Source organism: Aegilops tauschii, chromosome 3 (assembly GCF_002575655.3).
Source record: "Aegilops tauschii subsp. strangulata cultivar AL8/78 chromosome 3, Aet v6.0, whole genome shotgun sequence".
Lineage (NCBI taxonomy): Eukaryota > Viridiplantae > Streptophyta > Magnoliopsida > Poales > Poaceae > Aegilops > Aegilops tauschii.
In genome coordinates, this window is record NC_053037.3 from 25,531,675 (window position 1) to 25,603,763 (window position 72,089).

General features: G+C 46.5%; 2 protein-coding genes and 1 long non-coding RNA gene across 3 annotated transcripts in view; 1 reads left to right on the forward strand and 2 right to left on the reverse strand.

Moving 5' to 3' along the window:
• The first annotated feature begins 6,931 nt into the window (after positions 1-6,931).
• LOC123497491 (uncharacterized) lies at positions 6,932-7,733 on the forward strand. Its single transcript, XR_012180900.1, has 3 exons — positions 6,932-7,055; positions 7,148-7,216; positions 7,314-7,733. It is a non-coding gene; the product is annotated as an uncharacterized lncRNA (long non-coding RNA).
• A 5,133-nt stretch (positions 7,734-12,866) lies between these two features.
• Positions 12,867-15,944, reverse strand: LOC120975498 (uncharacterized). The gene is made up of 12 exons (XM_073511492.1): positions 15,465-15,944; positions 15,218-15,373; positions 14,919-15,122; positions 14,728-14,833; positions 14,611-14,675; positions 14,234-14,519; positions 13,942-14,114; positions 13,626-13,826; positions 13,414-13,542; positions 13,224-13,339; positions 13,070-13,145; positions 12,867-12,983 (listed from the first exon to the last, which is right to left on the reverse strand). The coding sequence occupies exons 1-12, from the start codon at positions 15,942-15,944 to the stop codon at positions 12,867-12,869; spliced, it is 2,109 nt and encodes a 702-aa protein (XP_073367593.1).
• A 54,762-nt stretch (positions 15,945-70,706) lies between these two features.
• Positions 70,707-72,089, reverse strand: part of LOC141042639 (protein FAR1-RELATED SEQUENCE 5-like) — a 2,896-nt gene continuing 1,513 nt past the window's right edge. The window contains exons 2-4 of the mRNA XM_073511493.1: positions 71,180-72,089; positions 70,809-71,059; positions 70,707-70,731 (exon numbers count right to left, since the gene is read on the reverse strand). The exon at positions 71,180-72,089 is cut by the window's right edge and continues 929 nt beyond it. Coding sequence (XP_073367594.1) covers positions 70,707-70,731; positions 70,809-71,059; positions 71,180-72,089 — 1,186 coding nt within the window. The remainder of the gene's footprint in view (positions 70,732-70,808; positions 71,060-71,179) is intronic.

Genomic DNA, 72,089 nt, shown 5'->3' on the forward strand with positions numbered 1-72,089 from the left:
CTTTAGAGGCGTCTAACTTGATTTTGCAGGACATGTGACGTGGTATAGTCTTCGTCATGACAATTATTGTATGAGATGCTATACAATGTAATTATTATTTTGCATGACCTGCGTGTCATGGTAAGGCATGATGGCTGGAGCCATATGATTGTCATTTATATGACCTGCGTGTCAAACTTAATGTAATGCATTTATTTTATTAGCTATAGTGATAGCAATAGTTATATATGCAAAGGACATGAAGCTGACCATCATGCATCGGTGGACCTCGATGTTATGCCGTACGGGAAGAAGGTGTTCTCCGCCAAGAAGAAGGGACTATACCATATCACATAAATTATGAATTGCCTGTGATGTTAATCCCTTTTTATGCACCCTGTTTGATGTGCGGTAGTCGTATTTTATAGGGTGATTCCTCACACTAAAATATCAAGTAGCTAGTGTTCTCCCAAGTGTAGCACCGTCTAGAGTACGTGTCATTTCGAGGTGCGCCATGTCAGATGAGTACGACAGACTTGTCGCGTATGAGGCGGGTGCGAACCATTCGCGTAGCAAGATCACTTGGTTGTCTTGACGTTCAGGCACGATGGTCTTGAGCTCGGAACACACACATCGAAAGATGTGCAGGAGTCACATAGAGATGTGATTGGCAAGTTGGCCTACCGGTCTAATTTTCCTTCATCGGTGATGTCACATCAATGGCGGAAGATTGAGACTCGGGTCTTGAATCACTAAGAATCAATTATGAGGAATATTGATTTTAGTGGGAGCGCACTTTAAATTGATTAATAAATAGTGCAAATTAATTATGAACAATGCCTAGTGTATTTGCATGTAGTAGTTGGAATCTGTAATTCACCTTCACTGGGATTGTTGATTGAGTTATTTAAAACGATATCTGGTAATGAAACTTTGCAGACTGGCACCGCATGTTGAGGATTGTCCTCAAATGTGCCAAGTAAAAAATTAAACTTCTATTGCAAACTTCCGGTAAACCTAATAGATATGATCTATGATATGCACGGATTTGATCCAGAAGAGTAATGGTTCCTATTTTAACATTATGTGTCATGCTTGCCACCACGAATCTCCATCTCCCAAGTATAGCACCGTCTGCAATGCGTGACATTTTGAGGTACGCCATGTCACATGGGTACGACAGACTTGCCGCGTATGAGGCGGGTGTGAACAGTTCACGCAGCAATCACATGGTCCATGGGTATCTATTAGATAGTCCTGGAGTTGAAAGATATGTGATATCTAAATACTTGTTTGTATGCAAGATGACAAAGGATAATTTTGGTGAGTAAACATGTACTAAGATTGTCTAGGTACATACAAAGGTTGAATACGTTGGACGTCCTAATCCCTCAACAAGTTGGGCACTGATCTTAATCAGTTTTTTTGCCTTCCCTATAAGCTATAGTAGCTGTCTTGTAAATCATTCATGAGTGGGATGGAAAATGAAAACAAATGAATTGTTCATTGTGTTGTTAAAGAGTGGAACACCTGTCACGAAATGATGATAAATAAAATTTTCAACTTTGAAGGGCAAATACGAGGGTGTCATATGACTGACACGCCTATGAAGTATACCAGTACGATCGGTGCCACTTATAGTGTTGAATAATTCTTCTGCGAGCATAGGATACACGGGAAGAGGAACTACATAAAGTATTTGGTAGAAAAAAGGATCTGGAAAGTCCAGCTCGGATATAATAGTTATACGTATAATTGCTGTTTTTCAAATGCTGGTTAGACTATATGATTCTTGGGTATAGTGATTTGATCACAAGGATACTGAATCGTTTGCTCTAGTTTGCAACACGATACAAGAACTATTATGTCCAAAGGGACTAGCAAAGGAATGAGGTAACAATCTATCGCAAAAAAAAGAATGAGGTAACAATGCGTGACAGGAATGTGGTAAGAGTTACTACAATCACCATAATTACCTTAGGGATTTATTTTGGGGCACTGGTAATTGTTGCCTTGCTTAGGACATGAGTTTGACTTATGACCATGATTTATTACAAATGGATCAGATATTATAAATCCTGATAAGTGAAAGAACATCAATAGACCTGACGCTAAAAATTAAATGATTAGAATTCCACAATTTTGTGGCACTGCAGGATAAGTCATATTGCAAGTACCGCATGATGAAACATCATCTTGGTGGGTTGTTGGAGTCAATTGATTATGAATCTTTTGACATTGCAAAACTTGTCCAATGGGTATTGACTAAAACCTAGTTCACAGGCCAAGTTGAACAAGCGACTGACTTATTGGATATCATACATAGGATGTATGTGTCGTAATTAGTAGGGTCGTGAGCAGTGGATTATTCCACTTCAAATCCATCTAGGATAGTTTTGAATGGATATATGAATATCTGTTTAATGTAGCATAAGCCTCAAATAGTTTCAGCTTGATGTGAAGATCATTGTAATGAGAAAACAATTTTCTGCAATGGGATTGTGGCGATAAGTATTTGAGTTACAAATTTAGCGAGCATTTGAACAGTTGAGGAATTGTTCTACAACTTACACCTTCTGGAACACCATACGTATATGGAGTATCCAAGAGACGTAATCCAACCTTGTTCATGGTGACACCCGAGTCTTCGAGTGCTTCCTTATGGCGGGCCTGGTGCCGCCAATCTCAGCCGTCTTCCTCGCGGTGATGTCTTCATACGACCTGAGGCTGGCGCAGCTTCGTCCCAACGCCGTTCTGGCGATGGCGATATTCCAGCACTTCTGCGAGACTTTCGTCGGCGTACTTCCATCGGTGGCTCAGAGTCGAATCTGGGGGTCACATAGCAGGCGCTGTCACCTTCTGCCGCAGATCTGGCTCAACGGACCTGTTCATCCCTACGACCAAGAGCAAGAAGTGGGAAGAATGGCGCCATAGGTGGCTATTCCTCCGCTTTCAGGAACCTGCTGTCTGCCTGGAGAAGCTGTCGGAGGCGACAGTGCGCCGGGAAGATTGGGGCGAGAAAGGCATCAGGGATGCCGACCTTTCCCCAATCTGCGCCCGGATCCAGGATCTAGCGGAGGCGCAACTGAAAGGGGAGCACGTAGTGGCTCACTTTGTCGAGCACTGCGTAGCTCCCTTACAGCGGCGCTCCCGCCTGATGTGGCAATACACTGGCATCAACGACGCCACTCCGCTCTTCACCGGGAGAAGATCCGTCCTGGACCTTCGCTCCCTCGAGAAGGTGGTGATGGAGTTGATGGGAGGGCTGGGGGAGATTGAACCGCTACCAGCGGGCATCATTCCCCTCTACGACGACCCTCACCTCGATGCTCTGATTGTCGGCCTCCCCGACTGCGACGAGTGGGGTATCTCCGAATCCTGGGTCCCACCCGGGACAATCCCTCGCCTGTCTTCGATGGTCGTGGGCCCTGCCCTCCCTGCGCGGACTTCTCCTGGCAGAGCGGCGGTGGCGGCGGAGGCAGAGAACAGCAGCCAAGGATAAACGACGCGCCGCAGTCGTCCGCCGACCCATGCGAGCCTCTCCCAACGCCGGTCACCCGAGGAGGAGGAGGAAGAGGAGGATGAGGCTCCCCTGATCCGTCGCCCTCGCTCGGAGAGGAGGCAGGTGTCTGACTCCATCCAGCCCCGTGAGTCCTTGGTTCCCCCGGAAGATCTGGTCCCGGAAAGGCCTTCCCGGGATTCAGCTCCCCGGGGCCTCCTAAGTTCTCGGGGTGGCTAGAGTGTCACCCTCGGAACCCTCGGGTGAGGCTCCTGGCCCTTACCTCATCCTTGTGACTTCTTACCTTGTGCACGACTGATTTCTTGCTTGCAACTCTTCCTTCTCAAGGGCCTCGGAGAAGAGACCCGGCGATGTCCACGCCCCGGGACCGTGGCCAAAGAAGAGTAGGACTGAGGCTCCAGAAGAGGCAAAGGGGACGGCAACTCCCTGTCGGGTGCCGCCGATCGGGCAGGTCCCTCAACCACCATGACCGCCCCCGGGCCAGCGGAGGCGGAGGACGGTGAGCATCCTCCCGAATGCCCCCTTTTCCCTTTTGTCATCAACACTTACGCTGATCTTTCTGCACAGAGGGTACCGTCCCGCAGACTTCGAGTCCTCCCGAGGCCATCGCGGTCGAGCCTCAGCCCGGGATGGCTCCCAACCCTCCGGACAGTACCACTCCGCCCGCAAACACTTCTGCCTTGGTGGCGGCGGGGCCGCCGACACGAACAGCTGACGCGCAGCCGACGAGCTTGCTGCCTAACCCAGAGGTGGTAACAATGGCTCATCAGGCCGTGGACAGCTGGGCCCAGCATCTGCGGAGGACGGCGGAGGCCTTGCTAGGACTCCACCAGCAGGGAGAGGAACAGAGCCTGCATCTCTCCCAGCAGATGGAGGAACTGGAGGAGAAGCGCGGACTCTTGGCAAAAGAGTCCGCCCTTCTGGAGGTAGCCAAGGCCGACCTCACCACCCGAGAGGGGCGATTGAGGACCCTCGGGAGCTCTCCAACGAATGACGCAGCCGAAAGTTCTTCTGCCGCAGCAATAGGGGCCAACCTCCAGCGGGTGTTGGTGGCCGTCCTAGTGGAGCAGAAGAAGAACAAGGCCCCACTGGCTCAGGTGGAGGAACTCTAGTGCCGGATGACAACGTTGCAGGAAGAGGCTCTGAGGGAGAAAGAGCATTCCTTGGCGGAGTCAAATGAGCGAGCGCTCACCCACCAGCAAGCCCTGTGCCAGGCTGAAGAGAAGATTCGCGAGCTCGAGGACGCCACGACAGCCTTGCGGCAATGATCCTCCGAGCTCGAGAAGGCCGTGAACGCTGGAGCTGCTTGCTGGGACACCGCAGCACGGGCGGCCAAAGAGCGCGAAGACGCACTGTCCGCCTAGCTGGCATCCGCACAAGGCCAACTCCAAACCGCCTTGGGAGATCTGACGTCCGCCGGGGAGTCTATCAGCAAGCTGACGTCCCGGCTGGATTCCGCTACCCGAGACTTAGCAGTAAGGACGCCCCGGCTCGAGGACTCTTCCTTACAGAGGAGCCAGGAGGAGGTTGTCCTTCGTTGCGCCATCTCGGATGCGCGAGAAACCCTGCTGGTCCTTGGTCTTCCGCCGGTGGAGCTGGAGGGGACCGACAGCCCATCCCCAGCAACCGCCCTGGCGAAGCTGATGGAGCGACTCCGCGGCCTTCCTCAAGCGGTGGCGGAGAAGATGCAGGAGGAAGCTCGTGAGGTTGCTGGCACGGTGGGCGCCACATTGCTTCCCCGGGTGGCCTTTCTGTCGCCCGGCTTCCCTTTTGACCAACTCTTCGAATCCTTCGAGACCGAAGAGGAACAAGTGGGGGCCGAGCTCCAGGCCACCCCGTCGGTGGAAAACCTGAAGAGGCGCTTCGGCCGCACGACACTGTAACTTAGATCAATTCTTCCTGCAGTCATTTCAGCAGGATTATCTGTAAGAACAAATAAAGTCGAGAGCGGGTTCTTCCGTCCACCCGTACTTCCAAGTTTTCGGCTCCTTCCCTCGACTTATGGGGGTATCGTGACATGTGCGTTTATTGTTCTATGTTTCTGGTGTGACCTGGGCGCACGCCCACACCAGACCGTATCACGCTGGACCGCATCCACGACGCTGTCGCACAGGGTGTGTCGCCGTCCAAAGACCACTCCATCCTCCGGAGGTCGGCTCCACGCGCAGCCCACAGATGCGCTGGGACGGGCTACGAGAACCTAACCCTCCTTCGAACACCCATCCAACACTGAAACCGCACATGCCCTGGCCCCTTCCCCGAGGGCGAGCCCGGTCTTGCACTTGTGAAACGAACATGGGAAAAAGGAAACTTATCTTTCCAGGAGGCTGGCTTCCTTCGCCTCAGTTTCTTACGGGGGCATCGGTTGTATCCATGTACGCTCGGCGTGCCTGCTCTTGGTTCCTGAACCATCTCAATCAAGAGGCTTGCTCCGGTGCACCCCCTAACTCAATTTCCTAGGGGTATTCTTGACCCTCGCCATCTATTTTTTCTCCGGCCCGCCGCCGCCCATATTCAAGCCCCGTAGCCCATATCCAAGCCCTGTATAACCCGTATGACCCATACGTATGTATACGGTGACATCCCGAAAAAAAAGATGACACGACCCCACGACCAGGTAAGACCTGCCGACGGCCGATCCATCAATCACGCAGCTCAATCAATCACGCAGATCCATCATTCACGCAGCTCCTCCATCATTCTGGTGAGGTTCTCTAGGAATATCGGCGGCAGCGATCTTATCGCCGGCGATCTCGTCCGAGAGCGCGCGCGGCACCGTCGTCAACCTCCAGCGCTCGCAGGTACCGCATCCCGTTTCCCCACGTTTGTCTCGCTCGCGCCAGCATCAAACGAACTGCCGTTGTTTTCGTCGTAGTGGTTAACCTAGCGGGGCGGGCAACCTAGCTTTCTGGCGGTCCAGGCCATCGCAGATCTTGTTCTGGTAGTGCTGCTCGTCGTGATATACACAGTGATCACGCGGGCTAAAGTGGGTTTCTTCTTTCTAGGTTTAACCTAGCGACGGTTGCCGTCGGTTGTGTGCACGACGACTCCGTTATTTGATGCGGCGGCTTACCTAGGTATCCGGCGATCCAAAGTAATCACGACTGGTGCCGTGGGCTAGGAATCTAGCGGCGCATGTTATCACGGGTAGCGCTGCTTCTCGCGATCCAAAGTGATCACGTACTGGATTCGTGGGACGTACCTTAACGCCGCTCGGTGTGGAGAGGGGGGAGGATCCATGGGCGATCAGAGGTCATTGGCGTCGGTTGTGTGCACGATCTGAACGCCTTCGGTTGGGGCGCTCTCCGGTTGGTGTAGTTTATTTAACATCCGTGATCGTGCGCTAGGTGTTGTATATGTCAGCATTGATAATGTTTGCACATGTGATGATACACATTAATTGTTGTAGGAAATGGCGGACCATGAGTTAACTGATATGATGTATGACATGGAGTTTGGAGAACTGATGAAAGACTGGATAGAAGATTGGTCAGATGATGAAAATTCAGATCGTGGAGATAGGTCAGAGAATGGGAACGTATTGGAAGATCTTAATGTGAGTGGCATTATCATGTTGTAATTTTTTGGTGGCATCCGACAATATTATATTTTGAAAATTTATAGATGGATGAACATGATGATGGTCAGGAAAACAATGAGCATGATGATGGTGAGGAAAACAACTCGGAGATCTCGAATGAAGATTACATTAGTCAGGTATGGAAGTGGAATTTTTTGTTGGCATGCATGCAAATTGAATTAATCCTGGAATATTATATGATAAGTACTTATGTATTTGTGTTATATTTTTCAGCTCATTTCCGAATGTCATAATGCGTACGACTATTACGGTGAATCCGACGCGGAGACAGGCCTTGATGTCGAATCATTAACTGCATCTGATTCTGGGGAGTCGCAATCGTCGGTCATCATGAGTGAGGTATGTATGTAATCAATGTTGTATGGAAGTAATGTTATACCATAGAAAACTGTTTTCATGGCTATGTTATGATTGTGTAGGTGACAGAAGTTGAGGGGAAAAAGAATGTCCAAGATACTGCTAGTGCAGATGATAAGAGGGATGTGTTCATGCAGATAATACAAATGACTTTTACGTCTCACGAGGCTGCGTATGATTTCTACAACAGCTATGCTAGAGATAATGGTTTCAGCATTAGAAAGAATAGGGTCAGGTATAGCAAAACCGAGTCACGTCATATGCGTTATAGGCGGTTTGTTTGTTCCAGACAAGGAAAACGTGATAGCAGGTTGCTAACCGAGGAAGGACACAGCCGTAGGCTCAGACCCGAGACACGCTGCCACTGCGAAGCGCACCTGACCGTGAAGCTTGACCAAAAGCGTGGGGTTTGGTATGTTGATAGTTTTGAGGACAAGCATAGCCATATCTTGGCAGGACCGGACGAGGTACCTTTTCTTTGGTCCCACAGAAAAATCAAAGAGTACCAGAAGCATGAGATAATGTCCATGGGAGCTGCAGGGATTAGAATTCACGACATGATGGATTGCTTCATCAGCAAACATGTATGGTACGGCGGTGTTGGTTTTACCAGGCGTGAAATATACAACCTTTGCGCCAAGGAGAAGAGGAAGCTGCTTTCAAAAGGTGATGCTGCCACAGCCATAGGCATCATGGTCAGTAGGAAACAGAGGGATCCTAGCTTCTTTTTCGAGTACAAGCTAGACAAGGAAGGACATATGAATAGGATGTTCTGGTGTGACTCCCAGTCTCGTCATGACTATGAGGATGAACCGGTATGGTATGCCATTCATACCCTTTGTTGGTCTTAACAATCACCGGAAGACCACTGTTTTTGCTTGTGCCATAGTTTCGGACGAGACCGAAGAGACATATGTGTGGCTGCTGGAGACTTTTTTGAGGTCCATGTGTCAAAAGATGCCTATGAGTGTTATCATGGATGCCGACGCTGCGATGATCAAGGCAATTCGCCAAGTCTTGCCAGACGTGTGGCACCGTATATGTACGTGGCATATAGAAAAAATATGAAGATTCACCTCAGTCACAAGTCCTTGAAGGAGTTCCGAACTCTTCTGTACTACAGCACGTCCACGGCCACGTTTGAGGAGAGATGGCACGCGTTTTCCAAAAGATGGCAGTTGGAAAAAACAGTAACATGGTTGAGACGGATGTATAAGAAGAGGAGACTGTGGGCCGCGGCTTATCTGACAGAGGGTTTTTGGCTTGGCATGAAAAGCAACCAGAGGAGTGAAAGTCTAAACTCATGCCTTCACCTCCACCTAGACGGTGAAATGACCCTGGTGGATATGATTTTGCACTATGAGAACGCCGTTGTACGTATCCGTGAGAATGAGGCACGAGATGATTGCACGGCCTCACAGAGTTTACCGGTGCCAGTTACTAGCTCGAGGGAACTTGAGATAGCTGCTTCTCACGTCTTCACTCCAGCAAACTTCTATATGTTGCAAGCTGATCTTAGGAAAATTGGTGGCATGGAGATTGTAGAAATAAAGCTCGGAGACGGATCACAGCAGTACATCGTGGCCTGGAAGAATAACCGGAAGAGCCGTTTTTGGGTGGAGTAGACTCCGGTAAATTCCGCAGAAACTATAAGGTGCAGGTGCAGAAGAATGATTCGAAAGGGTCTACCTTGCAAGCACATATTCCATGTACTGAAGTACTTGAATATATCTGAAATACCAAAGTGTTTAGTTCTTGTGCGGTTCACGAAAGACGCAAGGTTGGGACTGCCCGCCAGGCGCACAAGCGATCTGTTGGGATTTGGATGGACTGGAGCAGCTGAAAGAATGAAATATAGCCAGGTCAGTGTGTTGGCTTCAGAAGCTATGCATGCAGCATGCAAACACCCAACTTTGTGGGATCAGTTACACGAGAGTTTGAAGGCCGTGATAGCTAAGAGCCATGAGTATGATCAGCTAAAGGAAAATTTGAGTAAGAAAACGGCTAATCTTAGTACTTGTGCAATTGAATATGTAGATGATGGTGAAGGCAACATAGTTGAAGTTCATGATCCTATTAATGTATCAACGAAAGGTGCAACTAAGGTAGATGAGAACCGCCCTATGTCGAAAAATGGTAGGCCACTTTCGTACGACGAGATCAGAATCAGGTGCGACGCATGCAAATTGCTAGGGCACAGTAAACGCAGCAAGAAATGCAAACTACATAAGAAGTAAGTTTTTGTATGCATTGTAGGTTATAATTGTTTTTAACTTGTCATTCATTAACTTTTCTTGTTATCGTGTGCAGAAGCGTGGTGGGCGAAGAAGAGTAGAACAGTTGCTAAAGTTATGTTAGGATGAATCCAGTGATCTAATAGTGAGGTGTTTACAATGTGTTACTGCATACATGATACATGATATATACTACTGCAAGAGGCCAGTACCTTGAGATAGTGCTTGTAGCATATATGGACTAAACAGGAGGCGGTCACTAGGGACTTTAATCATGGAAAATGGATAGCATTTTAGCCATTGTAATGATGGCATCTTTTGTGTTGTCCACTGTAGTTATATTATATTAGAAAACTAGACGATACCTGGCATGTTGTTGCGGGAATGTTTTGCAATATATTCATAGAGAAATGGTTACGTGTAATATGTATATGTTGTTGCGGGAATATTTTGTTTGCATGTTGTGGTGGACCTTTCTCCATACATGTTGAATGACGAGGTGGCAAACTTGCATGTTAAGAGAAATAGGTTAGTGGTGGCTAGTTGTTTAGATATAGAAGATGTAATTATGTGTGGTAATAATTAAATTTTTTTCACTCCTTTGGTTCACCACCATTTAGACATAGAAGATACCAGCTCACTTTGGTCTATAGTATAGACTTCGTACCAAAAACCCACCATTTTCCCCTTATAAAGAAAAGAAAAACCCACCATTTTATGGCTTGTAGTGTAACTCGGGTCGCTTGTCGCGATGACATGGAGGGGGGGTGACGGATGCCGTAAGACGGCGCGACACACGGCCGCTCCCATTGCCGAGCCCATTTAACAATTTTTATTTTGATTACAGCCCGTTTAAATGGGCCGCGCTGGCCACCTGGTCGGGGCGGTTCTTCCCTCGCGATCTCCACGCGCGTTCTATCTATCCACTGCAACCGCCGCCGCCGCTGCCGCCACCAATCCACATCTTGCCGCCGGTCACGTTACGCCATGGTTTCGTGGAGCGACGAGTCGAGCTCTTCTTCGGATGGCGAATCCGTGACTAGCCTGCAAGTACGCTCCTACTATATAATCTCCAAATAGTGCTAGGCTTAGGGTTAGGGTTCTTCATTTTCGGTATTTAATGCAGGGCGTTGATTTGTGCATTATCTCTGTTGTTTCGTTTAGCTTCCTACGACTATCCCTTGTTATGAATGGAGTGGCATTGCTCACGATCTGTCTTCTCGTTGTCTGCATCGAGAACCTTGCGTCAGGCTAGTTGCTTTTGATTCCTTGGACACTGGTAGACGTTTTCTTGCCTGTGGTCAGAAGGTATGTTGTTCCGTACTGTAAATATATGTTTAAATTACCTCGTGCTCGATTTACTTCGCGGTAATACATTGTTCTGCCCAAAATTGCATACATTTCAATTAATTTGTGCATTTACAAAGTCCGTATTTATGTTGTTTTTACGGTCTAATATTTGTTTTAGCACATAATAGCATATACTTGTAGTTAATTCATCCATATATATATATATATGTATATCATTGCATGCTACATTTTGTGTTTATATGATTGAGACCATATTTTTAGTGCATTGCATGTAATTGTATTGCATTTGTGCATATATGATTGAGACCATATTTTTTCATAGTGTAGGAAGAAGTGAAATGTAACTATGTGGAATGGGTAGACCCGGAGTGGTCAGTGGCTACGAAGTTCTGCCTGAGAGAACTGTGGAGCATGTATGACGAGAAGCTGAGACAGAATATTAAGAATGCTGAAGAAAAATGCATGTTAATTGGAGAAAAGAGGAGGACGGAGGAAGAGCTGAGATTTTTCAAAATGGACATTGCTAAGCTGGTGGCTGATAAGGAGGATGCTCTCACGCAGTTGGGCAATGCAAGATTGTCACTTAGCGATCTCAAAGAGGAGCTGGAGAAGAATAAGATGGCAGATCATGGTTGTGCCAATCTACATCAGGTCCTGAGGGTAAAGGCTGAGAAAGACCGGGACCGGGTGGTGCTAGAGAGAGACCAAGTGATGAGAGAGAGGGACCAGCTGAAGCAAGAGAAGGAAAAACTTGAGTATATTATTGCAGATTTTCGCAAACAGAAACATGGGTACGTTGATAAGATCAAGAAGCTGAAGGAGATTTGTGATGAATTTTAAGTATGTTTTGTGGTTTATTGTTGAACAGAATGATCAAGTCCTATATGCATTGTGGCCAGTTCATTTGTGTAAGGTCTAAGTATATTATATTAACCAATAAATTATATCACTTTCGAAATAGTTTGCCCTTGTTTGACCTGCATCCTAATGCGGGTTCTTGGCTAAGCACTGAAATTATTTTGCTTCCACCGGAGCTCTAAATCGTACTGATCAAGGGGGCGAAATAGTAGTTGATCATGTGATTGATGGTGCTACTGATCCTGATCTTCATGATGCAGAAAAGGAAAAGGCTAACAAAAATGCAGCAAAAAAACTGTGCAACGAGATTTGAAGCAACACATAACGCCAAGGGAGTCTGGCGCAAGACACGAGGAAGATCCACCTGTGGACGCCGATCCCAAGAGATCCAGCGGCAATCATGCGCACGGGATCCCAGGCGGATCTGCCTACTCCACCAACCGCAGGATCCACGGGTGGCCCGTCTGCGTCCGACACGCGGGCTGTCTCCACCGAGCGGTCGGGAGGGACCGGACCTGGCGGGCCCCCCCGCGCCAACTGGCGCTCGTCGACTGGGTCGCCTGCACTGGGACCGGATCTGTCGTTGTCTCGGGCGCGGGATCCCACACCGGATGGCAGGACAGCCGAGGTTGATTCTCAGGCAAACAAAAAGGAATTTATCAACTTTTTTTCTTATTGTTGAATAATGCCAAATCAAATCAAAAAAATATGCAAAAGTAAAAAGGAAATGAATTACTCTTCCATGGAAGAAAAGAATGAACACAGCAGCAAAAAACATTAAGGTAGAACAAATGAAGGGAAGCAAAAATTTATTGGTTCGAAACGTATAGTCTGACTGCATTACACATACACAAGTATGTGTGAGCGACCAAAAATCCACAGAAAATCCATGGTATCATGCTTATTACATGAATGATAGAAAATCAAAGTTGTCCATGCCGGGAAACGTGCTTCGGGACTTAAAACAAACGACTGAAACTAGAATCTTGAATCATGTATGATGTCTTCACGCCTTGCTTTTCTTTGCGATGTCGCGGATTTTGTTCTTCACACATTCGAGCGTGTTGGTAGGTGAGAGAACCAACTCGGCGATGAGACGCCTTCTCCTTGCATTAACCATGCCCTGCAATTTTTAGAACAAGGTTTAATGAATAGAAGTTGGTATTATACGACAATTGTACAAGTGTACGAGGAGAGAGGACAAATTACCTGGGTAAAATCGGCGGTCCATCGATCCCCGTCCCAATGCTCCATAACTTCAATCACAAAAAGGCCACAAGAGTTCCTAATATATATGCAAACATTAGTCACCGTGCACACGAACATGTCTTTCGTAAGTAGAAAATGATGAACCATAACTCACCCGTCCTCTTGTGGTGGCATGTCGATCTGAGGTATGATAGGCCACTTAGTGACGTCTGGATATTTGCCAGGTGTAATACGGTTTGCCTCTTCCATATCAATTGCTATTGCTAGTCGCTATTTGAAAGAAAGTACTAGTGAGAAACCATATGACATTTCATATCAAGAATGCTCAATGTCGGGGAGAGTACCAGTGCTTTCACAGTGTCGAGAGAAAACTCGAGAGGATAGAGCGAATCAAAAACTCGGAATTCTTTCTTGCGGTTGTGCATCACCACGGTGATCCAGTGTGTATTGCCGACGTTCAACGGGATAAACGACTGAAATGTGGAACACATTTGTAATCAGATGCAATTATGCTTGTTGAAATGAGTGTTAATGAACTAGTAAGAACATATCATACCTTATCACGGACGGTATACTCGTCCAGAACCCTATGTACTGCTCCAGCTCTGCTCAGCGCACTATCCATGTTGTATTTCGACGGTTTAGGGTTGTCTCGTGCCTTAGCACGATCAACAAGGTATTTGGACCTCCAGGCTGGACAGAGGTGCCGATCATGACCAACGCGCAGAGCCAAATGTGTCTGATAAGCATCGATAACCTACGTAAAATAATAGAACATTTTATTTTCATAGGTGACACCTAGATTATGCACTTAAATAGCAGGACATGGTAATAGATCTTACGTCATCCGCCAGCCATGTATGCTCAAGTACCGGTCGTATACTCTGCACAGTCACAGAGGTGCCACGTTCATTGTAGTAAACTCTTTTTGTCATATTCTTCTCAGACCGAGCAGCTGCCTCCACAAACGCAACAGCAGCATCGATGAGTTCCGGTGTCAAATCGTCCTTAACAGAGCCTTCCATGTCATTGTCACTAAACAGAGCTGCATGATAAATTACGAACGTCACGAACGGTGAGTACATGAAATGGTAGTAAATTAAGCACTAAGATAGCTACTAACGGTACCTCTAGTTGCGGTAGTGTTGCCGGATGGCTTAGTACCGCGAGCGCTTCGCTTGCCGGGCTTGTCAAGTTTAAAGGGGGATTCAAATTTCTTGGGAACAGTCCGTCGGCGCTTCCCGGATATAACATCGTCTTCTTTTGCAGTTGCTGCAGACTTTTTCCCCTTGCTCTTACCCACCATCCTGTCGATAGAACTTGCAGAAATGTCAATGTCGGACGATTCTGCTCGAGGAGAATTACCTACAATCCAAGGGTTCTCCGGTGTTGCGCCGCACTCATCAGTAGGCTTCGTTGTCTTGTCAACATTTAACTTGGCAGGTGTTTTCTAGTTAACAAAAAAATAATGTGATATGTTCAGTTAACGAAAATGAAGATGCATAATTGAGATAAATGAAGACAAATAAATGAAAACATACTTCCTCATCATCGTTGTTCTGGTTTACAACAGGCTCGTCAGGTTGTGTCAAATCAATCACCGGCTCTAGACCGTCAGAGTCATCGTTGTACACGAATTCTTTTTTTTTCTGGCGGACCATTCTCAAAGGAATCCACTTCTAGGTCGGCATCGTTGTTGCCGGAAGCCGCAGCAGCCGCTGGCTTGTACATCACACCATTTTGGTTCAACTTCTCTAACAATCTCTGCATTACATAAAAATATTAATTAATGTCGGCACGGTTTTGCAACTTCAAAAATGTTGTAAACATAGAGTTAAGGGTGTGTCACCTCGGCTACTTGTTCTGGTATTTCCTTCATTTGGCTGCGTATGTAATCCATACACCGCTTCATGATGAGGTTCATCATCTCGTCCGCGTTTGAGGCTAACTTGGACTTCTTTGCCGCACCAACGGCGGGCTTCATTTTTGGCTTTTCTGGTTCGGGTACTTTGCGCTCCTGCGCCCTATACTCCTTGGTTATGTTGTCTTCAATCTGCATGTGAAATACAAGTATATGTGATCAATAAAAATATTAATACAACTAATTATGTTATATAAAAGTTAAGAAGTATCCAACGTAATGATTACCTTGATGTTACCACGGCCACGGCCTTGGTCATAATCAAACTTGTCTCTCCTTGAAGCTGCAGCTTCAGTCCAATTCCTCATTAGAGGTTCCATGGACAAGCTAGGATTGAATGCGCATTCACCTTCCAAAGGCTGAACCTTCTCCCAGTACAGGTACTGCATGAATATGAAAAATTACAATTAGTACTATACAGCATGTAAATTAGCAATCTTTTTTTTTGCGATGGTACAAGTCTGAAAGGTGTACCTGCAGGAGAGCTAAGTTCCCTCTCGGCCATTGGCGGAGGTGTTTGCCTTTCCTCACGCTGCGAAGGCAGTCCAGCAGAACCCGGAGGGTGAATGCATTCCAATTAATATTGGATATACGCTTCACATCGTCCACCAATGCGTAATATTGCTTTGGTACAGTCTTGCTCGACATGGGAGCAAGAACTGTTCCAAGCAACACGAGGACAACTCTCCGAAGGAAATCGTCGTCGGCAGATTTATTTTTTGTGATGTCCACAATCAGATCATCGATGACTATGTTACCTGTGGTCTTCCTCAGGAATTGAGGCGGCACTCGATCTTTAACATTCTCACCTTCCTCACCGAGAATACCTTCTGCCGACAGTCCGTGGTTCTCCAAGGCCAAGATGCACTCAACATCCACGGCACCGAGAGACACTTCGCCAACCAAGTCTTGTACAATGAATCTGCCCTTGCTAGGATCAAATATCTCAACCATGTACCGGATCAACAGTGTACGCATCTTCACCGAAGGTATCTGAAGCATGCTACGGAGTGGTGTTCCGGCAAGTGCGGCCCGTTGACCCGAAGATAGACCGGCAATAAGTTTGCACCATTTTTCTACGGCGCAAACTATTTCTCCGTTGAGTTCATCCATCCTGTTAAAAAATATACTTGGTTATAGTATCATAAATTATGTAATCAACTTTTTTCCTAACATATTGTTGCATAAAACATAATAATGGAATACACTATCCCACAGTAGATAGAAAACTATACAACATAATTTATTCATACTGAAACATTCAGCAGAGACACGTGCAGCACATAAAATGACAGTTTAACAAGTACTTATTTAACCAATTAGTTTCATAATAAAAAGCAACATAATTTATCTAATCATTTATTTTCGTATGGTACTGTACAAATAGATATAAGAATCGGTGACAGTGCCTAATTAACAGTAAATTGAAAAGAAAAAATGAAATTATGCATACTGGAACATGCATCAAACAAACGTGCATCACATACAATATTAGTCGGCGTCTCATAGTTGCAACATGCATGTCTTAGGGCATTGCTATAACTTAAAGTGACTATGCTATAACTAACACTGATAAAAAATTGTTGTTTATTCATCAATCCAACCTACAAGTGAAAGACAACAAACAACATGCAGAAACTAATTTGCAATCGTAGGGCTATCTAATCAAATACACGCACAAACAAATCTAGTGTCATAGGCCTATCTAATCTAATACACGCACAAACAAAAAACATCTACTCCAACAGATGTAATGCGAAGATTATGCGCTAATTAATCTTAGTCCTATCGAATCTAAAACACGCACAAAGAAAAGCATCATGGATGCGGTACGGTTGCCAACATACTGGATCGCTCGATGAAGATGGAAGTTGTGGGCGTTGTAACGTGGACGCAGTTCGTCCACGACAGCCAGCACGCGCTGACGACCTGGATGTTCTCGACGATCTTGCTGGGGTTGGGCCGATGCTACGGACGCAGCTGTCGTCGACTCGGCGGTAGGAGCCGTCGTAGACGACATGAAAGACGATGCCGAGACTAAATAGGAGGAGGAGGATCTCCTAGGTCGTCGTAACCACGAGGGATAGAACGCCCGTGATCTTTGCCTTCCTTAGTTGAGGAGAGGCAGTACGTGCTCCTAAATTAAAGGGATAGGCTTCCCACGCTCGAGTTTTTTTTAGATTCCGATCCGGGAATTGTGTAACAAATCGCAGCTGCTCCTCTCTTTGAGCGATGAGGGGCTCGTTTCATGTACTTTTTTTCTTTTCTTTTTCATATTAGAAAATTTTGATATCAAATAATTATTTCAACTCAACCAAATGGCCCCAAATTTTTTTCACACAATGGGATGACCATGGACATCATGCATGCCAATTCTCATCGATTTCCGACACTCGATGCATTTACTAGGATTTTGCCGGCGAAAAGAACCCGAAACGCTGCCCGAACGTGACGCAACGTTCGTTCGGTGTCAGGAATGGCTCACATGTTGCATGGGGGCCTACATTGGGCATCCTCAGTTGGTGCCAAAGTTTGGTGTCATTTCATGCAGGCCAGCACATAGCACATGTGCAATCACCATCATTCGGGTCTGCCGTAGGGGGAGCCCGAAGGACGTTGTTTTTCTGGACTCAACCAAATGGCCCCAAATTTTTTTCACGCGATGGGATGACCATGGACATCATGCATGCCAATTCTCATCGATTTCCGACACTCGATGCATTTACTAGGATTTTGCCGGCGAAAAGAACCCGAAACGCTGCCCGGACGTGACGCAATGTTCGTTCGGTGTCAGGAATGGCTCAGATGTTGCATGGGGGCCTACATTGGGCATCCTCATATGGTGCCAAAGTTTGGTGTCATTTCATGCAGGCCAGCACATAGCACATGTGCAATCACCATCGTTCGGGTCTGCCGTAGGGGGAGCCCGAAGGACGTTGTTTTTCTGGACTCAACCAAATGGCCCCAAAAAAATTTCACGCAATGGGATGACCATGGACATCATGCATGCCAATTCTCATCGATTTCCGACACTCGATGGGCATTTACTAGGATTTTGCCGGCGAAAAGAACACGAAACGCTGCCCGGCGTGACGCAATGTTCGTTCGGTGTCAGGAATGGCTCAGATGTTGCATGGGGGCCTACATTGGGCATCCTCATATGGTGCCAAAGTTTGGTGTCATTTCATGCAGGCCAGCACATAGCACATGTGCAATCACCATCGTTCGGGTCTGCCGTAGGGGGAGCCCGAAGGACGTTGTTTTTCTGGACTCAACCAAATGGCCCCAATTTTTTTTTCACACAACGGGATGACCATGGACATCATGCATGCCAGTTCTCATCGATTTCTGACACTCGATGCATTTACTAGGATTTTGCCGGCGAAAAGAACCCGAAACACTGCCCGGACGTGACGCAATGTTCGTTCGGTGTCAGGAAAGGCTCAGATGTTGCATGGGGGCCTACATTGGGCATCCTCACATGGTGCCAAAGTTTGGTGTCATTTCATGCAGGCCAGCACATAGCACATGTGCAATCACCACCATTCGGGTCTGCCGTAGGGGGAGCCCGAAGGACGTTGTTTTTCTGGACTCAACCAAATGGCACCAATTTTTTTTCACACAACGGGATGACCATGGACATCATGCATGCCAATTCTCATCGATTTCCGACACTCAATGCATTTACTAGGATTTTAAAAAACAATTTAAATGTAAAAAAGATAAGATCTATTAGAATGAAGAAGTGAAATAAAAGATAACATATTATCTTACATTTTGAAAATATTTCAAATATAAAGAAGAGCAAATATTAGAATGAGGAAGTGAAATAAAACAGAACATTTTATTTTACAAACTAAAAACATTTCAAATATAATAAAGATAAGAAATATTAGAATGAAGAATTGAAATAAAACACACCATTTTAGTTTATATTTCGTAAATATTATCAATATAAAAACGAGAACGAACAAATGAAATAAAACACAACAAAATTTGGCATATTTTTTTAATTTTAGTAAACACTGTTAGAAATAATATAGAAAAAAGAGATTTGATTTTAAATATTAGAAATATAAACAAGAAAATAAATTTTGGAGTTAAGAAGTGAAAAACAAAGAGAATATAAAACAGATCAGTGCGCGGGTAAGGCTGCCCTGGGCCAGCCCGCCCGAATTGGGCCCAAGGCAGAGCCGCGCAAGGCACAGCGCAGCGCACAGCCGTGGGGTGGTGGGAGTTTAGTCCCACCTCGCCAAGCGAGAGAGTGCCGCACCGGTTTATATACCCGGCTACGACTCCCCTCCCAAGCTCCTATCATATGCAGGCAGTACATTGCCTAACTCTCGGCCCCTCTGCCCCGTGGGGCCTACTAGCAGCAGAGATATTCTGCACCACGGGCCTGCATCCTGGCCCATGAACGGCTGGGTTCCTAGTCGTATGCAGGCCGTGGTGTATGAATTCTCCTGCTCTGGTAGGTGGGCACTTTTTTTGGCATATTGCAATGTGTTTTGATCTTCAAATCACACACTAAATTATACACATGCTCACTTGCATTCAATACACATTTTTTTGCATATATGACAAGTTAATGTTTTGACCTTCAAATCACCTAATAAATTTTACACATGCTCACTTACATGTAATACACATGGCTATTAATGGGATTTCAACAAATTTGGTGGGGCAAGGGAAAGGGAGGCAATGGTGGGCCGCGGGTTGGCACGGGCACGGCGATGGCTCGGGCTTCTGTGATATGTGGTTGGACCCGCGGTCAGTGCACATGTTTTGGAAGCCCCCAAAAGATCGTGCTCGTTAAAAAAAACTTGCATCGAAGCGCATTACTTCAAAATATCTAATTAACCCTACAATCACGGATATATACCTTCCCATTCTACCGCATATCAACCCTATCCTAACCACCCCCATCTACCTTGTTTCTCCTCACATATCCATCGCCGGGATCGCGCCATCGCTTCTCAAGCGACCACGCCGACGCCGGATTAAAAAGGTCTCCTCCACGGCTCCTCCCATCTTCGATTGCAGTGTTGATTATTTTTTCTATTGATTCGACCAAGAAGTCATTTCCGAAGAGATTAGAAAATACAGCCTTTGCCATAGTTGAGTAGTTCTGGTGTAATTGGAGTACAGGATGTCATGCAAGAGCTTTTTGATTGATAGTTCGTAGTAGTTGTTCGTACGAACTGGTTATGAATATATTTTCTCGGTGGTATTGTTAGGAATTAGTTGGATGAGGTTGTGGATACAGTTTTCATACTATGGGTATATGTGTTGTTGTAGGGACCATGGTCTGAGAGGCGCATAAAAACCGTGTGGAGTACGACAAGTCTTTGCATGAAGCGCGCCGGGAGATCGACTTGAAGGTGCAAAAGGATCGCGCTGAGGTAGATAAGAAACTCAAAAAAGAACGTTCATACATGGACAGGATGATAAAGGAGGAGCGTGAGGAGTTTTCCCGTAAGATGGCGAAGATGCGTCTTGAGATTGAAGCAAAGTATAAGCGGGACTGTGAGGACATGGAAAAAAAGTTTTTCCTTGGCTACAAGGAAATGCATCAAACGTTGCAGAAGGACCGGAAGCTTGTGGATTGTATTATACAGACAGAGCGAGTCAGGATGGATGCCTATGTGTTGCAGGCACGTTCGGATATGGACAGCAAGCTGCTACAGGAGCGGTGGGACATGGATTATAAGGCCATGCTGGAGAACGTCCGTTTGGAAGGACATATGTTAGAAGCCCGTGCGATCTCACGGCCACCCCGACAACATGTCTTCAATTTTTCTCCCCCTGTAAGTATCTCGCACCGATTGTATATATTAAGGACCTACGTATTCTATGATACAAACATCTTCAATTTGAGGCAACCTTATGTCGGCGATTGTATGTAGGCTAAGCATCATGAGACGGCACAGTCGCCATCCACTCGAGACATTGCGATAGAGTCACCCGTTCAATGCCACATCACTCCACCCCAACAACATATCTTCAATTCTCCCCTTGTAAGTACCTCGCAACGATGCCATACCCAAGATATGGTATGACCTTTTAAAATTTGTGTGTAAACCCACTGTCGACGTTTCATACGCAGGATAAGAAACCTGTGATGGCAGAGTCCCCAGTCACACCACATGAAGGATACATTCCACATAACAAGGTGAGAAGGTTTGAGATGGCACAATCCACAGTCACTCCACATGAAGGATACATTCCACAGAAGCAGGTAACAACACCGCAATGTTGCTATGCACATAAAAAATTATGTTTGCCCCTTTACTCATTGAATGTATTAACTCTGATGTGAGATACTAGGTGCTGGTCATGGAATTTTTTGTTAGTAGGGATGATGAGATGTCACATGTCCCGAGAGCATACTTTGATGAACACCCGGCAGAAGTCAGAATTTTTGAACCCGCCAAAGTGACCTACGATCTCATTATGAGTGAAATGAGAGATACTTTTGCTTGCAAACTGGGAGCAGAACTGTACTACTTCTTACCCGGGTCTGCGTGGAAGCTGCCAGAAGGAATGTTCTTGATTGCAGGACCAGATGATGTAGAAAAAATGCATTCTGATCTGAATGGCAGCAAGACATGTCACCTATACATTGTGTACAATAGAACTACGGGTTGTTTTCCCGAGGATGACATTGATCGAGAGGTTCAAATTTTACATGTTACATGCATCTAGTTTATGGCTACGTCATTTTTAAGTTCTTCCTAATACAATTCCTATGGTTTTCTACAGCAAGTGAGAATCCAAGAAATGGAGGGTCTTGCTAGAGAGTTGGCGGAGAAAGAACAAGAACAACTTCAGTTGTATGGTTACATTGATGTTAAAGAGAAAAAGATTGAAGCACATGGGTCGTCGCCAAGCCTGACGCAATCTCCAACGTCGCAACGCAAGAGGTCACTGGATTTTGGCAGTGCAGAAGACCATATGGAGTAGGCTCAATTGTTTTTCAACCAGTTTAAGCTTCAAACTAGGATTATTTTGTTGCAAACAAACATTTTTTTCTGTTTCACACTATGTTCGCAATTATGGTACAATTTATTCATGAGACAGTTCTTTGAACAACAATGCATGTGTTTTATGATCAATCATTTCTGAGTTGTTTGTGAGATGGCATTGCATCTAAAGAAGTTTCCATCTATAAAACTTGTAAAAAATCATTTATGTTGTCTTTGTTGAAACTGTTTTTTCGTGCCTTTCATCTACACGTGTAATCATTATAGCCTACAAAACCATACAACGTCGCAAAACAATTTCCAGTTGGCATGGATGCTTGTCATGTTGGTACAAGGGTTTCAAAATTCTTTTGGGTCCATTTCAAGCATGCCGAAAAAATCCGTCTTCCCAGACAGAACATCCCCTGCTACCCGAACGGCTAAGTTGAATGACACCAATTTTTTCCATCAAGCGCGCAAGCACACCCCCGTGGGCCGCGTGAAATCTGAGCTAACCCCAAAACTTGCTGGTTTTGACGTCAAATAAGATAGAAATAACAAGGGAAGAAGATAGAAATAGCAAGCAAAACACAGATAACCAACAACATATCAAATAGACGGGTAGAAATCATAACATAGTTCGGATAGATAAAGTTCACGGTAGAACCAACAACATGATTTAATACAAATATTTAAAAGATAAAAAACTTGCCCTAACACGCTAGGGCAAGACAAGCTGATGAGACCGGGCCTTCACCACCATCTTCACTGCGCCTCCTCTCCAGTGCTCCTCTCCATCCCGTCCTCGCCGATGTAGTAGGGAAGGGTGTGCATACCGTCGCGGGTGCGGAAGACGCGGTCGAAGTTTGTGAAGATGTTGTGGGTTGTGAATGCGATGAATTCGCATCCACACCAAAACACCTTGCCGAGGAGGTAGTACGCATCAAATCTGTTGGTGAAGGTGACGGTGAGCCCTATCGGCGGAGACCAGGAGTTTGGACGCACTTCATCCAGTCGGAACATCAGCGGCGAGCCCGCCGGGAGGTGGGCGATGTTGGGGAACGTAGCAGAAATTCAAAAAAATTCTACGCATCACCAAGATCAATCTATGGAGTAATCTAGCAATGAGGGGAAGGGGAGTGCATCTACATACCCTTGTAGATCGCGAGCGGAAGCATTGCAAGAACGCGGATGAGGGAGTCATACTCGTAGCGATTCAGATTGCGGTTGATTCCGATCTAAGCGCCGAACCACGGCGCCTCCGCGTTCAACACACGTGCAGCCCGGTGACGTCTCCCACGCCTTGATCCAGCAAGGTGAGAGGAAGAGGTTGGGGAAGACTCCATCCAGCAGCAGCACGACGGCGTGGTGGTGATGGAGGAGCGTGGCAATCCCGCAGGGCTTCGCCAAGCACCGCGGGAGAGGAGGAGGAGGGAGAGGGGTAGGGCTGCACCGAAAGAGAGACGTTCTCGTGTATCTTGGGCAGCCCAAACCTCAACTATATATAGGGGGGGAGGGGGCTGCGCCCCCCTTAGGGTTTCCACCCCCAAGAGGACGCGGCCAGCCCTAGATCCCATCAAGGGGGGCGACCAAGGGGAGGAGAGGGGGGGCGCCCCACTAGATGGGCCCTAAGGCCCATCTGGACCTAGGGTTTGCCATCTGCCACTCTCCCATGCGCCTTGGGCCTTGGTGGGGGGCGCACCAGCCCACCTGGGGCTGGTCCCCTCCCACACTTGGCCCACGCAGCCTTCTGGGGCTGGTGGCCCCACTTGGTGGACCCCCGGGACCCTCCCGGTGGTCCCGGTACATTACCGATTTCACCCGAAAATTTTCCGGTGACCAAAACAGGACTTCCCATATATAAATCTTTACCTCCGGACCATTCCGGAACTCCTCGTGACGTCCGGGATCTCATCCGGGACTCCGAACAACATTCGGTAACCACGTACATACTTTCCCTATAACCCTAGCGTCATCGAACCTTAAGCGTGTAGACCCTACGGGTTCGGGAACCATGCAGACATGACCGAGACGTTCTCCGGTCAATAACCAACAGCGGGATCTGGATACCCATGTTGGCTCCCACATGTTCCACGATGATCTCATCGGATGAACCACGATGTCGGGGATTCAATCAATCCCGTATACAATTCCCTTTGTCCATCGGTATGTTACTTGCCCGAGATTCGATCGTCGGTATCCCTATACCTTGTTCAATCTCGTTACCGGCAAGTCTCTTTACTCGTTTCGTAACTCACATCATCCCGTGATCAACTCCTTGGTCACACTGTGCATATTATGAGGATGTCCTACCGAGTGGGCCCAGAGATACCTCTCCGTTTATACGGAGTGACAAATCCCAGTCTCGATTCGTGCCAACCCAACAGACACTTTCGGAGATACCTGTAGTGCACATTTATAGTCACCCAGTTACGTTGTGACGTTTGGTACACCCAAAGCATTCCTACGGTACCCGGGAGTTGCACAATCTCATGGTCTAAGGAACTGATACTTGACATTAGAAAAGCTCTGAGCAAACGAACTACACGATCTTGTGCTAGGCTTAGGATTGGGTCTTGTCCATCACATCATTCTCCTAATGATGTGATCCCGTTATCAACGACATCCAATGTCCATGGTCAAGAAACCGTAACCATCTATTGATCAACGAGCTAGTCAACTAGAGGCTTACTAGGGACATGGTGTTGTCTATGTATCCACACATGTATCTGAGTTTCCTATCAATACAATTCTAGCATGGATAATAAACGATTATCATGAACAAGGAAATATAATAATAACCAATTTATTATTGCCTCTAGGGCACATTTCTAACAGTCTCCCACTTGCACTAGAGTCAATAATCTAGTCCACATCACCATGTGATTAACAGTCATAGGTCACATCACCATGTGACCAACATCCAAAGAGTTCACTAGAGTCAACAATCTAGTTCACATCACTATGTGATTAACACTCAATGAGTTCTGGTTTGATCATGTTATGCTTGTGAGAGAGGTTATTAGTCAACGGGTCTGAACCTTTCAGATCCGTGTGTGCTTTACGAATATCTATGTCATCTTTGTGGATGCTACCACGCGCTACTTGGAGCCATTTCAAGTAATTGCTCTACTATACGAATCCGGTTTACTACTCAGAGTCATCCGGATTAGTGTCAAAGTTCGCATCGACGTAACCCTTTACGACGAACTCCTTTTCACCTCCATAATCGAGAAAATTCCTTAGTCCACTAGATACTAAGGATAAGTTCGACCGTTGTCATGTGATCCATTCCCGGATCACTATTGTACCCTCTTGACCAACTCATGGCAAGGCACACTACATTGCGGTACACAGCATAGCATACTGTAGAGCCTACGTCTAAAGCATAGGGGACGACCTTCGTCCTTTCTCTCTCTTCTGCTGTGGTCAGGTCTTGAGTCTTACTCAATACTCACACCTTGTAACACAGTCAAGAACTCCTTCTTTGCTGATCCATTTTGAACTCTTTCAAAATCATGTCAAGGTGTGCGTTCTTTGAAAGTATCATCGGGCGTCTTGATCTATCTCTATAGATCTTGATGCCCAATATGTAAGCAGCTTTTATCCAGGTCTTCCTTTGAAAAACTCCTTTCAAACAACCCTTTATGCTTTCCAGAAATTTTACATCATTTCGGATCAACAATATGTCATTCACATATACTTATCAGAAATGTTGTAGCGCTCCCACTCACTTTATTGTAAATACAAGTTTCTAACAAACTTTGTATAAACCCAAAAACTTTGATCACTCCATCAAAGTGTATATTCTGACTCCGAGATGCTTGCTCTAATCCATGGAAGGATCGCTGGAGCTAGCATACCTTTTAGCATCCTTAGAATCGACAAAAACTTTCTGATTGTATCACATACAACCTTTCCTTACGAAAACTGGTAAGGAAACTTGTTTTGACATCCATCTGCCAGATTTCACAAATGCAGCTAATGCTAACATGATTCTGACGGACTTAAGCACCGCTACGGATGAGAAAATCTCATCGTAGTCAACTCCTTGAACTTGTGGAAATACTCTTTGCCACAAGTCGAGCTTCATAGACGGTAACATTACCGTCCATGTCCGTCTTCTTCTTAAAGATCCATTTACCTCAACAGCCTTACGACCATCAAGTAGTACTCTCAAAGTCTATACTTTGTTTTCATACATGGATCCTCTCGGATTTTATGGCTTCTAACCATTTGTCGGAATATGGGCCCACCATCGCTTCTCCATAGCTCGTAGGTTCAGTATTGTCCAACAACATGATATCTCAGACAGGATAACGTACCACTCTGAAGTAGCACGCATCCTCGTCGTCCTACGAGGTTTGGTAGTGACTTGATCCGAAGTTTCATGATCACTATCATAAGCTTCCACTTCAATTGGTGTAGGTGTCACAGGAACAACTTCCTGTGCCCTGCTACACACTAGTTGAAGTGACGGTTCAATAACCTTATCAAGTCTCCACCATCCTCCCACTCATTTCTTTCGAGAGAAACTTTTCCTCGAGAAAGGACTCGTTTCTAGAAACAATTACTTTTGCTTCCAGATCTGAAATAGGAGGTATACCCAACTGTTTTGGGTTTTCTATGAAGATGTATTTATCCGCTTTGGGTTCGAGCTTATCAGCTTGAAACTTTTTCACATAAGCTGCGCAGACCCAAACTTTTAAGAAACGACAACTTAGGTTTCTCTAAACGGTGTCGTCTCAACGGAATTGCGTGTTGCCCCTTTTAAAGTGAATGTGGTTGTCTCTAATGCCTAACCCATAAACGATAGTGGTAATTCGATAAGAGACATCATGTTATGCACCATATCCAATAGGGTGCAGTTATGATGTTCGGACACACCATCACACTATGGTGTTCCATGCGGTATTAATTGTGAAACACTTTCCACAATGTCTTAATTGTGTGCCAAACTCGTAACTCAGATACTCATCTCTATGATCATATCACAGACATTTTATCCTCTTGTCACGACGATCTTCAACTTCACTCTGAAATTACTTGAACCTTTCAATAATTCAGACTTGTGTTTCATCAAGTAAATACACTCAGCATCTACTCAAATCATCTGTGAAGTTAGAACTTAACGATATCCACTACATGCCTCGGCACTCATTGGACTGCACACATCAAAATGTATTACATCCAACAAGTTGCTCCCTTGTTCCATCTTACTGAAAACGAGGCTTTTCAGTCATCTTGCCCATGTGGTATGATTTGCATGTCTCAAGTGATTCAAAATCAAGTGAGTCCAAACGATCCATCTGCATGGAGTTTTCTTCATGCATATATACCAATAGACATGGTTCGCATGTCTCAATCTTTTCAAAAACGAGCGAGTCCAAAGATCCATCTACATGGAGCTTCTTCATGCGTTCTATACCAATATGACTCAAGTGGCAGTGCCACAAGTATGTGGTACTATCATTACTATCTTATATCTTTTGGCGTGAACATGTGTATCACTACGATCGAGATTCATTTTAGGTGCAAGACCATTGAAGGTATTATTCAAATAAACAGAGTAACCATTATTCTCCTTAAATGAATAACCGTATTGCGATAAACATAATCCAATCATGCTCAACGCAAACACCAAATCTCGATGGTAGAGGGAGCATGCGATGCTTGATCACATCAACCTTGGAAACATTTCCAACACATATCGTCATCTCACCTTTAGCTAGTCTCCGTTTATTCCGCAGCTTTTATTTCGAGTTACTAACACTTAGCAACCGAACCGGTATCTAATACCCTGGTGCTGCTAGGAGTACTAGTAAAGTACACATTCATATAATGTATATCCAATATACTTCTGTCGACCTTGCCTGCCTTCTCATCTACCAAGTATCTAGGGTAGTACTGCTTCAGTGACCGTTCCCCTCATTACAGAAGCACTTAGTCTCGGGTTTGGGTTCAACCTTGGGATTCTTCACTAGAGCAGCAAATGATTTGCTGTTTCATGAAGTATCCCTTTTGCCCTTGCCCTTCTAGAAACTAGTGGTTTTAATAACCATCAACAATTGATGCTCCTTCTTGATTTCTACTTTCGCGGTGTCAAACATCGCGAGTTGCTCAAGGATCATCATCTATCCTTGATATTTATAGTTCATCACGAAACTCTTAATAGCTTGGTGGCAGTGATTATGGAGAATCATCACTATCTCATCTGGAAGATTAACTCCCACTCAATTCAAGCGATTGTAGTACTCAGACAATCTGAGTACATGCTCAACGATTGAGCTTTTCTCCCTTAGTCTTCAGGCTTAAGAAACTTGTCAGAGGTCTCATACCTCTTGACGCGGGCACTAGTCTGAAATCCCAATTTCAGTCTTCGGAACATCTCGTATGTTCTGCGACGTTTCAAAAACCGTCTTTGGTGCCACAATTCTAAATCGTTAGCATTACGCACTGAACTATCACGTAGTTATCAAAACGTGTATGTCAGATGTTCCGCAACATCTACAGACGATGCTGAGGTTCAGCACACCGAGCGGTGCATTAAGGACATAAGCCTTCTTTGCAGCAATGAGGACAGTCCTCAGTTTACGGACCCAGTCCGCATAATTGCTACTACCAACTTTCAACTAAATTTTTCTCTAGGAACATATCTTAAACAGTAGAACTAAAGCGTATGACATAATTTGCAAAGATCTTTTGACTATATTCATGATAATGAAGTTCATCTGATTATTGAACTCCCACTCAGATAGACATCCCTCTGGTCATCTAAGTGACACATGATCCGAGTCAAACTAGGCCGTGTCCGATCATCACGTGAGACGGACTAGTCATCATCGGTGAACATCTCCATGTTGATCGTATCTACCATACGACTCGTGTTCGACCTTTCGGTCTCTTGTGTTCCGAGGCCATGTCTGTACATGCTAGGCTCGTCAAGTCAACCTAAGTGTTTCGCATGTGTTCCGAGGCCATGTCTGTACATGCTAGGCTCGTCAACACCCGTTGTATTCGAACGTTAGAATCTATCACACCCGATCATCACGTGGTGCTTCGAAACAACGAACTTTCGCAACGGTGCACAGTTAGCGGGAACACTTCTCTTGAAATTTTATAAGGGATCATCTTACTTACTACCGTCGTTCTAAGCAATTAAGATGCATAACATGATAAACATCACATGCAATCAAATAGTGACATGATATGGCCAATATCATTTTGCTCCTTTGATCTCCATCTTCGGGGCACCATGATCATCTTTGTCACCGGCATGACACCATGATCTCCATCATCATGATCTCCATCATTGTGTCTTCATGAAGTTGTCACGCCAACGATTACTTCTACTTCTATGGCTAACGCGCTTAGCAATAAAGTAAAATAATTTACATGGCGTTATTCAATGACACGCAGGTCATACAAAAAATAAAGACAACTCCTATGGCTCATGCCGGTTGTCATACTCATCGACATGCAAGTCGTGATTCCTATTACAAGAATATGATCAATCTCATACATCACATATATCATTCATCACATCTTCTGGCCATATCACATCACATAGCACATGCTGCAAAAACAAGTTAGACGTCCTCTAATTGTTGTTGCAAGTTTTTACGTGGCTTGTATAGGTTTCTAGCAAGAACGTTTCTTACCTACGTAAAACCACAACGTGATATGCCAATTTCTATTTACCCTTCATAAGGACCCTTTTCATCGAATCCGTTCCGACTAAAGTGGGAGAGATAGACACCCGCTAGCCACCTTATGCAACTAGTGCATGTCAGTCGGTGGAACCTGTCTCACGTAAGCGTACGTGTCAGGTCGGTCCGGGCCGCTTCATCCCACAATGCCGCCGAAACAAGATAAGACTAGTAGCGGCAAGAAGAATTGACAAAATCGATGCCCACAACTACTTTGTGTTCTACTCGTGCATAGAAACTACGCATAGACCTAGCTCATGATGCCACTGTTGGGGAACGTAGCAGAAATTCAAAAAAATTCTACGCATCACCAAGATCAATCTATGGAGTAATCTAGCAACGAGGGGAAGGGGAGTGCATCTACATACCCTTATTGATCGCGAGTGGAAGCGTTGCAAGAACGCGGATGAGGGAGTCGTACTCGTAGCGATTCAGATCGCGGTTGATTCCGATCTAAGCGCCGAAGCACGGCGCCTCCGCGTTCAACACACGTGCAGCCCGGTGACGTCTCCCACGCCTTCATCCAGCAAGGTGAGAGGAAGAGGTTGGGGAAGACTCCATCCAGCAGCAGCACGGCGGCGTGGTGGTGATGGAGGAGCGTGGCAATCCCGCAGGGCTTCGCCAAGCACCGCGGGAGAGGAGGAGGAGGGAGAGGGGTAGGGCTGCACCGAAAGAGAGACGTTCTCGTGTATCTTGGGCAGCCCAAACCTCAACTATATATAGGGGGGAGGGGGCTGCGCCCCCCTTAGGGTTTCCACCCCCAAGAGGAGGAGGCCAGCCCTAGATCCCATCAAGGGGGGCGGCCAAGGGGAGGAGAGGGGGGGCGCCCCACTAGATGGGCCCTAAGGCCCATCTGGACCTAGGGTTTGCCCCCTCCCACTCTCCCATGCGCCTTGGGCCTTGGTGGGGGGGCGCACCAGCCCACCTGGGGCTGGTCCCCTCCCACACTTGGCCCACGCAGCCTTCTGGGGCTGGTGGCCCCACTTGGTGGACCCCCGGGACCCTCCCGGTGGTCGCGGTACATTACCGATTTCACCCAAAACTTTTCCGGTGACCAAAACAGGACTTCCCATATATAAATCTTTACCTCCGGACCATTCCGGAACTCCTCGTGACGTCCGGGATCTCATCCAGGACTCCGAACAACATTCGGTAACCACGTACATACTTTCCCTATAACCCTAGCGTCATCGAACCTTAAGCGTGTAGACCCTACGGGTTCGGGAACCATGCAGACATGACCGAGACGTTCTCCGGTCAATAACCAACAGCGGGATCTGGATACCCATGTTGGCTCCCACATGTTCCACGATGATCTCATCGGATGAACCACGATGTCGGGGATTCAATCAATCCCGTATACAATTCCCTTTGTCCATCGGTATGTTACTTGCCCGAGATTCGATCGTCGGTATCCCTATACCTTGTTCAATCTCGTTACCGGCAAGTCTCTTTACTCGTTCCGTAACTCACATCATCCCGTGATCAACTCCTTGGTCACACTGTGCACATTATGATGATGTCCTACCGAGTGGGCCCAGAGATACCTCTCCGTTTATACGGAGTGACAAATCCCAGTCTCGATTCGTGCCAACCCAACAGACACTTTCGGAGATACCTGTAGTGCACATTCATAGTCACCCAGTTACGTTGTGACGTTTGGTACACCCAAAGCATTCCTACGGTACCCGGGAGTTGCACAATCTCATGGTCTAAGGAACTGATACTTGACATTAGAAAAGCTCTGAGCAAACGAACTACACGATCTTGTGCTAGGCTTAGGATTGGGTCTTGTCCATCACATCATTCTCCTAATGATGTGATCCCGTTATCAACGACATCCAATGTCCATGGTCAGGAAACCGTAACCATCTATTGATCAACGAGCTAGTCAACTAGAGGCTTACTAGGGACATGGTGTTGTCTATGTATCCACACATGTATCTGAGTTTCCTATCAATACAATTCTAGCATGGATAATAAACGATTATCATGAACAAGGAAATATAATAATAACCAATTTATTATTGCCTCTAGGGCACATTTCTAACAGGCGAAGCCCGCACGGAGGAACCACTGGGCAAAGCCCCTTGCACCCCTCCAGCGTGAGAACGTCCACACCCGAAGCATGCTCTCCACGACGACGCCGGCCGGATACTGTCTCTCCGGCACGGTCGATGGGAGCCGGTAGGTGGGGCCGTTGTACTGCATCCTCGCGGCTCGCTCAGAGAGTGCTCTGGGTTTGGGGAAGAAGAGAAGGGCGGCGCAAATGGATGTGTGCAGAAGGTGAGGGCGGTGGTTTAAATAGGGAAAGGGGAGGTCAAACGATCCATATGCCACTTTAATTGCCACGTTGAATAGATGCGGGTGGATCAAAAAAGTGTGTACCCAAGGCTTTAATTGCCACGTTGAATACATGCGGGTGGATCAAAAAAGTGTGAAACTAAGGTTTTAATTGCCACGTTGAATCGAAAAGTGTGAAAACAAGGTTTTAATCGCCTCGCTCGCATGCATGCACGTCCGCCACCCGCGCATGCAAACCCACGTCGCCGCCCTTCCCATGCATGCAGGCCTCAGGCGCAGACAACGAGATGGCCCAACGGTCCATCCAGCGACCCAGCGGGTGAGGCTGGCGTGGGACGGCCCACCCGAATTAGGCCCAAGCGAGCTTCGCGCCGGGCATATCCCAGGGGTGCAGGGAGTTTAGTCCCACCTCGCCGAGCGAGGGGAACTAGCACCGGTTTATATAGCGGGCTGAGCTTTCCCTCCCAAGTTCCTTTCTAAAGCGGGCATCACATTGCCTAACCGTCTCCGTCCCTGCCCTGTGGGGCCTACATGCTACCTGTTTTCACAATCTGGCGGGCCACTGCATCCTGGCCCAATAAATGATTGGGTTACTAGTCGTATGCAGGCCGTTGAATTGTGAAAGCGGGCAAGTAGGCGGGCTTTTTTTGTCTATTTCATTTTTTTCATTTGTCACCATTATTTCCATTGCAGCCTGTCCATCATGCTGCATTTTGGCAAGAACAAGCTAGAGTTGTACACACCCTGATTTAATGCTCAAAACGTCGGTCTATACCTCAAGGGGACATTGTAAAATAATTGTTTTCAAAAATTTCTTTCATAGACATGTTGCACACATGATCTCTTCCACAAACAAAACTAGGTTTCCAAGTTTTTGTATTTTTTTTGAATTTTTTTTGAATTTATAATGCCCTCTAGACTGACTGCTGAAAACATCGGTCTATGCCTCAAGGGGGCATTGTAAAATAATTTTTTTTTAATTTCTTCCATAGCCATGTTTGGCACATGTGGGTCACCATGTACAAGAAAATTTGGGTGATTTGGAGGTGGTGGAAAAAAACACGTATGTTCAAAAACTGGCTTAAGTTAAAAGACCAAATGGCCCCTCCGGAATGCGATGATTTTTTCGACCACCTCCAAATCACCTCAGTTTTGGCACCCATGATCTCTTGCACAAACAAAGCTAGTTTCCAAGGTTTTACATTTTTTTGAATTTTTTATTAATTTATAATGCCCTCTAGACTGACTGGTCAAAACATCGGTCTATACCTCAAGGGGGCATTGTAAAGTATTATTTTTCCAAATTTTCTTTCATAGACATGTTTGGCACATGTGGGTCACCATGTACAAGAAAATTTAGGTGATTTGGAGGTGGTGGAAAAAATCACGTATGTTCAAAAACTCGCTTAAGTTAGACCAAATGGCCCCTCCGGAAAGCGATGATTTTTTCGACCACCTCCAAATCACCTCAATTTTGGCACACATGATCTCTTGCACAAACAAAGCTAGTTTCTAAGGTTTTACATTTTTTTGAATTTTTTATTAATTTATAATGCCCTCTAGACTGGCTGGTCAAAACATCGGTCTATACCTCAAGGGGGCATTGTAAAGTATTATTTTTCCAAATTTTCTTTCATAGACATGTTTGGCACATGTGGGTCACCATGTACAAGAAAATTTGGGTGATTTGGAGGTGGTGGAAAAAATCACGTATGTTCAACCAAATGGCCCCTCCGGAATGCGATGATTTTTTCGACCACCTCCAAATCACCTCAATTTTGGCACACATGATCTCTTGCACAAACAAAGCTAGTTTTCCAAGTTTTTACATTTTTTTGAATTTTTTATTAATTTATAATGCCCTCTAGACTGACTGGTCAAAACATCGGTCTATACCTCAAGGGGGCATTGTAAAGTATTATTTTTCCAAATTTTCTTTCATAGCCATGTTTGGCACATGTGGGTCACCATGTACAAGAAAATTTGGGTGATTTGGAGGTGGTGGAAAAAACACGTATGTTTAAAAACTGGCTTAAGTTAAGACCAAATGGCCCCTTCCTGAATGCGATGATTTTTTTCGACCAACTCCAAATCACCTCAGTTCTGGCACACATGATCTCTTGCACAAACAAAGCTAGTTTCCCAAGTTTTTACATTTTTTTGAATTTTTTATTAATTTATAATGCCCTCTAGACTGACTGGTCAAAACATCGGTCTATACCTCAAGGGGGCATTGTAAAGTATTATTTTTCCAAATTTTCTTTCATAGCCATGTTTGGCACATGTGGGTCACCATGTACAAGAAAATTTGGGTGATTTGGAGGTGGTGGAAAAAAACACGTATGTTCAAAAACTGGCTTAAGTTAAGACCAAATGGCCCCTCCTGAATGCGATGATTTTTTCGACCACCTCCAAATCACCTCAGTTCTGGCACACATGATCTCTTGCACAAACAAAGCTAGTTTCCCAAGGTTTTACATTTTTTGAATTTTTTATTAATTTATAATGCCCTCTAGACTGACTGGTCAAAACATCGGTCTATACCTCAAGGGGCATTGTAAAGTATTATTTTTCCAAATTTTCTTTCATAGCCATGTTTGGCACATGTGGGTCACCATGTACAAGAAAATTTGGGTGATTTGGAGGTGGTGGAAAAAACACGTATGTTCAAAAACTGGCTTAAGTTAGACCAAATGGCCCCTCCGGAATGCGATGATTTTTTCGACCACCTCCAAATCATCTCAATTTGGGCACACATGATCTCTTGCACAAACAAAGCTAGGTTTCCAAGGTTTTATATTAGTTTTAATTTTTTGGGAATTTATACTGCCCTATAGACTGACTGCAAAAAATCACCATGTAAGTTTGACCAAATGGTCCCTACAGAAGGCGCTGATTTTATCGACCACCTCCAAAATTTCCACTTTTTAAAATATATTAGAAATGGAAGATTTAATCTTGCTAACTTATGAACATTGACAAAAAAAGATTTTCAAAATTTTCTAATTCTTATAATATATTTCAAATGGAAGTTTCAATCACGCTAACTTATGAACATTGACAAAAAAGATTTTCAACATTTTCTAATTTTAAAAACATATTTCAAATGGAATATTCAATCATGCTCACTTATGAACATTTACAAAAAAGGATTTTCAACATTTTCTCATTTTAAAAATATATTTGAAATGGAATATTCAATCATGCTCACTTATGAACATTGACAAAAAAGGATTTTCAACATTTTCCAATTTTTATAATATATTTGAAATGGAATATTCAATCATGCTAACTTAAGAACATTGACAAAAAATGATTTTCAACATTTTCTAAATTTAATAATATATTTGTAATGGAAGATTCGATCATGCTAACTTATGAAAACCTCAAGTCAATGTTTGTTACTATCTATCCTATGTAGATAAGGCTTGTTATTTGCACACACCATTACCAAGCACATGCCCACTGTATGCAGCATGTCTCATCAGTCAAGCAACATTGAAGCACCTACTGTGATCATTGCAGCATCAGAATATAAACACTGCAACAAAGCATAGCTGACCTGCATCTAGACAGTTGATATACTTCAGAGACACACTAGATTAATTAAGTCTCTGCCATACTTAAGAGTCTGCCATACTACTTAAGAGTCTGCCATACTACTTAACAGTTCACAAACACTTCCACCTTCCAGATTCACAGTTCACAACCATACTAGCGCAAAAGTTAAACATCATCAACTATATTGATGATGAGTACCACTACCAGCTTCACAGAGGGTGACTAGATGGGACCCATAGCCTTTAGGAGGGCTGCATGCTCTGCCCTGATCTTCACGTCGTTCCCACTCGTCGCTACACCGCGTGCATGCGACATAAGGTGCTCATACAGCCCATCCTTGGGAATTGGCTTAGTGGTGCAGTATGGGCACCTGAACTTGCCCCACTTGTAGTACGCCGCCTTCCCCTTCTCCCTGATCTTGTTGGCTTCATGCTCAATGAAGGACTTGTGGTTCCACTCTTCCACCTCATCTCCAGAGTTGTACTGCACATACAAATGATTTGCATAAATACATACTTCCCATTTAGAGTAATGTAATTAACAAACATCAAATAACTGCCATTTACTTGCCCGTTAATGAACAAACAAACATAATAACCCATTTATAGCTAATTAATGCACAAACAATAGAATAGTTCCATTTAGAAGATTTTAATGGACAAACAACAGAATAGTTCCATTTATATGCATTCATACATGGTTTCATGAAAAGACATCACACATATCCCATTTACAGCTAATTAATGCACAAACAACACAACTTTCAGAGGAATTGAAAGTACAACAAAACTTTCCATTTTAGAATAATTCAATGGACAAACAACACAATATTTCCATTTATGTGCATTCAGATATTGTATCATGATCAAAGACCACAAATATGCCATTTAGAGCTAATTAATGACCAAACAACACAACTTTATGATATCAATGAATAAACTATATAACATTCCAATTTAGAGGCATTCATATAGGGCATCATCAACAAACAACATCTCACACAGATTAATAAACAGACCAAAAACAACTTGGGGTTACCTCCTCGTCGTCGTCAGACTCAGACGGGTCGTCAAACCCAGCGATGTCCAGCTTCCTCTTGTTGCCAGCAGCTTCCTCATTCTGCAATACAAGTAATTAATTCAATTATACTACTAACTACATATAACATAGTATGCAAAGGTCAAGCAATCTGCAATGTGCTTCCAATAACCTAAAATGTTACTTTGACCTAAAATTATCCAAAGGTCAAGCATTCTACAATGATAGCTTGGTCAAACTAAAATTTTAGATCATGTTGACTGTGGTCCTTCAAACTATAATGCCAGACTGGGCACCAACAATAATTTTGTGAGTGCTCAGGTCTGCCAATTAATGGAGGTAGTACATTGGTTGACAACAAGTAATTGCATTTACTTCATCTGGCTCATGTAATGTACATAGTGGTGCATCAGCTGCCCTATAATCTGAACCTTATATTGGATAGTATATTGTAATGCCATGAGCTTCAGGAAAGGAAATCTTAGTGCAATTTTTGGTGCTAGGTGTGAAACTATTTCATATGACATTCATTCATGGAGTTATGCAACATAAATTTAATATGACCTGGTCATCTGGCATAGTTGCATGTCTAGCAAATCTACTTATGGTTTACTTTATAAGTACAGCAATCCTACAGATCAAAAATAAAACCTACCTACAATTTTAGTTTATGGATAATGAAGTGAAGCTCCTAACTATTTTGAAATTGCGCACTAGTTAAACATACTGTGTTCATTTCAACAATTAACTGATACACTTCTGTCACACAAAGTAGGATTTAAACCTCATTTCTACAATATCAACTTTAATAGACACACTGGGTGGCTGCTCAGCCCCTGCCGTGGCCCACTGAGGGAATATGCACAACAAATCTAACAAAATATACAGCACAGAACAGAATCTGAGCACATGCGGCAATCCAGATTCTAATATAAATAACCTAACTCTCATTATGATGTCTCTAGCATTCAAGCACGAATCAACTAGAAAAAACCCTAACTCTGAAATGGGGTTCGCCATTCAATCAAATAACCCTAACAAGCAGGAGGGGGTGCCGCAATCAATCACAAATCTACTATAAAAAACCCCATCTACTAAATCTTCTGCTTATCTACTACAAGTATGAAAGAAGGGGAACGAGAAGCATTACCACATCCACCACATGCTTGTCGCTCGCCTCCGCACCTACATCCAGTGCGCCGCCAGACGCCGTCACCACCAGGTCTGCCACGACGGAGTCCGAGCCCACCACCCCCTGCGCCACCAGATCCGCCGCCGCAGGGACCGATCCAGCGACTGCGGATGCAGCATCTCCCGCACCGCCGACGGCGGCCACTTCTAGGACGGCATCTGCCGCGGTCTCCGCGCCCTCGACCACATCTCCGTGCGCAGCGACGGCAACGCCACGACCTTGCTCCATTGAAGCCTGAGAGAACCCGCTGGAGAGAGGGAGGCTGTGGGGTTGAGCGAGTAGGTGAGGTGGCGGGGCGATGGAGACGAGGGGGAGACGATGCGCCAAGGAGGGAGGAGGGAGTGAACCGATTTGGGGGGAAATGGTGGGCGGATGCGGCCGGTGGTGCTTCCCCTCCCTTCTTATAGGATGGGACGTTTTTGGAATTTTTCGTGCGTGGCGTGGCGCGTGGCTAGCCCACGACCACCGCACGTGACAACGGGCACGTGACAAGGGAAACCGAAACGCCCACGTATAATACATGTATACCCTCAGCGTACAAAAGTAATCGGGCCGGTGCGAGCTCGTACCGGGCTCTACGCGCGCTCTACACGGACATAAAAAGATGATCGTGCCCCTCTTCACGAATCGTTTTTGACAGATCTCAGCCGTCCTTGTGTTTCTCCCCCTTGCGTTCAGCCCGGGGGGGGGGGGGGGGGGGGGGGGGGGCACCGGAGCAGAAACGCTCAATCAAAACGTTAAATGTTGTCGTCGGCGTCTCACCGTCTTGTAAGACCACCCTCCGGGTCTGCGTCGTGATCTCTTCTCAGGTCTCCAGGGCAGGGGGTACCGCGAGCAGAAGGGGACGTGCAAGTCTCATACGCGTCATGTTGTCCTCCAGAGCAGACCCTGCGCTCTTGCTACAACCCAGCGTTTACGAAAGCGGTTTCAGCCACTGTACACGCCCCGCCCTTGCTGGCTTCCCCCTGCCCGTCAGAGACCTACAGAGAAAAGTCAGAGCAGTTCAACCCGTTTCAAGCAACATCTGATGAGGAAAATACTTAGATACGATGCCCCCTTGGGGCCAGTTATTTGGACGATACACGTACGAGCTCCAGGAGTGCCTGGCTCCCAGCTTCGGCCGGATGCGTCGCCAATCGCCAGCCGGGAAAGGCTGGCTCCTCGGTCCTGACGTCTATCAGGGACGTCCTCGGCTTCAGATCACACTTCTGCGACCTCCACCGGTGGGGGGCCCTGATTCGTCGGTGTCGACGACGTAGGCTTGGGCGATCCTCCATAGCTCATCTATGCTGTGGACGATCCTCGATCGGAGGAAGTCTTGGAGTTGTGGATGGCGCACGTTGGCTTCGAAGGCGGTGATGAGCATGCCGTCTCTCAGCCTTGGTACGCGCTCCGCAGTGCTTTGGAAGCGAGTGACGAAACAGCCGAGGCGTTCGCCACGCCGTTGGATGACCTGATGGAGCTCGTCGACGGTCGCGGGTGGAAGACCCGGCACAAGATCCTGCGCCGGGTCCGGCCGCACCCCCGATCTGGTGGTCCTTCGCTGATGGCGAGGGCGACCAGCTCGCCGATCCGCTCCTTGGATCGGGGAACTGAGCTGGTCCGCCAAACGTGCCGCAGGGTTGGCGTGGACGGCATGGTGACGCTCCAGCCCACCGGATCCCTTAGCCATGGCGGCATCGTTGCACAGCTAGGCATGATCTGCCATGCAGAGCAAACCAGCTAGCCAGGCCTAGGAAGAAGCATCGTCCTCCATCGCCGCTGGAGGACGCTGAAGAGACGCCCGGAGCGCCTCTAGAGCCCGCCTTTCGCCGGTCTGGTCCAGAGTGGGCGGCACCAAGAGTCCAGGCGAGGCCCCAGAGGCTGTCTCCGGCACAACAGGGATCTCCTCCACCGGTTGGGAAGAAGACGAGGCGGCGAACGCCGGCGGCACCGGCGCCCTCCGATTGCGCGTAAGAGCCATCCCACGCTCAGGAAGAGAGGGTAACCGAAGGAGATCTGAGCGCTCCCCCTACCTGGCGCGCCAGATGTTGCCTGCGCTAACGCGGACACCAGAGAGCCCGGCTGACTCCCCTACGGATTTGTTCGGAGGTGGAGTGCTAGAAGATCCCCTTCGGTCGTCGAACGACTGATGGTGGATGAAAGAGACTAGGAAGGAAGGAGTGGAGTGACAAAGACACACGATTTACCCAGGTTTAGGTCATCTGAAGATGAACCCTACATCCTGCATGTCTGATCTTGGTTGATATGGTGGACCAAGTGGATTACAGAAAGTGTTCATCGTCGGACGATGATCCGACCAACGACCCCTCCTCTCTCTCTCTCTCTCTCTCTCTCTCTCTCTCTCTCTCTCTCTCTCTCGCTCTCTTTTCTCCTCCTTCCTCCTTTCTCTCTGTTCTCTGTTGTGTGTGTTGCCTCTATCCTTTTTCCTGTGTTCTCTTCCGTCTTATACCTGGGTGGAAGGAGACGTGCCGTCGGTGCCGAGTAAACCGGCGTCCACGCGTACCGAAGCAGTCGAGGACACGAAGGCTTGGCAGCGACACTTGGCCTTCGGTGTGGGTGTGTGTCGTCGGGGCTCTGACGATGGTGGGCCTTCCGTCGGGTTTTTAGATCCTGACTGGCGCAAGTGTAGGGCGGGGACTTGTCGCATCTTCCCGACGATACCATGGGCGCAGGCAGATTTGTTTCCCCCGGGGGGCAGGCAGGCAGCCCCCGGGACGCTCCTTCCTGGGTACCTGATCGAATCCCTGCGAGATGGTTTTCTCCCACGACCTCCCGGGTGGAGGGGTTAGGACAAGGTAAAGCGTACGAACTGGCACGTGGCATACCTGAGTATTGGTCCATGCGACGCCAAGTCGGGACACCCCCGGGGGCAGGGTGTCGACAACTAGCAAGTATAAGTGTATACCATCCCACAATTAATGTAAAGCATCATCACAAATTAAATTCAACAAACTAATTTCAACTTCCATAGTTTATTCATGTAAGGGTCCGGGCCGCTCATGACCGTGAGCACGGCTAATCGATTAGTTTTACACTCTGCAGAGTTTGTACATCTTTACCCACAAGTCGTGTAAACCCAACCACGCGGTGCTGATCAGGCACCATACCACACTTCCGAGGTGTGAATGCATAGGGATGCTACGAGGCCTTTACAAAGATCCCCTAATGTGTAGTAACCCGCTAGATTTCAGGTCGAAGCAGGGCACCGTGTCTTAGCTAAGCCTAACTCCCCACTAGAGCAGGTCTATACCTCATCAACGCCTCCCCTTTTGCCCCTTTCAGGTAAGATCACTACAGCATCAAGGTCTCTAATTATTCAGCCAAGCCAGAGCCATATAGCCTTGTGGTTGCACTGTTGTCCTGGGTGGTCGCTCCATGTTCTGATTAACAAGTATGGTCTTGTAATTAAATCACCATTAATGAACATAGAGTATAATAGGTAACCATGTTGTTCATTACCAACTCAGTTAAGCAAACTAAGCAGCAACTACCATCAAGATTAATTAAGTAACCCAGTTACAAGGTATTGGTCAAAGAGGCTAGTCATCATCCTTAAGGCTAGTCATAGTGGGAGTAACTTAGCTAGTAACATAGCGCACTTCGAGAAAATTCTGCTTATGTGGCAAGTAATTAATGAGAGGTGGTAACATAATATGTTACTGTAACATAGCGTTTTTCAAGACAAGATGAGTCTAAGAGCTAATAAATGAAGCCATCTATGATACTACTATTATGTTACTTTACATTATGAAGATAGTACCTTAGACTAGTGTCATATGCATGACATTAGTCTAAGTTACTCCCCACTATGACCAGCCTAATATAGGAACTCATCAAAATTAATGCAAGCAATAAAGTACACCCTCCAATCCCAATTAAGTGACGCTACATATGAACTAGTTATGCACAACTTGCTAGTATGACTCCCGACACTTATTTGGGATCAGAGGGAGTAAATACAATGAATTAAGTGCATGTTTAAATAGGATAAACGGGTATGCATCAAGGACACTTGCCTTCCACAAGATCCGGAAACTGCTCAGAGTCTTCAAAATCTTCACCTTCAGCAAACTCCTCAAATTGCTCGTTCTCTACGCATCACATATTCACATGCAAAGAAGCAATACAATAAAATAAGAAACAGTACACCAATCATTGCAAATAGAAACAAAAACAGCACCAAACTAAGCTACTCCTCGGGATGAACACGTGGATATAAAAAACGCTAAAAACGGAGCTAAAACAGTGAAGATATGCTCGAAACAAGGTATAAGGCTTTATCTGCAGGAAAACTAAGCTTCCATGGGTTTAACTACAAGAACCAAGGGCTAACACCTAATTACTTTGAACTGCGCCGGAGCTCGGGTGCAAAAACAAAACAACTCAGGGTCTCTTTAGCAAAAAGGACGCGGTGCTGGCAGGTTGACCGTTTCCACGGCTTGAGTCCGGTCGGGATAGATCTGGGCCGCAGATCAGGGAATGGACGGCCAGCAGCGGCGCAAGGCAATCGGCGGCGCGCAGCGGCCGAAACAGGGCAGGGTCGCCGGCGTAGCTCGATCTAGAGCTACCGGCCACAGTTCGACACGGGCTTTGGACCTAAAGCCAGATGGGAACACGGGGATTCTATCTCGGGAGTTATTGCGGCCGGAAAGGCAACGACGACACGGGGAAACGTGGCGGGGCGGACCGGCGCGGTGAAGCCAACTCCGGCGAGCTCCTGAGGGCGAGATAGAGCACGGGGTCAAGAACAAGCGACACCATCAACCTTCTTACCCTCACGCGAAGCTTCGGAGCTGCTCGGGGTCGACGGAGAGACGTCGATGGCCGAGATCGAAGGCGACGGCTGTGTGCTAGGGTTAGAGCTTGCGGCGGCGCTGATGCTAGGGTTGGAGGGCGGAAAAGAGGGTCGAGGGAGGGACGGCGCTGGCTTTATAGGCGGTAGGGGCTGTTAAGAATCGGTCACCGTACCGTACGTGTTGTATTTTGTAACGTACGTGTACATGTAATATGTATTCTGCCAAGTATATATATATATCTGCCGCTGCCTCCTTCTAGCAATCGAGATCGATCATCTTCGAGCGCGGCACTGCCCCTCCCCCGCGTGACGTTCCCTCCACGCGATGTCAGCCTCGGCGTCCAAGGGCCTGGAACTCGTTGGCCCAATCATCTCGCCTCTCTCTCTGCTTCTGTTCCAGCGGGTTCCACCTCGACGATGGTGGTTCCGCCCGTCCATGTCTGCCTCAACAGCTCCAATTTCATGTTGTGGCAAGGACTGCCGCTGCCGAACCTCTGCGACGCACACCTGCACGGCTTCCTCGACAACTCCGTGCCTGCTCCGGTGAAGACCGTCACCGAAGGTACCGGTGATGCCGCCAAGACCGTCCCCAACCCCGAGTATGCGCGCAGGTGGGGGCTGGACCAGAAGGTGCTCGGCCTTCTCCTTTCCTCCATGGAGGAGGACATCGCCACACAGCTCATCGGCTGCAAGACGGCGGCAGAGGTGTGGGCTGCCGTCCACACCATGTTTGGTGCTCAGAACCGAGCCAACGTACGGCACATCCGTCATCAGCTGCAGATGACGAGGAAGGGAGATATGTCGGCGGCGACGTACATGCACACGATGAAGAGCTTCGCTGATGCCATGGCCACCGCGGGCGCCCCCATCACAGACGACGAGCTCGTCGATTACATCATCACCGGTCTCGGCCCCGGATACAACTCCATCGCCGGTGCCCTCACTGTCGGTAACGTCTCCGTCGCGTATGCCGATTTTTACTCTCACGTCCTCTCCTTCGAGGCTCTTCAGGCACAGCAGGCCAAGACAGTGGAGTGGTCCTCCTCCGCTAATGCAGCATCTCGCCCTGGTGGTTTCAGCGGTAGCAGTGGCTTCCCTGGGCAGCCGCGTGCGCTCCCGTTTTTGCCGGCTTCGTCTGGTGGAGGACCCCCGACTGGCAGCTAACAGCCTGGATACGGCGGGGGCAACGGAGGCCGACCCAACACTGGCTATGGTGGTGACCAGTACAACGCTGGCGGGGGCGGCGCCGGCCAGCCCGCTGGTGGTGACAACGGCCGCTCCAACTACGGCGGCAACGGTGGTGGAAACCGGCAGAACGGAGGCAATGGCCGCCGCCGTCAACGTCCCTAGTGCCAAATCAGCGGCTATTGGGGGCACATCGCGTCTGACTGTCGGAACCGCTTCAACCCCGACTTCATACGCGCCAACAACCAGCGCTCTGGGAACTCCGCCTCGACGACCTCCCATGCCCCTCCACCCTGGATCATGGATACCGGGGCTACGGATCATCTGACGAACGACCTTCAACGCCTTCACATGCAAGAGCGTTAAGGCGGGACAGATCAAGTTCAAGTGGCCAACGGTGCAGGTTTGTCTATTGCACACATTGGTCAGTCCTCTTTAGCCGGTTCACAACTAAAACTGAATAATATCCTTCATGTTCCGCAGATTAGCAAGCATCTCCTTTCAGTCTATCGCCTTGTTTGTGATAATGACGTCTTTATTGAGTTTCACCGTCATTTTTTCTGTCTAAAGGACAAGGCCACACGGAGAATTCTGCTTCACGGTAGAAGTCATGGAGGACTCTATCCCATCCCATTTAGTCACGCGTCATCGTCGTCATCTTGTCATGCTCTTTCCGGTGCCAAGACTACATCGTCTCAGTGGCACCAGCGTCTAGGTCATCCTACCAATAATGTAGTGCAAACCATTGTTAAGAACCATGATTTATCTTGTGTTCCAGTTGATACTTCTTCGATTTGTGATGCATGTCAGCATGCCAAAAGTCATAAATTATCCTATAATTTGTCTCATCGTATTACCACTGCGCCTCTTGAGCTTGTGCATTCTGATGTTTGGGGTCCCGCTGTTGCCTCTTCCGGTGGTTTCAAATACTATGTTAGTTTTGTTGATGACTACTCCCATTTTTGCTGGATTTATCTTCTTAAGCACAAGTCTGATGTTGAGCAAGTGTTTTATGCCTTTCAGGCTCATGTTGAGCTCCTTTTAAACACTAAAATTAAAGCCGTCCAGTCAGATTGGGGCGGGGAATATCACAGACTCCATCAGTATTTTCGGCGCACCAGCGTCTCTCATCGTGTGTCTTGTCCGCATACTTCCCAGCAAAATGGGGTGGCTGAACGCAAGCACCGTCATTTGGTTGAAACGGGTCTCGCCTTACTTGCTCGTTCGTCTCTTCCATTACGTTTTTGGGACGAAGCCTTTTTGACTGCGTGCTATTTAATTAACCGCATGGCTACTCCGGTTCTTAACAAGGATACTTCTCTTTTTCGACTCCTTCGAATCCAGCCAAATTATGAGTTTCTCCGTATTTTTGGTTGCGCGTGTTGGCCTAGTCTTCGCAAGTACAATGCTCACAAGCTTGAGTGTCGATCTAAGATGTGTGTCTTCTTAGGTTATAGTCCTATCCATAAGGGCTACAAGTGTCTTGATCGGTCCACCGGTCGCATATATATCTCCCATGACATTGTTTTCGATGAGTCCGTTTTCCCGTATGCCACTCCGGGGGTTACGGTTGATATTCCTACTCTTCGTCAGGCTATCACATTTCCTGAGTCTGAACCGGCTACGAATGAGCACGTGCGTCAATATGACTTATCCTATTTGTCCACTAACCTGTCTCCTCCAGATGCTATTTTGCGTGTACAGGCAGAAGCTGCGATCGACGTACAGCAACCACATGCGGACGTGCATGTGCATGTCCCAGGCGTGTCTCCCCATGCTCCTGGTGTGAGCGTTGCGTCTCACTCGCGTGAGCTGGACGCGCGTGATCTTCCTTCGTCGCCTGGCTCGGCCTCCCGTGGCTGCTCTTCATCGCCACCTGCAGGGTCGCCCAGTTCGGCTCCCGCTTCTCCATTCGAGCACATCGTCGAGCCGCCTTCGACTGCTCCCGCTACCTCGACTTCGGCTCCTGGCCACGGCATGGTCACGCACCTCCGCCACAACACTCGTCGCGAGAAGATCTACACCGACGGCACAGTGCGGTATGATCCCTGCAGGCGTGCTTTCTTTGTGGCCCCGGTCTCTCATCAGGATGCGCTCCAGGAACCGGCATGGCGTGCCGCAATGTCTGAAGAATTCTCAACACTCTCTCAGACACAGACCTGGACTCTGGTTCCTCGACCGCCTCGCACCAATATTGTTGGCAGCAAGTGGGTTTTTAAAACCAAGCATCGTCCTGATGGTTCTATTGAGAAGCACAAGGCTCGTCTCGTTGCTCGCAGCTTCACCCAGCAACATGGTATTGATTATGGTGATACATTCAGTCCAGTTGTGAAACCTGCGACTATTCGCTTGGTTCTTTCGCTTGCAGTCTCCCGAGGATGGATTCTTTGTCAGGTTGATGTGCGCAATGCTTTCCTTCATGGTTTCTTGTCAGAGGATGTCTATATGCAGCAGCCCCCTGGTTTTGAGGATGCTCGGTACCCGTCTCATGTGTGCAAGTTGCAGCGTGCTATCTATGGACTGAAGCAGTCCCCCCGAGCTTGGTATGCTGGCTTGAGTGCTCGCTTACTTCAGCTTGATTTTGTTCCTTCCAAGGCTGATACGTCCCTGTTCATTTTCAATCAGGGTGGTGTCCAAGTTTTCATGTTGGTGTATGTTGACGACATAGTTATTGCTGGTTCTACTACGGCAGCAGTTGAGGGTCTTGTTCGCTCTCTCTCAGACACTTTTCCTATCAAGGATCTGGGCACTCTGGAGTACTTCCTCGGATTGGAAGTGTCGTACAATTCAGGGGGCATGACACTTATGCAGCGCAAATATGCGCTTGACTTGTTGCATCGGGTAAATATGGAGAATTGTAACCCCACTTCCACTCCTCTGGTTACTACCGAGCGGCTTGCTCGAGATACTGGTGCAGTCCTAGGTACATAAGATTCTTTTCGGTATCGCAGTGTTGTTGGCAGCCTGCAGTATTTGACTCTCGCACGTCCAGATATTTCCTTTGTGGTCAACAAGGTGTGTCAGTTCCTCTCTCAACCTATTGAAGTACATTGGGAGGCAGTCAAACGCATCCTGCGTTATGTTAAAGGAACATTGGACACCGGTTTACGCATTCGTAAGTCACCGCAGCAGAATATTAGTATATTTACCGATGCAGACTGGGCTGGATGTGTTGATGACAGACGCTCTACGAGCAGTTTTGCAGTCTTTGTGGGTCCGAACCTTATATCATGGAGTTCGAAGAAACAGCCCACCGTCTCGAGACCTAGCACCGAGGCAGAGTATAAGGCACTAGCAAATGGAGCAGCTGAAGCTATGTGGGTCAGTTCTTTGCTTACCGAACTAGGTGTTTCCCAACAGCAAGCTCCAGTTTTATGGTGCGATAATTTAGGGGCTACTTACCTCACGGCAAATCCAGTTTTTCACGCTCGAACCAAGCACATTGTGATCGATTTCCATTTTGTGCGAGAGCAAGTTGCTGATGGCGCTTTGGTGGTGAGGTTCATCTCTTCTAATGATCAGTTGGCTGATGTCTTCACTAAGCCAGCCACACGGCAGATGTTAGACCGATTTAGAACCAATCTAAACCTTGTATGTAGTAGCAGTTTAGATTGAGGGGGAGTGTTAAGAATCGGTCACCGTACCGTGCGTGTTGTATTTTGTAACGTACGTGTACATGTAATATGTATTCTGCCAAGTATATATATATATATATATATATATATATATATATATATATATATATATATATATATATATATATATATATATATATATATATATATATATATAGAAGAGGTGGAGGCGTGTTGCCTATCCACAAACCCTAAACGGTTTTTTCTCTGGGGCGGCCTAGGGGTGCGGGCCCGAGGCCAGGAGGCGGCGCGGGTGCGGGACGCCAAGCTCGGTCGGACTCGGGTGCGACTCAAGTTCGGTCGCGAGGTAGGGGATGACCCCAGGGCCCCGCACGTTAGCGGCGGGAAGCGGAGGCGGCTCGCTGGGCCGCTGGCCTGCATCGGCTTGCTGGGGTGACTGCTAGAGCTGGGCCAAAAGAGCTAGGAGAAGGAGGGTGAAAGAAAAGGTTTTGCTATATTTTTGAAAAGGCAAACAATTGAATTCAAATTTGAATTTGAATTCAAACAACCAAAATAATGCTCTATGTATGCAACAATGAACACATATGATTCATTAATTAGATCTCAGAAATCATTTTAATGCCTACAAATCACAATAAATCTTAGAAAAACCTTAAATGAGCTCAAATTAGATTCTACAGATTCTAATAAATTTTACTAAATTGCAAAACAGTAAATTTAGGGTGTTACATCGATGGCTCGTCGGCCGCGCTCTGCAGCTGCAGCTTGATGCCTTGGGAAGCTCAACGACAAGCGACGTCCTGGTACTACTGGAGGTCAACGTTTCTGCTCCGCTGCTCCCCCCTGGGCTGAACGCGAGGTGGAGAAACACATCGACGGCCAGGATGAACCAAAAACGGTTCATAACGAGGGGCACGATCGTCTTTGTTGCCCCCGCGTATAGCCGTCGAGGAGCCCTGGGAGGCCCGTACGGGCCCGGTTAGATCGTATGCCCGGCCGTATGCTCGTATTCGTATATGGCGGCATTTCATGCACGCCTGCAGCCGCCCGCGCGTGGGGCAGCACGTGTCACGGGTAGTTGCCAAAACTGTCCCATCATATAAATGTGGACGGCAACCACCTCCGGCCACATCGCCCACCATTTCCCCCCGCCGCATCGTCTCCCTCTCTCCACTCCTCACTCCCCACGAGCCCCACTCCCTCTCCTCTCCAACCTCCTCGTCTCCCTCACCGCATCCTCTCCATCGCCATGGCGGACGCACTACTAGGAAAAGGGCTATAGATGGAATGGCCACTAATGGCGCACCAGACATGTGGTGCGCCATTGCTATGTAGCAGTGGCGCACCGTGTGCTGGTGCGCCATTAGTGTGAAATACACTAATGGCGCACCAGACACACGGTGCGCCATTAGTAACAATTTTTTTTATTTTGCCAGACATACTAATGGCGCACCAGGACATAGTGCGTCATTACTAGTTGTAACTAGTAATGGCGCACCAGCAACATAGTGCGCCACTAAAATATTATTTTTATTTTTTACTTTTTTGCAAAACTACTAATGGCGCACCCGGGGCAGTGCGCCATTACTATTTTAAGCTAGTAATGGCGCACTGCTCCCCCGTGCGCCATTAGTGTTTTTTTGCAAAACTACTAATGGCACACCACCAGCAGGTGCGCCATTAGTAACCAGGGTTACTAATGGCGCATTATGTGGTGGTGCGCCATTAGTAACCTGGGACGAGCTAGATATTTTGGACAGCCACACCTACCCACTCACTTTCCCCACTTCATTCTCTCCTCCCTCCTCCAAGCTTGTCTCGGCTGCCTCCTCCTCCTCACCTCATTTGCACCATAAATTCATCCAAATTACGTGGTTAAAGCCCCTTTTTTGATAGGTAAGTAAGGGGGAAGCTATCTTTATGTTGTTCTCCCTCCAACAACGTGCACATGCACTTTTTATGTCCTAGCTAGATCTATGTATGTTTGTGGTGTTGCATATGTTTGTGGTGTTGCATACATGTTTGTGTTTGCAGGTACCGGTATTTGAAATGCGATAGTTGCCAATATTTTGCCGGAATGTTGATTCATTTCCGTTTCGGCGAGAATTTTGGCACTATGCATTCTTTTTGGTCCTATTTTTAGGGAAAGTCATGCCAAATTTTTTCTTGGTTCTAAAATATCGTTTTGCTCTACCCCGCAGGTGACCATGGTCCGCACGATGACCGAAGGCATCGTCAATAGGTTTTTGAGCTCCGCGAAGGCCGAGATGCTTGAAAAGAACGAGACGGAGATAAGATGTCCGTGTCGAAGATGCAAGCTGAAGAGCCTCATTGCGGACCCGGATTCCGGGCAGGTGCGGGACCACCTGCTCTTGCGTGGTTTCATGGATGGCTATCGGTGGCAAGGTGATGAAGATGACTATGAAGTCGTCCATGGGGGTCGGGCAAGAAATGAGGATGGGCAGCAAGACAACCACCGCGGCTCGGGCGGGCGAGAAGACGAAGAACCTCCAGGACATGATCACGACGGTGATGCTGTACACAGTCATCATGTAGAAGATGCCGGACATGATGATGAGGAAGATGCGGGAGCAGACGAAGGGCATGATCATGAAGATGAAGATGCCGGCGGAGCAGACGACGATGGACCATCGATGGGCTGGGTGCAGGACCCTCATATTCAAGAGCTGCTTCTCAAGTAGACGGATAACGCAAGAGCTGCCGCCCGAGAGAAAGCCAAGCTGGATCAACTGGAGATAGACGCGGTTACTCCATTGTATGAAGGATGCAGGCCCGAGGATACCCGCCTGAAAGTAACGCTCATGGCTCTGGAGATGAAGGTAAAGCACAAAATGACCGACACATGCTTTGACGAGAACATGTCATTCTGGCACGAACGTCTTCCCAAGGGGAAGAAGTGCCCGACCAGTTTCGAGGAGGCGAAGAAAATCGTGTGTCCTCTGGATTTACCGCACGTGAAATACCATGTGTGCATGAACAATTGCATCATTTATCGGGACGAGCACACGGAGTCTACCATATGTCCGGTGTGCGGCGTCACTCGATACAAGAAGAGGAAGAAAGCTCCTCGAAAAGTGGTGTGGTACTTTCCGATCACTCCTCGTCTGCAGCGGTATTTTGCGGACCCTAAGGTAGCAAAGCCCCTGCGTTGGCACGCGGATAGGGAGGAGAAGCGAGAAGATGACGCAAATGATCCGAAGATAAATAAAAAAGACAAGATGCTGAGTCACCCTAAGGATGGGAGCCAGTGGCAAGCGTTGAACTTCGAACACCTAGAATTTGGGAACGATCCAAGGAACATCGTGCTGGGCACGAGCACCGATGGAGTCAATCCGTTTGGCAGCCAGAGAAGCACACATAGCACCTGGCCTGTGTTTGTGTGGATGTACAACCTTCCCCCCTGGTTGTGCATGAAGAGGAAGTACATTCACATGAGTATGCTAATTGAAGGGCCGAAACAACCAGGGAACGACATCAATCTGTATCTGGGGCTGCTGGAAGAGGAGCTAGACACGCTATGGAAAACGCCAGCCAATACGTGGGACGCCGCAGAGAAAGAATATTTCCCTATGAGAGCCGCACTGCTCACGACGGTGCACGACTATCTCGGTTTCGGATATCTCGCGGGGCAGGTGGTCCACGGATTTTCTGGATGTGTCAGGTGCATGGATGACACAACGTATCGCCAGCTAGATAGAGATCCCGGGTCTTCGAAAACCGTGTTCATGGGACATCGAAGGTGGCTTCGCGACGATGACCCGTGGAGGAAACGCAAGGATCTGTTCGATGGTGAAACCGAACCCCGAAGACGCCCGCGTACGAGGAGCGGCGAGGAAATAGACGAGCTGTTGAAAAATTGGAAAGATTGCCCACTGCCGGGAAAGAAGCAAAAGGCGCCAGAGCCGGGAAAGAAGCGAAAGGCGCCAGAGCCACTGCTGAAGGTATGGAAAACGAGGTCTGTTTTCTGGGACTTGCCGTACTTGAAGATCCACCGTGTGCCTCACAGCCTTGATGTCATGCATATCACGAAGAACGTGTGCGAGAGTCTGCTTGGTACCCTGCTCAACATGCCAGAGAGGACCAAAGATGGGCCGAAAGCAAGGGTAGACTTGAAATCAATGGGCATCAGGGAGGAGCTTCACGCTAATGATGATGAGGCGAAGCAGGACACGGAAAGTCGTCGCAAAGGCAAAAAGGCCAAGAAGACCGGAAATGACTTCCCTCCCGCGTGCTTCTCTCTAAGTCAGGAGGAGATCGATCAGATTTTCACCTGCCTCGTAGGAGTAAAACTTCCTTACGGTTACGCGGGGAAGATAAGCAGATACCTAGACTGAGTGAAGCAGAAGTTCAGCGGGATGAAGTCTCACGACTGTCACGTGCTGATGACGCAGATACTTCCAGTTGCAATCCGTGGGATCATGGACGCGCACGTCCGTGAAACTCTATTTGGCCTATGCAACTTTTTTGACGTCATCTCTCGGAAGTCGGTTGGCGTGAGGCAACTCAGAAGGCTACAGGAAGAGATCGTGGTGATAATATGCGAGCTTGAGATATACTTCCCTCCCGCATTCTTCGACGTTATGGTGCATCTGCTGGTCCATATCGTGGAGGATATCATCCAACTCGGGCCGACGTTCCTGCACAGCATGATGCCGTTCGAAAGGATGAATGGTGTCATCAAAGGATACGTTCGCAACATGTCACGTCCAGAGGGAAGCATAGCCAGGGGCTTTCTGACCGAAGAGTGCATCTCCTACTGCACGAATTATCTAGGCATCGAGAACCCCGTTGGTCTGCCCGTCAACAGGCACCTCGGCAGGCTCGCTGGATGGAGTCACCGTGAGGGTCGCCGCGAAATGCATGTCGACTTCGATGGTCGACTCGCCGACTTTGAAAGAGCAAACCTAGTCGCGCTACAACACATAGACGTGGTCGATCCTTGGGTGGTAGAGCACAAAACGTTTATTGAGAAGACGTACAATGACCGAGGCCAACAGAGGACAGACGGAGATCTAATCAAAGAGGACAACTCATGTTTCACGCGTTGGTTCAAGCAGAAGCTTCTGTCGTACCCTTTACATGAGGATTCTTCCGCGGAAGAACAACTCATATTCGCCTTGTCACAGGGCGCCGAGCACAACCTGATGACGTATGAGGCGTACGATATCAACGGCTACACATTCTACACCGAGGACAAGGACATGAAGAGCGATGGTTATCAGAACTCCGGGGTAACGATGGAATCCTACACCGGTAACGACAAGGATAGATACTACAGAAGGATCGAGGAGATCTGGGAGCTGAGCTACGCTGGAGAGAAGGTCCCGATGTTCCGTGTCAGATGGGCCAAGAGCGTCATAAAAGAAGACCGGTATTTCACCACCATGGTTATACCCGAAGCCAAATCCTAGACCGCAGGCGCGAACGCCGCAACGCTACCAGACCTGCCGGACATCCCTATGGCACAGGATCCGAACATGCATATGGCACAGGATCCGGACGACGACGACAACGACGACGGTACATTTACCAACGTCGATAAGTACTTTGCCGAACATGGGTACGGTGACGAGTTCTGCGGGCCTCCTTCTCAAGAACCCAACCCTCAAAAAGACGACCGCGATCTAGCTGGTACGGCGGAGAAACCCAATTGCAACAGGCGTCGTCTGGCGTTCAGTTCTCAGGAGACGCCTCCAGCTGCCGCCTTCACCGAGCCTCAGATAGCTGAGGTGCCAAATATTATCAGCCCCAACACGCTCAAGAAGGCGGTCTGTGAGCAGAACTCGATCCCATTATAGCATATCAAGAAGAAGGGACGGAAACGAAAGACTAACAAGGGCGCCAGTGCGAGCCAACCGGCACCGAGTACGATCCGTGCTCAGGACGGACCACCTTCACCTAAGGATATCTCGAGGAGGGTGCATGTGGCGGGTAGGCCGATGCTACCGACAAATATGCTCAATGCTGCAACCGGTGCTATGCGGAGTCTGCATGACAGTGTTCTTTCTTTGGAGAAGCGGCGTCTCAGAGAGAATGATGTGGCATACCCGGTTTTCGTGGCCAAGGTGCCAGAGGGCAAGGGCTTTGTGGATAGCACCGTCGGGGGTACGATCGTCCTGCGATTTGATGACATCTTTGCTATGCTTAACCTTCATCCGCTGCACTACACCTTCGTTCGGCTGTTTTCGCTGAGTATGGAGATGCGGATCATTAGAGACAAGACCCCGGACATTGTGATAGTCGACCCCTTCTACATGCGTGCCAAGATCTTGGGCAGCGCTGGGGACCGGCAAGTCGCGAGTTCATACCTCGAAGGCGTCATTCTGGCAAACCCAGATAAGGATAACTTCCTCGTGCCTTACTTTCCCGAGTAAGTCATCTCCTAACCGCCCCGTAACATATGATTTCTTAGATTTCGATCGTTCTTTTTTTTCTAACATTCCGTGTTCTGTGCAGTGACACACATTGCACACTCATCCTCTTAAGCCCGAAATATTCCATGGCCACGTATCTCGAACCGGACCGTGACTCCAAGATAGACTACACAAATATCAAGAAAGTTCTTGATGATGCTCTCCCCGGCTACGCCGCATCTGGAGGCACCTTTAAGAGGCCAGTTCGTAGGTACGGCAGGCACGTGTTCACCCACAATACGACGTTCCCCTGCGTCAAGCAGCCGCCTGGCGGTCAGAAGGATGCCTACTACGCCCTCCATCACATGCGGGCGATCGTGCGGGACCATAATCACCTTCTGCTACCAAATAATCTCAAAGATTGGGCCGCAAGCTTGGCGGCAATCCAGGACGCGGACATCCGACAAGAATTCTTTCGCATCCAGTCAGAGTTTGCAGAAATCATCCATCAAGATGTCCTTCTTACCTCGGGGCAGTTCTACCTCAAATTTCAACCGTCCAACAGCGAGATAGACACAACGCTACAAATGCAGGCTGACAACGCCCGCGACTTCATGACCGTCATGACAGACGGCGGCTTCATCCACGCTCCGGTCCCATGAGTCGAGTCGAAAGTTGCGATGCTATGTGTAGTTCTGAAACATTCATTAGCTCATGTTGTAATTAAACTGTAGTGAACTTGTATGTCTCTTTGGTTTGGACAGTCATTCAACTTAGATGTAATCGATGCTATTTGTTAGTAGGACCATGAATCGTGCTATTAATGTCTTGCTTTTCTCTTCCGATCCTTTTGTTGCATACTTATATATTGCTTATGTATTGTCTGTTGTTTGGCTAGTGCATAGAGATGCCGTCGTATGTCGTGTACAAGGGTAAGGTTCCCGGAGTCTACGACGACTGGGAGGAGTGTCGGAGACAGGTTCACCGTTTCAGCGGTAACAGTTACAAAGGGTACACCACTAGGGCGGAGGCGGAATCTAGATACGCGCGCTATCTAGCGGGAGAGAGGAGGGAGCGTTGGAGGAACCGGATGAAGACCAGTTTCATCGCGATGATGCTCATCGTGATGACCGCATCTCTCTTCTATGTGATGGTAGTTTAGATGATCTATATTGACTTGTAATGTGAAGACAAACTCGCTACTCGCGGTCTCGAGACTTGTAATGTTCTATCTTCGTTCGGTCTTTTGAATTCGGAGACTAATATGATGAATTGTATTCGGAGACTAATATGATGAATTGTATTCGATGAATCTGCTGTTGCTGTGTCCTGCTGCTTATTTTCTGTCCAATAATATATTTTGTAATCTGTGCAAAAATCAGAAAAGAAAAAAATAATAATCCCTAATATACATACTAATGGCGCATCACGCCAACGTGCGCCATTAGTATGCCAAAGGATACTAATGGCGCAGCCCAGAGAAGTGCGCCATTAGTATGCCAGAGGGTACTAATGGCGCATCACCCAGCAGTGCGCCATTAGTATGCCGAAGGATACTAATGGTGCATCACACCGCAGTGCGCCATTAGTATGGCAAAGCACATGGGTATATATGGCCCCCTGGGAGGCATACTAATGGCGCACCGTGGCCTATACTAATGGCGCACTGCCCGGTGCGCCATTAGAGTACCAGATACTAATGGCGCACCAGCGGTGCGCCATTAGTAAAAATTACTAGTGGCGTGATGCTAGTGGCGCACCAGTAGTGCGCCATTAGTAGGCAAAATTGGTGCGCCACTAGTAAGCCTTTTTCTAGTAGTGACGTAGGAGGCGAGCGCCCCGATTGGGCGCAGATCTGGTGGAGCAGGCGCGGCAGGTCGCTGCGGGCACCTTTGTGAGGGGACGTGCCGGCGTCCAACGCGGTGCTCCCTCCTCTGCAGATCTGGAGAAAGCGGGGGCGGGATGCAGCGGCGCAGTCCAGCCAGATGCGCCCGCTCTGGCGATCTCCGGCGAGGCGCAGAAGGTGGAGGCGGGCTCTGGCGAGGCGCGGAAGGTGGAGGCGGGTTCCGGCAAGGCACACGAGGTGGAGAAGGTGGAGAAGGTGGAGGCCGGCTCTGGCGAGGAGCAGGCGGAGCAGAAGGTATCTGCTTATCACTTTAATGTGGTAGTTTTTAGATTGTAGGTTTGTTGCCAGAAGGTTATTTGGTTAGATTTGTTGGATGTAGGGTTTTCTCTGCATTAGGGTTTTTGTGTATTTGATTCGTGCAAGAATGGTGGACCTCATATGATTATTAGATTAGGTTAGAAGTAGCCGGATTGAGGGATGGGGTTTTTTCAGATGCTTATTAGATTAGTAGTGGAATTTTTGTAATTCTTTAGGTGTTTGGTTTGAGGATTAGACGATGGATTAGTCAAATATATACTTCTCTATTGGTTTCGGCTGGTGCCTGCTTTAGTTCTTTGGCTTGATGATTAATTAAATGGATGCTTAGTTCTAGGGATTATGCCTGTCATAGTTGCAATTCTTAGATGCTTGATTGATGCATGTTGTCATAGTTGCAGTTCTTTGATGCTTGATTGATGCCTGTCAGGCAGAGGCTATGAGATGGGTTGTGCATGGCCTTGTGTTTTTGGAAATTGTCTACCTGAGGTGATTAGATGGTGCATTAGTTTGGTTGTAAATATAGTGAAGGCTGTGCTCATGTAATGGGTGTTGTCATGTTAATCAAAAAGAGCTTCTCAAGGGCTGGATTTGTTTGTGTTGGATTGGGGCTTCTGAAGGAGAGGGGAAGGGGCAGCCTATGCTTATTTAGTTTGGGTTAGTAGTGGAATTTTGCCGTTGCTTCAGAGATATTTACAGCATTGAACATCCTCTCCAATGTCGTTGCTTCAGAGATAAAAGCATCTTGGGGTTTTTTCAGATGCTTATTAGATTAGTAGTGGAATTTTTGCTTGTTAGATTTAAATTAGTATGAGGTAGAATACCTTATTTAAGGGGGAATTTAAGGTCAGATAGACGTCATATGATTATTAGATCTGTAGTTCAATGCTGCAGACATATATGATTATTTGATTTGATCTGTGGTTCAATGATACTGGATGGAAACATATTTGATTTGGAATGCATTAATTTTGATGTGCCAATGAATTGATTTAGATGATACAAGATTCATCTATAGTATAATTTGTTGTTGTTTAGGTAAGTAATGAAATTTTAGGTGTTTGTTGGAGATGTATGCATTTAACTACTGCATTATGTTAATATGTGTAGGAGCTTTGCTTCATTATCCCAAAAATAGTAAGTTGTGCATATTAAAATTTGTAGTTGGCTTCTGTAATTAGTAGCAATGGATGTAATTTTATAATTTGGGGGCTAAGAGATAACTCACTTTACAATTGCAGAAGGGTGGCCTCAAAAACAGTAACATGGCCTTGAAATATTGTCCTTGCCCAAAATTTTATAAACCAAATGTTGTAGGCAGGCCTATTGTCCAGCCTCATAAAATTAACCTGGCCAGAGATTTTCCTCTTGTGCAAATACTTATGATGAATTACAAAAATATGCAGCTAGGATGTCACCATTGTATAACTATGAAGTAAACATTCCAAGGCAGGATCCTAGCAACAAAATATACTATATGTTTCCATTAAGTAGTGTGGGGGGAATTCCCTCAAAAGAAAAGTGTTGGGTTAATCCAGGGAATGTCAAGAATCCAGCTTGGATTTTCATTAGCATTTATGAAGGAAAGCATTTGTCTGTTGATTGATTGCTTAGATTCTGTATTTATAAGGAAAGCATTTGGTCACTTGCAACATACCAATGTGGTTCACATTCACAATTTTGTTTGTAATAACATTCTTTGAACTGCAATTCAATTCATTGTAATTGATGTGCTTGTTTGACAATATAGCAGGAGGAGGAGGATCTTGTGGGCAACAAGAGGAAGTGGGACAAGACTGGGTTCTACCCATATGACTCTGATGAAGATGAGCCGTATGAGGTAAGGCCTAGTTGAAATATTATTTGTGCATTGAGTTAGTACTACGTGTTTATAGTATTTGAATGCATAATGTATTAATGTGGGTCATTAATGTGTGCAGTATGAATCTGGAGATGATGTGGTCGAGGGGAACGTCGAGTCCTTTGAAGAGAAGGAGGTGCAGAAGATCATGGCCCGAGGATCTGCTATGTACTACAGCTGGAAGACGGACAAGTATCGGTGCCCCTACTGCAGCAGGACCAAGCCCAGGTCTGGGTTGCTGGAGCATCTGATGGAACATTGTCGGGCTACATCCATCAGCAGTGATGAGTACAAGATCAGGGCTCAGCATTCTGCCCTCCACAAGGTCCTGAAAAACCCTAACATGTAGTTGCCCTAGACCCTGGTTGTCGTATGATGGAGGAAGGCTCAGTCCTTTTGGTGAACTTTATGTGGTATTCTGATGGTGGAAACTTTTAGTGGTAATTTAGTATGAACTTTATCTAAGTGTAGTACTATGATGTGTGGTCTAAACATATCTAATATGCTAGTGGTCTGCATCAGCAAGTGTGTTGTGTGGATGCTGCTATCTATGGTAGTAATATATATTGCTATCTATATTTGTGTCCCTTAAATTTGCCATTATGGTTCCTTAGATGTATGATTTGCTTGAATTTAGCTGCTGCAATGATCAGACATGCCGCATCAGTGTTGCTTCACTGATCAGGCATGCTGCAAACACTTCCCATGTTGCGGCCATGTGGAACATGTTGTGGCAATGGTGCAATAAATTCCCATGCTGTGGCCATGTGCAACATGCTCTGCCCATAAGCAAATCGGACCAAATGTAAAACTTTGCGTTAAGTTAATTAATGTTGTTTAGTGAAGTAAGTGGAAATTGTTCATCCACACATATGACATCTTTCCTTCATTTGAGTAAGCAAAAATAGCAAATACTCCACCATATGATCAAATATTCCAATAACTGAGCACATATTCCATCATTTCGTGAAATACTAATAAAAAAGTAGTTAAAGATGGTGTGTGTGTGTGTGCAAAAAACAACATTTGAATAAAGGTGTAATGATTATTTGCAATATGAAGGAGTTTTTTCATGAAATGCAAGTTGATTATTTGAAATATGAAAGATCTCCTTTTGTATAATTTATAGTGGCTCCGTCAAGCCGCATGTTTCGAACCGGCATTGGGCAGGGCATAAAAAATTCAGAAAAAATTCAAAAATTGTGACCCACATTTTCTTGTACATGGTGACCCACATGTGCCAAACATGGCTATGAAAGAAAATTTGGAAAAAATAATACTTTACAATGCCCCTTGAGGTATAGACCGATGTTTTGACCAGTCAGTCTAGAGGGCATTATAAATTAATAAAAAATTCAAAAAAATATAAAACCTTGGAAAACTAGCTTTGTTTGTGCAAGAGATCATGTGTGCCAAAATTGAGGTGATTTGGAGGTGGTCGGAAAAATCACCGCATTCCGGAGGGGCCATTTGGTCTAACTTAAGCTAGTTTTTGAACATACGTGATTTTTTCCACCACCTCCAAATCACCCAAATTTTCTTGTACATGGTGACCCACATGTGCCAAACATGGCTATGAAAAAAAAATTGGAAAAAGAATATTTTACAATGCCCCCTTGAGGTATAGACCGATGTTTTGACCAGTCTGTCTATAGGTCATTATAAATTCAAAAAATTCAAAAAAATATGAAACCTTGGAAACCTAGCTTAGTTTGTGCAATAGGTCATGTGTGCAAAAGTTGAGTTGATTTGGAGGTGGTCGAAAAAATCACCGCATTCCGGAGGGGCCATTTGGTCTAACTTAAGCCAGTTTTTGAACAAAGGTGATTTTTTGCACCACCTCCAAATCACCCAAATTTTCTTGTACATGGTGACCCACATGTGCCAAACATGGCTATGAAAGAAAATTTGGAAAAAGAATATTTTACAATGCCCCCTTGAGGTATAGACCGATGTTTTGACCAGTCAGTCTATAGGTCATTATAAATTCAAAAAAATTCAAAAAATATGAAACCTTGGAAACCTAGCTTAGTTTGTGCAAGAGGTCATGTGTGCAAAAGTTGAGTTGATTTGGAGGTGGTCGAAAAAATCACCTCATTCCGGAGGGGCCATTTGGTCTACTTAAGCCAGTTTTTGAACAAAGGTGATTTTTTGCACCACCTCCAAATCACCCAAATTTTCTTGTACATGGTGACCCACATGTGCCAAACATGGCAATGAAAGAAAGTTTGGAAAAAGTATATTTTACAATGCCCCCTTGAGGTATAGACCGATGTTTTGACCAGTCAGTCTATAGGTCATTATAAATTCAAAAAAATATACAACCTTCGAAACCTAGCTTAGTTTGTGCAAGAGGTCATGTGTGCAAAAGTTGGGGGGTCATCTTATGCATGCCGCCGCCACATGCACCATGTACAAGCCGGACCATTCGGGTCTGCCGGAGGGCAAGTCTGAAAGAGGTTTTCCTTGCCAGTCCCACCAAATGATCCCAAACTTTATGCACACCCTACCATGACCATGGCATGCATGTGGGAGGAGAATTTGTACACCACGGCCTCATTTTTGTTGAAATCCCATTAATAGCCATGTGTGCAAATGAGCATGTGTAAAATTTACTAGGTGTTTTGAAGGTAGAAACATTAACTTGGCATATATGCAAAAAAAATGTGCATTGAATGCAAGTGAGCATAAGTATAATTTAGTGTGTGATTTGAAGAACAGGAGAATATGCCAAAAACACATGGCAATATGCCAAAAAAAGTGCCCACCTACCAGAGCAGGAGAATTCATACACCACGGCCTGCATACGACTAGGAACCCAGCCGTTCATGGGCCAGGATGTAGGCCCGTGGTGCTGAATATGTGTGCTGCTAGTAGGCCCCACGGGGCAGAGGGGACGAGAGTTAGGCAATGTACTGCCTGCATATGATAGGAGCTTGGGAGGGGAGTCGCAGTCGGGTATATAAACCGGTGTGGCGCTCTCTCGCTTGGCGAGGTGGGACTAAACTCCCACCACCCCACGGCTGTGCGCTGCGCTGTGCCCTGCGCGGCTCTGCCTTGGGCCCAATTCAGGCGGGCTGGTCCAGGGCAGCCTTACCCATGTTGCGCTGATGTGTTATATAAATTACTTTGTTTTTCACTTCTTAACTCCAAAATTTATTTTCTTGTTTATATTTCTAATATTTAAAATCAAATCTCTTTTTTCTATATTTTTTCTAACAGTGTTTACTAAATCTCTTTTATAATGTTGTCTTTTATTTCACTTTTCATGGTTGTCTTTCCTCATTATAAATTTTCTTTTCTGTTTCATACTTGAAATATTATTAAATCAAATGTAGTTGGGACAATCGCATGCATGCCTCCACATGCACCATGTACTAGAAGCAGGTTTACCTTCCCGGTCCAACCGAATGATCCCAAACTTTATGCATACCCAAGGATGATCATGGCATGCATGCATGACAAGTATCGTTCATTTCCGACACTCGATGCATTTTCTAGGGTTTTTCCGGCGACAAAACCCTACAACACTGCCCCCACGTGACGCAACGTGCGTTCTGTGTCTGAATTTGTGCACACGTTGCCTGGGGGACCACATTGGCCATGCCCACAAGGTCCCAAAAGTTGGGGTCATCTCATGCATGCCTCCACATGCACCATGTACAAGCAGGACCATTCGGGTCTGCCGGAGGGCAGGTCTGAAAGTGGTTTACCTTCCCGGTCCCACCAATGATCCCAAACTTTATGCATACCCAAGGATGATCATGGCATGCATGCATGACAAGTATCGTTCATTTCCGACACTCGATGCATTTACTAGGGTTTTTCCGGCGACAAAACCCTACAACACTGCCCCCACGTGATGCAACGTGCGTTTTGTGTCCGAATTTGTGCACACCTTGCCTGGGGGACCACATTGGCCATGCCCACAAGGTCCCAAAAGTTGGGGTCATCTCATGCATGCGTCCACATGCACCATGTACAAGCAGGACCATTCGGGTCTGCGGGAGGGCAGGTCTGAAAGTGGTTTACCTTCCCGGTCCCACCAATGATCTCAAACTTTATGCATACCCAAGGATGATCATGGCATGCATGCATGACAGGTATCGTTCATTTCCGACACTCGATGCATTTTCTAGGGTTTTCCGGCAACAAAACCCTACAACACTGCCCCCACGTGACGCAACGTGCATTTTGTGTCCGAATTTGTGCACACCATGCCTGGGGGACCACATTGGCCATGCCCACAAGGTCCCAAAAGTTTGGGTCATCTCATGCATGCCTCCACATGCACCATGTACAAGCAGGACCATTCGGGTCTGCCGGAGGGCAGGTCTGAAAGTGGTTTACCTTCCCGGTCCCACCAATGATCCCAAACTTTATGCATACCCAAGGATGATCATGGCATGCATGCATGACAAGTATCGTTCATTTCCGACACTCGATGCATTTTCTAGGGTTTTTCCGGTGACAAAACCCTACAACACTGCCCCCACGTGACGCAACGTGTGTTTTGTGTCCGAATTTGTGCACACCTTGCCTGGGGGACCACATTGGCCATGCCCACAAGGTCCCAAAAGTTGGGGTCATCTCATGCATGCCTCCACATGCACCATGTATAAGCAGGACCATTCGGGTCTGCCGGAGGGCAGGTCTGAAAGTGGTTTACCTTCCCGGTCCCACCAATGATCCCAAACTTTATGCATACCCAAGGATGATCATGGCATGCATGCATGACAAGTATCATTCATTTCCGACACTTGATGCATTTTCTAGGGTGTTTCCGGTGACAAAACCCTACAACACTGCCCCCACGTGACGCAACGTGTGTTTTGTGTACGAATTTGTGCACACCTTGCCTGGGGGACCACAGTGGCCATGCCCACAAGGCCCCAAAAGTTGGGGTCATCTCATGCATGCCTCCACATGCACCATGTACAAGCCGGACCATTCGGGTCTGCCGGAGGGCAGGTCTGAAAGTGGTTTACCTTCCCGGTCCCACCAATTAGCAAGTCATAAATAGGACGACATTTAATCATACATATTTGAAATGAATTTGAAAACTATGAGAAAAGTGATATGGAATTATGAAACATGAAAAAAAATTAGGAATAAGAAGGAGAAAACATAAAATAACAGGAAAACCAAATTAAAAGGGAAAGAGGAACAGTACATTTGAATATATAATATTGCAGAAATGATAGAGATACTATAAATATTGTTGAACATATACAAGCCTACAATAACTAATAGGTGTCACAAATATTTTTTATTGAAGGAAGAACCAATGATATTTATTTGGAGGAAAAAACAATGTAGAGGTAGGTGGGCCGGAATTGTGGTGGCCAAACACGCTGTGCTTTCCATGCATGTCGATCACATGCACGTCGATCACGGGAGTAGTTGCCGTTCTGTTACACAATTCCGGGATCGTGCTAATCCATATGTTCCTAATCCCTACGATTGAGGAGCACGTTCAGCCTCGCTTCAACGGAGGAAAATATAGATCGCGCGATTGGCCACAGGGAAGTTACGACGACCTAGGAGTCGACCTCGTATATAATCTCCACCTCCTCACGCATGTCGTCGACTAGATCGCCTCCTGCCGGCGAGTCGTGGATAGCTCCATCCGCTGCATCCCACACGCCACAAAAACCCCTAGAAGATCAAGGTCGTCCACACGTGCTGGCCGACGACCTCGACGAACTACGTCGACAACGCATCGCCGACTTCTTTCATCTTCGTCGACCGATCAAGTAAGTTGTCGTCCATACCTCGCGCCTTCATAGCAAGCTAGTTCCTCCGTCTCGTTGCTTTGATGGACTTAGGTTTACCACATATTTTCAACTAGTATCAACTCGACTAGATGCATTCTGACCAGATGGCGTAGATGAACTAAATCTTTGTTTATTTCATAGCATGGTAGAATAAGATGTTGTTTCTCGAGAAGCATGATGCAATAGATTATTTGTCACATGATCCAATTATATTTTTGTCACACGATCCAATTATATTATTGTGCACATATAACATTAAAGAGTTATAAGCATTAGATGTTGATGAACCTCAAATAGGTACCATTGCTATAGACTGTAGTTATTTACAGCTGATCAATTTGTCACCCTATTAATAAGACAACCAGACGAATTAGTAACAGTTTACCATATTAGATAATTTATATGATACTCAAAGAACTTGATCAGATGCAAGTAAATTCAATTACCAATTGTAGTTATTTTTTTATTGCCTCATATCAGCACACACTTGGCTGCATGTTGCAGTATACATGGTGCTAGTTTTATATTTGCATTAGTGTTATTTTTGCATTAGTGTTAGCTACTGCCAGAAAGTTTTATATTTTTGCATGCCTATTGTTATTTTTGCATTAGTGTTCGGTAATGTCATGAAGTTATATATTTTCTTTCAACGGGATGGACGAGCTGAATGGAGAAATAATATGCGCTGTAGAAAAATGGTGCAAGCTTGTAGCCGCTCTATCGAGCGGTCAACGCGCTAGAGTGGCTGATACAACATTGCGCAGCATGCTGCAGATACCATCTATTAAGATGCGCACCCTACTGATTAGGTATATGATTGAGAATTTTCAGGCCAGCACGGCCAAATTCATTATACAAGAGCAGGTTGGGGAGGTGACTCTCGGTGTGGTCGACGTCGAGTGCATCTTTAACCTCGAGAACCAAGGACTGTCCGCTTCAGACATTCTGACTGAAGAAGGCGAGGACTTCAAGGAGCGGGTGCCGCCACAATTTCTCAGTAAGACATCAGAAAACATAGTGATAGATAACCTCATTGAGGACATAATTAAAAGTAAAGCCACCGACGACGATTTCCTTCGGAAAGTAGTGCTTGTCCTGTTAGGAACAATTATTGCTCCCATGTCTAGCAAGATTGTGCCAAAGCAGTACTATGCTTTGGTCGATGATGTGAAACGTATTTCAAAGATTAACTTTAATGCGTTCACCCTGCGAGTTCTACTTGATTGCCTTCGCATAGTCAAGAAAGGCAAACACCTCCGCCAATGGCCGAAAGGCAATTTGGCTCTGTTGCAGGTACACATACGAGACCTGTTGCATAATGTCAATTATTATATCATTGCAATTTTATGTGATGTATTGTACTAACTCCAAATCCTTATATTTTTTTGTAGTACTTGTACTGGGAGAAGGTGCAACCTGTCGAAGGTGAATGCGCCTATAATCTCAACTTGTCCATACAACCTCTTGTGAGGAATTGGACAGAAGGTGCAGCCACTAGGAGAGATCGATTCGACTATGACAATGGGCGCAGCCGTGGTAATGTCAAGGTAAGTCATTGTGTTCTGTCTTTCTTAAATGTTTTGTAACTTATTAATATTTATTTTTTATTCATCACATGTAGTTCAATATCGCATGCAGATCGAAAATAATATCACCCAAGAGTATAGGGCGCAGGAGCCCAATATTCCGAATTATGCGCCTACCATGAAGCCAAAAACCAAGCCTGCAAATGGAAACGCAAGGAAGTCGACGACAGCCCCAATGTCGGAAGATTTGATGGAGCTTCTAATGAAGCGGTGCATGGACTTCATACACACCCAGATGAGGCAAATCCCTGATCAAGTTGCTGAGGTGTCACACCCTAACTTTCTAGTTTACAGTATGTTTGCTGTTCTAAACGATGCAAGCATTACTAAATTTATATTTCTATTGCAGAGGTTGTTGGAGAAGTTGAACAAATCAGGTGTCATGTACAAGCCGGCTGCTGCCGTGCCATCCGCGGACAATGATGTGGATGAAGAACTGGATTCGTTCGAGAACGGTCCATATGAAAAGAAGGAATTCGTGTACAAGGATGACATAGACTCACGCGGAGAGCCTGTCATTGACATGACGCAGCCTGATGAAGTGGTTCCCAACCATAAAACCGTACCTGAGGTACTATGTATATATATTTCTGTCTATAATTTTCTCCTTTATTTTATGTACGTGCTGAAATGCTCACACGATTTTGTTTGCCAAATAGAAAACCCCACCAAAGATGAATGGACACAAGGAAGCTTCACCTATTAAGCGTAATGATGAATGTGGTGCTACACCCGAAAACCCTTGGGTCGTTGGTACTTCTACTCAAGCACCTTCATCGGACATAGACATTTGTCCATCTTCTGTCAGCAAGTTCATGGCTAAGGCGAATGGAAGAAAGGGTGCAACAATCGATAAGGATGAGGAAGTTATGTCCGGAAAGCGCAAGCGGACCGTTCCTAAGAAATTTGAATCCCCCTACGCACTTGACAAGCCCAGCAGGCGTACCAACCGTGGTCAGAAACCCTCCGGTACTAGTACTGCTACTAGAGGTATCGTAACTAACATTCTTAATTTGTTATATACTACGAGTGCATATGATCACCATTGTTGACGTTCATATTATTTCATGCAGCTCTGTTTTCTGAAAATCATGAGCCGGAGGTTATGGCAGATGAGTTGACGCCGGAAATAATTGATGCAGCTATTTCATTTGTCGAGTTAGCTGCTAGCACCGAGAAGAATAAGGGGAAGAAAGTTTACTAAAGTGAAGGGCGTGGCATATCTCTGACTTCCGAAAGGATTCGACCGGTACTAACTCACAGATGGTTGTCGGACGATGTAAGTACTACTTGCATGTCCTGTTATTAAAATTCTCAATAATCTATGTCTCAACTTTCAACATGTAATGCCCTCATATTCTATGAAGGTTATTGGTGCTTACATGGGACATTTGGATCTGCGCATTGGTCATGATCGTTACCTCTGTCCAGCGTGGAGGTCCAAATTCCTTGTAGATCGTGCTATCGCACGAGATGATCCATTGCCGTCGAGCTGCAACATGGATAGTGCTCTGTCCAAAGCTGGAGCAGTTAATAGAGTCATGAAAGAGTATATTGTGCGTGATAAGGTACGTTATGTTTGTAATCTTCACTACAGGACATTTCATCAAGTATTTTGTTTGATCCACAATGGTTTTTTGCACTGTAGACGTATATCGCGTTGAATATCGACAATTCCCACTGGATGACCATGGTCATGCACTTGATCAGGAAAGAATTCCAAGTTCTCGATTCGCTCTATCCTCTGGACCTGACAGAAAAGACTGTGAAAGCACTGGTAATATAACCAACATTTGTACCATTGGTCTTACATGTTGTTTATTATTCGTCTTTAACACTATCCTCTTTATAGCGAATGGCTATAGCACACGATATGGACATAGCAAATCTTATTACACCAGGGAAATATCCGGACGTTAGTAAATGGCCTATCAAGGAGTATGACATGCCCCGGCAAGAGGATGGGTGAGTTAATAGGACATCATGCACATTCAAAGAACAACACACATGTTCGTATTGCCCACCGCTAATGTTTGCATATGTACCAGGAACTCTTGTGGCCTTTTTGTCACAGAATGTCTAGAACATTGGGACGGGGACCGAATGACCCGCGATTTTTCACAGGTATGCTGTTATTTACGTTTGTAGACTAGCTAGTATGGTCGTGTAGCAACTTCGGTTGATGTAACCTTTATGTCATTTTTCGCAGGCCACCGTTAACGCAAGGAGAAGACGTTTCGTCGCCGAGTTGATTATGTCACCTTCGAACACGATGGTGTGTGTGAAGAACAAAATTCGCGAAATCGCAAGGAAAAGGCGTGCCTGGAGAATTCATGCGGCATGCAAGATTCAAGTTTTAGTGATTTGGATTTAGTCCAGTCGAAGGTTTCGACGGCATGATTATCTTAGGGTTTCTATCATTTTTATTATGTAATAAACAGGGCATCTCGAATATTGGGACACATACATGTGTATGTGTCTGTCAGACAATTCGCTCGTACCAGACAATTCGGTCATACAATTCGCTCGGAGAAGACAACTTGGTCGTACCAATAAAGTTTTGGCTTCACTTATCAATTGTTCTTTCTTAATATTTTTCTCGTTCTCCAATTTTTTATAATTGTATTTTTCACATTAATCGTATTCGCATTCTATTTTTCTCTTCAACTGCTCTCCTAAGTTTCATATTAAAAATTTCACATTCTTTACTTTTTTAAAAACTCTACCAAGCTTAGCCTTCTGCCTTAGCTATATGCATGTCATCATCTTGCATAATCTCCTGGTAATTCCCCTCATCACATGATTATGAAAAGTAGTCATGTTAGCTAAGTAAATATATCGAGCCAAAACGTAATATTACACAGATGAAAATTAGTCATGTCAGCTCGTTGGCTCTATCACTTGTTATCAGGCATCATGTTTTTCTATTTTGTTTTACAAACCCGTCGTTTTTTTATTGTATGTATAATTAACTTATTCTGTACTCACCATGATGCCAGGCACGGCCCATCTAACCACGTGAGGGGCCCCACAGGCGGCCTATCGTGCCGGCAACGCTACACCAGCCCATTTTGCCAGGTTCACATCGATCTTTCCCCTTTTCTCGTTTCCCTTTCCAAATCCCTAGCCCTCTCTCTCCATTTGCGCCTCCAAATCTCCACGGCGAAAGCATGACAGCGAGCTGGGCCTCGGGTGGCGGCGGCTGCGGTAAGAAGAGCGGTGGCGACCGCAAGTTAGGTCGAACCCTGGGTCCTGGAAGCAGGTGGGGCGGATTCAGTGGCACAGGAGGCGGCGGCGGATCGGGTGGAACAGGGGACGGGGGTTTCGTGGGCGGCGGCGGGCCGGGAGAACCCACGGCTAGGGTTTCTTCAGTGCTACACTTTGGTGGCAAAAAGGTAAGTTCTTTAGCGTTGTTCTTTACATCCCAGCATTATCGCCGACAATTCATGACCTGTGGCCATGACAAGCTCCATTAATGTGGTCATCAGGAAACACCTGGTGGCCGTGTTTGCATAGATGCAGACAATTTTGGCAGCGCATTCGTGGGATGTGTGTTTGAGGTTAGTCTACTGAGCATGATCTTCAAACTAGTACCGCTATTGCGGTCAAGCTGCAAAAATCTTCAGTGTTTAACGATTGCAGTGACAAGTTCAGTTATAAATTGACTTGAATTGCTCATGATTTATTTAGGATGATATCACTTCTGAGTATGTTGAATGGGTTGATGGGGAGTGGGATAGCAAAGCAAAGTCAGTCATTAAGTATCTTGCCATGAAGAACAAGAAACTGGAGACTAAGATTACAGAATATGAAGCTGAAATTAAAAGGAATGAGAAAGAAAAGAGGGCAATGGTTAAGATGCACAAGGAAATATTGCTCTATAGGGATAGGATTTTAGGATTTGGAGGTCTTCTGTATCTTGGCCTACTTGCCATTATGATTGCTGTCATAGTTAGCAAGTAGATTGTTCATAAAGTTATTGACATCATTGTAATTGACATGATGAAATGCTGGTGAATTATTTGCTATTCAATTTATGGTCAAAGTGTAACAGAGATTGCAGCATAAATAACATGGGGCCATCATGATTGGTACACAATGCACTTTTGGCATGTTCTATATTTGGCAAACAGTGCACTTTTGTCATGTTCTATATTTGGCAGACAATGCACTTTTGGCATGTTCTATATTTGGTAAGTGATGCACATGGGCACATCACCTAGCAACACTACTGATTTATGCAGCAGCCCAGTTCATTGTCTTGTTGTAACATAGGAGCAACATCTAGCAGCACCTACACCTTTGATGCAACACTGAAGCAAAGCAACAGTACATATTCAATATTCTGAAATGTAACTGAACTTGACACTTAGGGTGAGCAGTAGATATTCAGTTCTTCAGCCACAAAAAACCCGACCAAACCGTACCGATTGCATAAGTTATATGCTTACATATAAAAGCATACCTAACCAACATCAAACCCAAAATAATGTTAACTTATATGCTGAAACATATAACAGCATACCTAACTAAAGATAACCAGCAGCTTCCTCCTCCTTCAGCAAGTGTGCCCATATTCACTTCTTCAGAAATTTGAGGCGGCGTGAGCGGCGCACCACACACGGAGAAGCCTTCTTCTTGACCGCCGTCCTGTTCGACAGTTGTGCCACCTGATCCTGAGCCACCTCCTCTTCTTCCACCTTCACTATGTCAGGGAGGAGGGGAAGGAGCTCGACGTCGATGGGCATTGTCTTGCCACCCTCGACGGCGACCAGCGCTACCATCTGCACGGCGTCCTCCTCGTCCTCCTCATGGTCATCAGGGATGACCAGTACCTCCTCCACGTCGTCCTCCACGACGTCAGGGCCCAACGGCAGGACTGGCTTCGGCACGTGGTGGACCTGGTAGTCCGGGCTGACGGGCGCAGGAAGAGCGAGCTCGACGTCGACGCGCTCCGCCATCGACGTGACGCGTGCTAGATCTGGCCGCAGCGTCATGGAGGTGGAGCGGTACATCCACCACCTTGCACGCTGAACAGGGGAGTCGCTCAGCGTGGCCTCTCGCATTGCCCACACGAGGAGGAGAGCCGGCGGGACGCCGCGGCCGTAGGGGAAGTCGCGCCTCTTCTCGGCGTCGGTGAGGACTTTGACGAGGCCACGCGCGTGGTTGACCAACATCTCCGTGCTGGGGAACCAGCCACACACCTCCGTCAACTGCACGCGGCACCCCTCGTCATCGCCGGCGAGCTCCATCATCGCTCTCTGCCAGCCGAGGCTTCTCTCCATGGAGGCGGCTGCAGCGGTCCCCGGCGACGGTTTTCTCGATCTCCTGTAGGTGGGGATAAGAGGGGAGTTCGAACCGGCGCCCGTGGGAGGTGGGTGAGTGCGTGGTGGGGAGGAGAGTGGTATAGTTACTTATTTAATGGCATTTAGGACGTGGGGAGGGAAACATCTTACTTTATTTAAACAAAGTCTGGGATCTCGTCTGCTAATACACTAAGGATACAACCAGGGGGCGAAAGCCTCCAAACCAAAGAAACACAATCGCCTACAGCTACCTTAGCCAGAGTATGAGCCGCCCGATTAACACAGTAAATAATTGAAGCAAGTGTTCTACTCTTCTTCCTTCTCCACTTTTCTGCACATGATAAAAGACAAGCTAAGTTAAGGAATGATAAAAAAATTTAATAATCCACAATGCATACAAACACTTACTTGTGATTTAGTTTGCATTTCTTGCTACGTCTAGTGTGTCCTAGCTCTTTGCAAGCGCCGCACCGTGTTTTCAACTCATCAAAAGAGAGTGGTCTACCATTTTTCGAGACAGGGCGGCTCTTATCTACCTTTGTTGCACCTTTGCTTGACACTTTCATAGGATCTTTAACCGCAATCATGTTGCCTTCACCATCGTCCACATATTCAACTGCACACTTACTGATGTCATTTGTTTGCTTGATCAAATTTTCCTGTAGCAGATCATACTCATGACTCTTAGCTATCACAGTCTTCAAACTCTCCTGTAACTGATCCCACAAAGCAGGGTGTTTGCATGCCGCATGCATAGCTTCTGACGCTAACACACTGACCTGGCTATATTTCATTCTTTCCCCGGCCGTAGTCCAACCAAATCCCAACAGATCGCTTGTGCGCCCCGCGGGCAGTCCCAACCTTGCTTCTTTCGTGAACCGAACAAGAACTAAACACTTTGGTATTTCAGATATGTTCAAGTGCTTCAGTACATGGAATATGTGCTTGCAAGGTAGACCCTTTCGAATCATTCTTCTGCAGCTACACCTTATAGTTTCTGCAGAATTTACTGGTGTATACTCCACCCAAAAACGGCGCTTCCGGTTATTCTTCCAGGCCACGATGTACTGCTGTGTTCCGTCTCCCAGCTTAATTTCTACAATCTCCATGCCGCCAATTTTTCTAAGATCATCTTGCAACATATAGAAGTTTGCTGGAGTGAAGATGTGAGAAGCAGCTATCTCAAGTTCCCTCGAGCTAGTAACTGGCACCGGTAAACTCTGTGAGGCCGTGCAGTCATCTCGCGCCTCGTTTTCACGGATACGCACAATGGCGTTCTCATAGTGCAAAATCATATCCACCAGGGTCATTTCACCGTCTAGGTGGAGGTGAAGGCATGAGTTCAGGCTTTCACTCCGCTGGTTGCTTTTCATGCCAAGCCAAAACCCCTCTGTTAGATAAGCCGCGGCCCACAGTCTCCTCTTCTTATACATCCGTCTCAACCATGTTACAGTTTTTTCCGACCGCCATCTTTTGGAAAATGCGTGCCATCTCTCCTCAAACGTGGCCGTGGACGTGCTGTAGTACAGAAGAGTTCGGAACTCCTTCAAGGACATGTGACTGAGGTGAATCTTCATATTTTTTTCTATATGCCACGTACATATACGGTGCCACACGTCTGGCAAGACTTCGCGAATTGCCTTGATCATCGCAGCGTCGGCGTCTGTGATAACACTCTTAGGCATCTTT

Bases quoted from the DNA above. Each gene is read 5' to 3' on its own strand.
- LOC120975498 (XM_073511492.1), bottom strand. From the start codon at position 15,944: ATGGTTGAGATATTTGATCCTAGCAAGGGCAGATTCATTGTACAAGAC. The intron at 14,115-14,233 runs GTACTAAGCCAT...TTTATCATGCAG, and splicing joins CGGCAAGCGAAGCGCTCGCG to CTCTGTTTAGTGACAATGAC. The intron at 13,146-13,223 runs GTGAGTTATGGT...CATATATATTAG, and splicing joins ATGCCACCACAAGAGGACGG to GAACTCTTGTGGCCTTTTTG.